At 41.4% G+C, this 55,074-nt stretch overlaps 3 protein-coding genes across 6 annotated transcripts; 1 reads left to right on the top strand and 2 right to left on the bottom strand.

Annotated features, from left to right (window-relative positions):
• Positions 1-2,046: 2,046 nt before the first annotated feature.
• Positions 2,047-15,871, bottom strand: stat3 (signal transducer and activator of transcription 3 (acute-phase response factor)). Of its 2 annotated transcripts, XM_053443937.1 has the most exons (24): positions 15,595-15,871; positions 12,344-12,493; positions 11,688-11,931; positions 11,482-11,574; positions 11,275-11,356; positions 11,006-11,106; positions 10,377-10,528; positions 9,982-10,140; positions 9,572-9,664; positions 9,396-9,455; positions 9,271-9,300; positions 9,076-9,169; positions 8,934-8,981; positions 8,708-8,791; positions 7,841-7,939; positions 7,537-7,672; positions 7,397-7,449; positions 7,210-7,304; positions 6,905-7,044; positions 6,595-6,816; positions 6,444-6,486; positions 4,967-5,026; positions 4,017-4,114; positions 2,047-3,289 (listed from the first exon to the last, which is right to left on the bottom strand). In XM_053443937.1, the coding sequence occupies exons 2-24, from the start codon at positions 12,469-12,471 to the stop codon at positions 3,249-3,251; spliced, it is 2,355 nt and encodes a 784-aa protein (XP_053299912.1). In that variant the 5' UTR covers positions 12,472-12,493; positions 15,595-15,871; the 3' UTR covers positions 2,047-3,248. The 2 variants fall into 2 exon arrangements, with proteins under 2 accessions (XP_053299912.1, XP_053299913.1); XM_053443938.1 differs by lacking the exon at positions 4,967-5,026.
• A 392-nt stretch (positions 15,872-16,263) lies between these two features.
• On the bottom strand, positions 16,264-34,561 carry cavin1a (caveolae associated protein 1a). Its single transcript, XM_053442655.1, has 2 exons — positions 33,752-34,561; positions 16,264-19,359 (listed from the first exon to the last, which is right to left on the bottom strand). The coding sequence occupies exons 1-2, from the start codon at positions 34,268-34,270 to the stop codon at positions 18,598-18,600; spliced, it is 1,281 nt and encodes a 426-aa protein (XP_053298630.1). The 5' UTR covers positions 34,271-34,561; the 3' UTR covers positions 16,264-18,597.
• A 1,156-nt stretch (positions 34,562-35,717) lies between these two features.
• atp6v0a1a (ATPase H+ transporting V0 subunit a1a) lies at positions 35,718-48,408 on the top strand. 3 transcript variants are annotated; one of them, XM_053442652.1, is made up of 22 exons: positions 35,718-35,865; positions 37,027-37,192; positions 38,088-38,166; positions 38,464-38,561; positions 38,652-38,780; positions 39,472-39,554; positions 40,117-40,243; positions 40,349-40,431; positions 40,529-40,622; positions 41,576-41,788; positions 42,356-42,506; positions 42,754-42,893; positions 43,087-43,253; positions 43,357-43,447; positions 43,560-43,678; positions 43,768-43,984; positions 44,081-44,188; positions 44,284-44,391; positions 44,962-45,006; positions 45,372-45,489; positions 45,644-45,815; positions 47,433-48,408. In XM_053442652.1, exons 2-22 carry the CDS (start codon positions 37,076-37,078, stop codon positions 47,524-47,526), a joined length of 2,553 nt encoding a protein of 850 aa, XP_053298627.1. In that variant the 5' UTR covers positions 35,718-35,865; positions 37,027-37,075; the 3' UTR covers positions 47,527-48,408. The 3 variants fall into 3 exon arrangements, with proteins under 3 accessions (XP_053298627.1, XP_053298628.1, XP_053298629.1); XM_053442653.1 differs by having other exon boundaries at positions 44,989-45,006; XM_053442654.1 differs by lacking the exon at positions 44,962-45,006.
• Positions 48,409-55,074: the final 6,666 nt, after the last annotated feature.

Genomic DNA, 55,074 nt, shown 5'->3' on the forward strand with positions numbered 1-55,074 from the left:
GCAGTGGATTACTTCCATGGGAAACAACCCTTAACAGCAGCTGGTTTCAAATCATTAGCCCCGCTGGTTTTACATCTCTCATGCTCCCATTCAACTTATGAGTTTTACTTTTATATTGCTGAATAAAAGGAACATATGGTTGATTTCTGCACTGTACAATTGCGGTTTGTACCCACCATAGTTAGAAATTGGACCTCTAGTCTGTTTATATTTGATATTTTTGGTGTGTGTGTATCAAATATGTTTTTTCCACCATGTGGATGTGAAAACGACGCACATGTCATCAGTTCAAGTCAGTTTTTTAACATTAATATTTAAGCAAATGTCTTTTTTCCTGGATTAAACCTGAGCTTTCTTTTCCAGCAGAGTACACCAAATGAACATCGGCCCTCAGTTCCTAATAGAAATTAGACCTTTGCGGCTCTCACATTATTTATCGCATATTGCTTGACCTAAATCTTTACCGTTCCTCTTTGTTGTTACTGGTTTCCTGCCAACACGGGTGATTTCAAAACATTTCCTGTCAAAACGCTGAACTATTCATTTTACCAATTATTAAGTACTTCCTCTGGTTTGATTTACGGTAAAGTTCTGTAGTGTCTGTTCGTTTTAGTTTTTTTTAGCTATAGCTTTGACCACTTCAGTTGGTCACTTCTTATCCAGTCCATTTAGCAGAATTTTCATATCTAATACATATGATCTCTCAGTTCTGTCTTTATAAATCTGGAACTTTCAGAAGCAGCTGTGAATTCAAACCTGAAATGCACATGCACATTAATAAGTGATACTTCAATATTAATCATATAAATTACAGGTGTAATTATTCTGAAACAGTTTGAATATGAAGGGCCATTTTGAAAATGTGATATCTGCTGTAACGAATGACTAAAGATTAAAAATAAACTGATTAGATCTATTTATTTACATCTTAAAGAAGATGTATCCTAAAGTAAGACTCTATTAGTTAAGAAGTCCCTTTTCAACATAATGGGTTCATAGTGATAGTGTTGGCCTGAGTGGGTAAAGCCTTCAAGAAGAGGAGTTTAAATCTGAATTAAATGTGTCCCACACTGTGATTCTTGTGAGGCGTCAGAAGCCAAGGCGGGAAACTTCTGGGTTATTCTCTAACAAAAGGTTTTTAAAGCATGCTATATCTTCCAGTATCTAAAAACCCCAAAATATGTCAAATATATGTAGAATATATGTAAAGTAGAGAGTAGAGTAGAAAATACAGTGGTTTTCCCTGAAATGTGTATCAAAAGCAGCATAGAAGCAGCATTCCTGTGCTTATTTCTCATGGTAATTAAAAGGTAATCCAATCTTTAATGTTAAAGATGTTAAATGTTAATATAAGATTGGCGTAGGGGGTAGAGTGGTTGTTCTTCCCCATCTGCATGCCGAAGTGTCCTTGGCAAGATACTGAACCTCTGAAGATCTCAACCACCTATTCATTTCACAATATCTTACACTATGTAAAAAAAAAAATTGAATCCTGAGCAGCTCGCTTCTGAGCAGCTCGCTTCTGCGCACATTTGAGCATGTTAAAGCCCTCAAAAAGCCAAATCATTTGCATGAAAAAAATTAATAATAATTCTTACAATTTCAATAGGGCTTCACTCTCTGTCAATGCTCGGACCCTAATTACACTAAATTGACCAGTGAGTACAAGCATGACTGGTTGTTTGTATCTGTATGTAGGCTCTGTGATTAGCTGGCGACTTACCCATGATGCACCCCATCTCTTACTTAATGTCACCCGGGATTGGCTCTTGATTGCAAGAGTAAAATAAACAAGTTTTTGCACTCTCTTTTTTCTGCTTGTCTTCGACCTCATCTTCCATCACATTTAAATCTTAATTCTTCCTGCACATGACTGTGGAGCATAAACAGGGCTCAGACAAGTTTGATGTTTGTAACTGGCTGTTTAATAAATTTAGTATTGGTCCTTATAGATAATACATTAATTTGTTTATGATCTTCATGTAAAAAAATGTTTAACAATTTCTTTTTTAGAGAGTCAATAATCACACCAACAGATTACTAGAATACTTTCAATCATCAATCTAATTTTATTTATATAGCCCATATTCCCAAATTACATTTGGTCTCATAGGGGTTAACATGTGTGACATCCTCTGTCCTCAACCAGAGTGAGAAAAAATTTCCAGAAAACCCCCCTATTATAACTGGGGACAGAACGTTCAGGTCCAGCTTGTGTTTATTGCCATCTGTCAAATCATGAAGAGTTACAGCGTAGTTTACAGAAAACCTCTTGTCATTTCTTGGTTGAATAGGGAATATTGGGGTGGATTTATTCAACAGTGTGAAAAACACTACTGAGTACACCTTGATAAAGCGAAAAAGATTTCTCAAATATCCAGGATTACTTTTGATGATAGGTTTTAAAATAAACCGTTTGTAAAATCATTTGCTTTACATATCTGCTTATATCAGATGAATTTAACCAAACAAAAAAAGACAAGAATGCTCATTTTGAAAGCAAGTACAGTCCCCTGGACCACAAATAAAAGTATTTGTGTGGGAACGACAAAAAACTTGTTTTCAGAGCACTAACGATATGAGTCATATCATGTAATTTCTCACGATACAATACGCTGGAAGAAACACACGACTAAATAACTAACGAAGTATCTGAACTCCTCGTCTTTCCATGTAGGCACAAATTTAAAACTCTTCAAACTGCTCTGAGAAATAGAACAAATATACAATTTTGTTTTAAGTTTTAAGTGCAACCAAGGTCTTTTGGAACAACAGTTACATATTACATTTGAGGGGATAAAAAAAAAAAACACAAGAGAAAGTAAAAGAGACCATTAAATGCATCAAAAATAAATTCATCTACATACATTTCTAAAGCGGTATAGCTTATATAACAATGAGTCTCATTATATTTCTTATTCAAAGAAAAAAACCACTTGATTTCATAACCATCTTCAAGAGCTAATGACGCACACAGTACGACGTTTAAAAAAAATACAATTCCAGATATCTGTGAAGAGGGGGAAGTACTGAATGGAGGGTCAGTGAGTGGGTCAGTATCGATCAAGAGTTCCACACACAAGTACAATCAAAGGCTAAAGAAAAATGGCAATGCCTTTTTAAAAGGATCTTCCAATTCCCTACTGTGTGAAAGTTTACACAGAAACAAGAAACAAACTGTACAGGCAGGACAAGTGTACAGAGGGAGGGAAGAGAAGTCATCAACTCCTAACAATGAGAGAAATCTTTCACATAGGTGAGGCTACGTCCATGTCCAAAGTCAGCGAATCTGTGAAGATAAAAAATGTAATCAAAATACAAGCTATTAATATTCATTATAAATGTTGTGCTGTATGTTCTTGTAGCCCACTTGAAGACCAATCTGAGGGGAAAGTGAGGACAGTTTTGGTTTTGGTTGGTCCCATCTTTTTGAAGTACTGTTTGTTTTTAACATTAAGATTAGAATTTGTTTATGCCACAAGTTCACTCTGGCCCGATGATTCACTATTCAACCAAAGCCAGTCGCCATTCGCTCTGTGCAAAGTCTTCAAACACCTTCTGCTAGATGAATAGCAGATTAAATATCTCAATGAATCCAAGGCAACCACAGCCAGTCGGAATGCAGGAAGGGGTGAAGAGGGTAAAAAGAGGTAGAAACCAGACGTACAAGTCAGGGGGTTTCTCCTGGTAAAAGATTGTGTAATGTGTGACCACCTGTCAACAGTCATTCAGTGTAGTAAGAACTCATAACATCTGAAAGACTCGTCTGAACTAGACAATAAACAATTTTTTTTTGTATGAATCAGTTCCAGATCGGGTTTGGTCAAATTGGCTGGGCTTATAACCAGGAAAAACCTCGGGCTCGGGTCAGATTTGGACACAAAAAACAGAATACCTCTCGTCTCTGTTAGTTTTCTCGATTGAAAGATTTTGGCATGTAGTACGTGGAGCTTCTCACGTGTTTATATAAATAAAAATGTTTGTGTTTATGTACAATGCGTGTGTAAGTGACTCACCCATATGTCCTGGATTAGCTTCAACGTCATTGTGCATCAGAGAGTCGAGGGTGCGGGGCGACATGGGGAACAGGTCACTGGTGTTTCCAGAATTTGTGCTGTAAATACATGAAAAGAGGACAAATGTAAAAAAAAAAGGTGAACCAATAACACACACTTCCATGTAGATTCTGGCCACAGATTTCATGTTAGTCAACCCAATTGTTAGTGTTTGTCTTCACCACACTGAATGCAGGTCACCATAAGTCAAAAGACTGTGATAATCCGTCTCATCCTACTCTGAAAGATAGTTCAACATTCAGCCTCAGTGTGCAAAGTCAATACCAAGAAAAGAAAGTAGATTAAAGCTGGGATGGCTCTGACAAACAACGAAACACTAGGCGGATGTTGAGGATGTTTTCTGCCGTTAATTTAGAATGAGGTAAGCACAAAGACAAACAAGGTTTTAATGGTACTGCACGTTAATGTTAATGACGACTACTCTGTGCTGTCAGTTGATGGTTAGCGCGGTGGGTTAAGTGGATTTAACAGGACATTACTCAATCCTTCTTTCAAGAGCAATTTCCCCTTTTTTTAATTTCCTTCCCCTTTCAAATGGCTTTTTTGCTTTGTCTACTTTCTTAAGAAATTATTCATTGATTTTTGAATATTTGGATCAAAAACACTACAAATATCTGAATTCTCCTATCAGATACAATCACAGCGTTTATGTGTTTATGTTTAGTTCATACAGATGGAAAAATGGGACCTGAAACAAATAAAATGAATGGTAGGAAGATGCATTTGAATTAGAGCCAGGAGACAAGAAGCTGTGAGACACAGACAGCAAATATGTAGGTGGGGGTGCGGCGCCGATATCCCTGAAACCCACCCATCAGACACACAGACAAAGTGACATGATGCACACACAGCCCTTCATGCCATCTTCCCCCCCCCCCCTCGGTTCCTACCATGGGAATCCGTTCCCAAGCAGGTCACTGTCCGGCAAGTCCATGAACACGGAGGGACACCTACGGAGAGAGGTCAGGATCGGGCTGAGCAAACCTCACAACCTGCCACCACCGTACCACACCACCACATCCTCTTCCAATCAACCAGAGCACACATGGCTGGCTGGCGTGTGTGTACACACTCCTCTGACCTCTGTCAACTTTGCACTGTCAATTTGACGCCCCTCTACTTCTCCCACCTCAGTTATTAGTACCTCCACCAAGGAGGTTCGTCTACCAGAAGTATTACCGCAAAACTTGGTGGAACGATGTCATATGGGTCAGGGAAGAACCCAATAAATTTTGGTGTGGATCCAGATCAGGGTGCTGTGTTTTTGTTTTACAGTTTCACTAATTTTCCAAGGAATAATCCATGGAACTTGATAAAAATCCTGTACAATTAGGGGACTGATATTTATAAGTGTGTGCAATTTGGTGAAGCTTGATTTAATTTAAGGGGTGTTTGGCCTTGCTGAAGTTATAGGCTCCAATGAGTGACATTCTAGTTCTTATTCAATCTCAGCTACTCAATGAATATCCATCTGAAGATACCCTCTAATATATTATTCTAAGAATAGCAATGTGTAGTTTAACAACTTACATCTAAATATTTTGTAAATGTTGGCAGCCATAAATACGTTTAATTGAAAATATCTATATATTATATATATTCAAAACCTTTTTTCTTACTGTTAAATAAGTTATGTTTTAGCCTCTGTGCCCTTTCATGATTTTGTAATATTGACCCTGACTAAACCAATGTACCTGAATTTAAATGTGATACAACTGAAAGAGCACAACATAGAATAGTTAAATTATTTAAAGTGGATGCCAGTTAGACGTTAGGGGTATTAGATGGTCTTCAACTCTTCTACTGCTATTCTTATTTTGATCGCATTACTGGTCTACAGAAATAAAAAGGTGTGAAAGGAATATTTGCAGCTGGAGATAAATTCCCATCTGAGTCCCTAAGGCCCTAACCTGATACCAGGGGCCACCGTCAATCGACTTAAACAGAAACTGAACAGAATCTGCATATATAGGTTCAGATGAGCAGGGTGATGGTTCCTCTAATGATGGTGGTGACTCACAGTGAGAATAGCTTTGTTCTCTTTTCCTTGAACATGTGACAACACTTGTCGTAAATGAAGTGTAAGTTTAAAGAAGTGTAGATCCTGAGCAGGAACATTCAGTCTCTTAAATATCAATAATAAATAAGGACTTTTTTTGGAACACATTTCTACTTTGGCACGTCACAGACTAGACAACAGCCAAACCTTCATATTTGTTACTTTGTGACATTATGATCTTATATGTTCATTTGTACCGTCTTGTCCTATTGTCAAGGTGCTCATTACAGTCCACATTATCACTGTAGTCATTACAGTCCATATTATCATATTCTAATCTTGAAGATAAAGGAGGGACAGATACTTACGGTGTGACGCAGATGAACTTTGTCTTCAAGTATGGCTGAATAGCTGTCAGGGGAAAAAAAATATACATTTGTAATGAAAAAAATAACATCCATATGTCTTGTGTCTCTTAAGATGCACAGATACCACAGAGCTCAGAGACATGTGACTTACTGCTTGTCGAGTCTCCGCTGATCTCAGGTTCAGGAGCTGTCTCCGGCCTGCAGTATTTCCCGAACGCATCCTCTTTGGGAATGTCGGGGTGGAGGTAGACGAGAGGTGAAACCAGGATGTTGGTGGCATCCATAATCTTGTAGCCCATGATGATGTCGGCGAAGGACATATTGTTGAGCTGCTGCTTGGTGTAGGGCTCCACCGACTGGATCTGGGTCTTTCCTGTACCCGCACCACGAAGAATAAGTGTCACAACCAAACGTCTTAAATATATATGTTTAAATTGTTAAAGAAGGATTGAAATTCTCACCACTGATGTCTTTCTCCACCCATGTGAATGTTATGCCCCCCTCCTTGCTGCTCTCGCTGAAGCGCAGCAGAAAAGTGCCAGGAGGTTTTGGACTCAGAATGGCCCTCTCCCTCTCCTTACTGATGAATCCCATGATATATCTGTAGAGGGAAACAGGAAGACAAATAATACACTTATATTATAAATAGTACATTTATTCTAAATCGGTTGACTGCTGCATGCCAAAACACTTTCTATACAATGAAAAACGCAGATTCCAGCTGCTGCTCAGGGACTTGAATTGTAAACAAAGGACGACCTCTCACCCCTCATTCCACAGTGCCAGGATGTACTTCTTCACCAGGTCAATGATGTTGTCCAGCCACACCCAGAAGGAGAAGCCTTTACCCGCCATGTTTTCCTACACAGAGTAAGGGGAAAAAATTAATTGCACTGACCCAATACAATGGCAATATGGTGGGCTGAGGCATATGTGGCTGGAAGGTGAAGTACCTTACAGAACTTGGCCCAAGTGATCTGACAGCCAGAGTAGTTGACGCAAGGCCCTAAATGGACAATCGAAAATCCCATTAGTATATGAAACGGTGCAATTTTGGAAGTTTTTAGAGAGAGTCTAAGTCATGTCAACTCACCTAGTAATTTCTCAGCCAATGTGGTGAGCTGTTCAATGGTCAGGCCTCTCTTGGTGGTGGAGGAGAATTGCCAGCTTAGCACTTCAGCAACCTGGTCCCATGTTCCCACTGGAGGCTTGGTGAAGAAGTTCACGTTCTGTGCAGACATAGCCAAGCCAGCTTATTATAAAAACACAACATTGTCCGAATAATTTGTATGGAGCGCCACAAAACAACACAGAGAACTTTGACAAAAAAATCGTCCCCAGGTAACATTGTCCACCAACAGAGTTCAGCCCCTTTCCACCAGAGGGTGCCGTCTTACCTTTGGGTGGTTAGTGAGCATGTTGTACCACAGGATGGAGGCCCAGGCGTTGGGCATCTGGCAGATGTTTGAAATAACTACCACAGGCAGAGAATGGGTCTGCACATATGAAGGAAAAAAATTATTTCAGTAAGCCTTCTTAAAGAAAATTAAAATAATTTGCTTGCCAACATTTTGTCCCACACAATGACGCTAAAATGTTCTTGCTTCTATTTCAGTAGATCATCCACTCATTATTGCTGCGCTTACTCGTACAAAGCATCTAGCTGTTCTTAGTGCAAAATGTTTTATTATGAAAGGGTTGGTTTGTTAAGCGGCCCACAAAAGATTTTGCTTCTCGAGCCCGGGAATCACATCTGCAAGTATGATGGGTCCCTCAAGAAAGAACACAACGATAATGACACAATGCACTGAAATAAAATCATAATATGTCAAACTCATTATTTGAAGATCACTCAAGATGCAGTTTATTCTTGAGCCCATATTCACAACAAATATACCATTTGTCAGTGGGGGAATTTAGTTTCAAGATATTCCTTTATTAATCCCAACAGGGAAACTCGCCATAAGATAAATGATTATGTTGAAAAGAATAAATGAATAAAATATTGCTTCAGCATAAATATTCAGTGCTGTTACTCCGCCCTCTGTGGGGCTACTGGGTTCAGGAACAACGATAGCGTCTTTCAGTGACAGCTCATTTAGAAACGTGGGCGATGACAGTCTATGAAGACTTTGCTGATGACTCATTTGTCTGAAGACTTTCTCTATGATGTGTCGGAGAACAGAGCACGGTTCTTTGAGAGTTTTATGGGTTTGCTTCTAGTTTTGTGTGGAAGTTAGAAAAAAAACGGAAAAGCTACTCACCTCCAGATCGATCTTCAGACCTTGGTGATAGACTTCTGTGTCAAAGGTGATAAGATGCAGCTCCTCTGTGACGATCAGAGAGGCCTGGAGAGAAGAGAACGTTTGAACCTCTAGTGGATGAAAAATAAACTGTGTGGACTGTTCATATGCATCTATGCTCACAGCCTTTTTCGTTGAATCAAAAACAATTAGCATGGAATTACACTATTATTACAGTAGTACCCACATCACTATTGGTCCGGCCACCATTACCGCACCTCTGTTCTCTCAGGGTCTGTAAAACAAACAGGAAATCAGAGCTCCATGGCAGGCCGTATAAGAAAACTTCATCACTGTCGAGCATTTAGAGTTTTGCCTCCATAACTCACCAAGTGTTTAAACTCTGCTGACAGGCTGCCATTGTTCGATTCCTCCATGTTCATAACTTTTGTGTTGGTGCCGAGGATGTTAAACTTTCGTGACCTGAGAAAATTCAAGGGGCAGAAGAAAGTGAGACTCTTTTCTCAATTAATATAAAGCAAATGACCAGGCTTTAAAAAAGCAAATGTTCTTAAAAGTCTTACCCTCGAATTGCAGCCACATCACCAGATTCCCTGAAAATAAACAGTTCAAGTCAGTGAAGCGGAAATTATTCTTTATCTTCAATCATGAAAGTGTCGTCCTGATAAAGAGTTAAGAAAAAACTCACTTGTCAATGCAAACTTTAATTTTCAGCTGGTAATTTAGTTCAGGAAACTTAACAAGTAACCTGGAAAAAAAGCAAACAAAGTATTTATTAAATATTCATCAAGACATCAAATATTCTCCATTAAAATATAAAAAAACAGTCTCTGATATTTCAGGGTTTCAAGTCTGCATCCTTACCTGACTTTATTTGTGAACTGCACTCCGGTTTTAATAACCAGAGGTCTGTCTGGATGCATGGGCATACAGGGCTGTCTTTCCACCACAAAAGCACTAGAAGACAGAGTGGATCAAGTTTCAGAGGAGATTTACCACAAGTTGTCGAGAATATAAGGTCCACATACTAATGATCCTGAGCTGTCGACTGTGTATCACATTCACAATATGGTCACAATGTAAACTTGATCTAAACCAGTTCATTCGTAGAATTTAGACTGAGAAATGTGTCTGAAAGCTCAGCATTATTAAAAAGTGGAACCTCAAACTTTGATTCTTCTTTAGGTTCCCAAAGAAGCAACCCTCCATTCATAGTAACACAAAGGAAACATTGTCTGTGGACGTTTTTAGTGCAGCTACACCAAATGCAGTACCTCTTCATTAGGTTTCGGAACAAGTCCACAATCTTCTCCTCCAGGGCGGGTCGGTGCTGAATGATGGGGTCTCCCTTGTAGGACACTTTCTGCTGAAGCTCCTCCAACTTCTTGATCTGCTGACGAATCTGGAGCTGGGACTCAGCCAAGGATGTGATCCTGGTTAGAAAATAACCACAGTTCAGTTCAGTCAACTCTCATATTTTCATATGCTAGACATATGTTGAGCCGTTGTACACTTGCTATTGCTCAAATAACTAAATAAAGCTTACATTAACGAGCATTTTTGTTTTGTTTATATATTTTTTATGTATAAAAATACAAATGGATCGTTCCTATTTAAAGTGACCGACGTTTAGCTTAGGAAATTGCTTTAAATTCGCATTCATGGTTACCATGTCTCGAGGCGATCCAGGCAGATGTTCGGCGGACCTCCAATACAAGCAATTTGCTGTCGTCTCTTCCAGTCTGCTAGTTCTTCATCTGTCAGGTTCTTCTGCACATAGTCCATGGCGGTCAGCAAGCCTCCCATCTCTGTCACGATTTGCTAAAGGATACGAAGGACAGCACATTTAAGCAGTGGAATAGTTCATCCGGGCAATGTGAGTGGTGGCAGTACCTCTGGAAAGCATGATATTGATTCTCAAACTCTAACTTGTTCTTCATTAATCATCACAGAGTCTTTTTGCAAAGTTGATGAAAAACCCCTTTTTAAACTATTTGATCAACCAAGTGCCGAGCCCAGACTCCTCCTTCAAGTTGCTGCCTTTAAGTAATTCATACAATTTCAGATAAAGTCAAAAATGGTGGCCTAACACCTAAAATGCCAATTACTAACTTTTGCACAAACATACAAGGACAAAGCCTCTTTATGATACTTTTTTGATCCCTTGTTATTCTTGTGTTTATCAGTTGATACTTCTGCTTGGTTATACTTAAGGCATTTAAGACAATCCAAACTGTTTTAATTCTCTCTCATGTATTTTTGACATATCTCAATACATTGTAAGTGATAGGGACCCACCCTCCTGAGCTGGTCCAGAGCACTCAGCATCTGTTCAAGCTGAGCCATCTTCTGTCTTGTAGCAGCTGCCTGGCTATTTCCATTAAGGTCCTGGGACAACTCTGGAATGAGGCAGAAGCATGTAATGGGAGAGTTACAAAATTAAGATGCATTTATGTACATTACACAATAATGCTGATAAAGATATTTTAATGAATCTTAATTTAAGACAGTATTAAGACATTTCCTACAGTCTAATGTCAAGGAAAAAGCAATGAAGTAGAATATACCTCCTTGGCTTTTCAGTGTCTTATAATTGAAGTCGAAATCGTCCTGCAAGTTCTCAAGCATTTTCATCTTCTGTTCCATATCCTGTTGAGAGACAAATGATGATGATTTGTTTATTAATGACAAGACTTCAAGGTTAGAGTGTGTTCAGAATCATTTATATTGCATATTCAAATATTCTAATCAGTGATTTTCTGATGGAAACTCACCTGCACTCGTTTCCTAATGTCTTGAAGGTTGTGCTCCAGGATCTGCTGCTTCTCTGTCACTACTGTACCAGTGGGATGAGCTGCTTGGCCATCCTGCAAGAAGAAGATAGACAACATTCAGAATTATTCAGCTAACGCAAACCAATTCATAACTTTATTATCATAAAATAACAAAGAATAAGCTTGGTTTGTGTGGCTTTCTCTACCTGTGCAGCAGTTGTGGCAGTCTGCAGGAGCCTTTGCTCCTCCCACAAACAGCGGGCAACAATGCGGGCAATATCCATCGGCTTCTCCAAGTACTTGCTCTGCAGATGCTGTTTGATTCTGCGCAGGTTATGCTGGTAGAGCACGTTGTTCTCCTGCAGGAAACGGCTATACTGCTGATCTATCTCTCCAAGGAGGTTGTGGAACACCAGTGTAGCGTGCGACTCCGTATTGGCAGCGTACGCCCTTGTGAAAGGAGAGGAGAAGATAATCAGGGTATGATGATTTCTAGTTCCTGCTATGAGCTGGTATGAGATGCACTCAAACTAAATACCCATATCCCCTATAACTCAAAACATTGAACCGAAAAATTCTCAGAAGTAAGCTTAACTCTAAACAGAATCATTAAGGTGCACTGCTATACATAATATGCATGAGCTCCCTGTAATGGGAGTTGCTAGGTTAGACGAAGGCATGATAAGGAAGAGGCTGGCAATTGATTCTAAAACATGATGGCTTTCTAATTTGTTAGCAAGTCACGGTGTGTGGCCAACTGCCAATCTGGAACGAGTGGAGGATAAAACAATAGCAGCATATGATAGTAAACAGGAGAAATGAAATGGGCATAACAGATCACAGGAATTCAATTATTTCTCACCAGTCTTGGCTCTCAATCCAGGGGGCAAGAAACTGCCGGAGCTCCATGGGGAAGCTGTCACTGTACAAGTGGTAGAGCTGCTCCAGATATCTGGTCTCCAGTTGCTGCAACTGGTTCCACTGTGCCATCTTGACATATACTTCCTCAAACCTACATAAAAACAGATAAGGGTAAGAACATACTGTAAATTAAGCAAGAAGAAACACACCGATGGAGTAACAGCTTGGGTGATATTTTCTTTGAATATGAAAAGAATCCCTTCCAGTGCGGTCACTTCCTGTTCAGTGAAACACTAAACCTTCACCGAGAAATACGGGCCTATATGAACAGCTGTCAACTCCCTTAGCAGATGGGAGTTAATGATCTCTCACCCAGGTTTTGCTTCAGTGAAAAGCACATTTCCTTCTCTTGAATGTTGAAAAGCTATGGTTGAGATGGATTTGTAACAAGAGAAACATACAGTCTCAATACAATGACTATTATCCATCAGTTTCACCTGGCAGGCTCCTCTGGCCTTCTCATTTTACCAACAGCAGGCTCCACTGTTCTCTGGAGGGCTGTAGACTACAGTAAACATACCCAGACAGTGAGTGAATCCAAAGGAAAGTTGGCTTTCCAGCCATGCAGTATTAGAAGATGAACTGAAGCCTTTGTTTGGGCCCCTTTTATAACCTTGGTTACTTCTGCATTATCATCCAAGTCTGATGCTATGGAGAATCAAAGACCGACTAACAAGATTAACCAAAGCTCTGATCCTGTGTTGATGATGACTCAGATGTGTTCTTGACACTAAACCAGAATGTGCTTTCCGTTTCAAGGAGCTAAGGTGTTGCTTTTGCTGACAGAAAGAACAGATAGATGTTCAACATTTTTCATTCTATTACTTTATAGTCTCACTCTCCTTAAAAAAACAGTAGGGCAGAGTAATAAAACTACTCTCGATATAAAGCCATCCTCGTAAAGATTGTTGAGTGGATTGACCTGGTAACTCCGTGTCAGGGTTCAACTCCTTTTTTAATCAACACATTAACATATGTTTCAAGTTTCATTTAAATCAAGTCAGTAACCTGAGGACGCAACAAGAAAACAGTTCAGTTATACACACTGACATTCTAAGTGAAGTTTTTCTTGAGCATGCAAGACACATAACTGAAATTGTTCCATAAAAAGTAACACTTTCAAAACGCACTAGGTTCTTCTTTCACTGACATATGAAAGCAGTGTGGGAATTCCTGGGCACATGAAAACACTGGGTGGTTCATCACTGAGCAGTCACCGTAGTACTGTGAGAATTCCTTTCATTCTTTCAACATCTCATTTAGGGTTCAACTGCTTTATGTGTTAGTGATTCGAGTAGATTTTTTAGTTTCATTTTACATTTCTCTGACACACAAAAAACCACACAAGCCAATAAAAAAAAAAAGGGGATTAGGTGGGTCTATTCACTCTAATCTGAAACCCACTTGATACAGTGTGACTTTTACTATATAGCCTATCCTCATTACTTTCATTTGAAGTCTTTTCATGTATTGTATTGAATTACAAAATTGCTTTCCAGTAAACTCAGCACCTGCATTAAGTGTCTGGACTTCTCCAACATATGCTCATGAAATCTCTGCGAAAAACCTGGAGGATCACCAATGACCCAGTGTATACAATCATATCAGTGGTATAACTATATTTATGTTGATCAGCAATTACTTTAAATAACATCTGGCACTGACATAATGATGCAAAGTCACTGCTAAACAACTAGTTATTTTATGAAATGACAAAGGCAACATTTCGATGACAACTTGATTGTGTCACAAAACAGTTGAAAAAGATTAAATCTGCACTGAAAGCTTTCAATAAAGGATTTATTTCCCAGTGAGGGTTGGGGTAACACATCGCTCAACCTCAGACTTCTCTAAAAACCAATGTTTTGTAATGTTTTGTTGATCCAGCGACCATCAGAAGGTTTCTTTACTGTATTAACATGATGTTCCCATTTTTTGATGTTGACTTGCCTGTGTGACACACATGCACACTTGCCTGTGTGACACACATGCATTATAAATGACTTGGAGAACATCATTGCATGTGCAGGGCAAACCAGATGTTCCAAAGGTTGCCAATCATGAAAGACAATGACTGATTCCATAGATGTAAATCACTGATATTCCAGTAAGTACTTCCTGGAGCAAACAAAAGAAAGCACTAACCATACTGACTTATCAGGTATTATGACCGCTGTAAACACACCACAAAACATGTGAATAAGCATACTTCATAATTTATAATGTCTGTATTCAATGTCAGCCATGCTTTGCATATGAAATTTATTAATTTAGCATTTTTATTGCCTTTTTTTTAAACAACATGGCACAAAAACAAACCAAAAGATGAACACAAAACAGGGCGTAGACAAATTAAAATAATAAATTCCACTGCTTCATTGAAGCATTGAAGGTGGAAGGCATAGCACTTTTTTGGCTGGACATGAACTCGGGTTAGACTGAGCATGATGATCAGATTTATGTCCATCGCACCATATGCAATTCTCTCTGTGTGTTATATACTAACAGGCTCCATAGACAAATTATTAAAATGAGGCTATGTTCAAAGCTTTATTCAAATTGACCTTTTGCAATCATCATTCCACGTGGTGTGTACATGCCATAAACAGGAGCTGTGAGCTATATCACTATCACTCCACAGCTGTAGGGATTGCAGTAAACACGGTTCTATCCCCAACATGAGGTTTAAGTGCAGGTGTACCTGGAAAAGGTGTTGTGTGTCAGACCTGCAGCTGGGAGGAGGGAGATGGGCGTGACAATGCCAGGGAAACACAAAACAATGCGCTGATTTTCACTGAGTAAAACTAACACAATGCAATAATAATAATAATAATAATTTACGAGGCGTCAGTCCTGTTCAACGACAACAGACAGCGAACTGAGCACCAGCAAACTGGAAGTTCAAGACCACTTGTGCAAAACAGAAAGCTACTGTCCAGGAATGAGGTTGTGACATTAGCAGGTTTATGACGTGCGAGCACAGAGATTAGCTTTTGTTGCTTGATCAAACGAACAGGACATAGGATGGGCTCTCGTGAATAACTCATAAACTAGTCACAAAGCTGTAATTGTACCCTAGCACTCCCATGTAATTGCTGTGGCCTGTTGTGACATCCCTGTGAAAAGCAGCTGGCCTCGGTGTGGAGTGAAACAAGTGACGGAAAGCAGAAGTGGTTTTTATTCTCCGCTTACCTGGCTCGGTGGGACTCCTTCAAAGTTACTTCGTGGGAAAACTGCGACCCTCTCCGCTCAAAACCACACGGACGACCGAGGAGACTTTATTTAAAAGTGAACGCGCACAATTGAAGATAAAGTCGCAAAGAAAATGGCGAAAGACTCTTTTCCTCTCCTCCCCTGCTCGGGAAACACTTCTCTCACACGCGCATGAACCTCCACACCAGTCCTCTACACTGCAGTCCTTCCGGCCACACAAACCAGAACAGCTCCGCTTATTGACACCTCCGACAGCTAATGGTAGTGCGGAACTCCGGTTTGGCCTATCGAAACGTTTCTTTTGGGCACGAGAGGCGGGGCTTCGCGGCGGGGTTGGTTGAGAACTTGGTGTTTACTGCCGTCGCAGCAGCGCTGTTCCCGCCGGACGCGCCCTCCTTGCGTCTGCGCACTAGAAGAGCGGCACGCGGGGGGAGGAGGAGCTCTTCCGCGGAACAGCCAGCCTGGAAGTCATCTGAGTTACTGGCAGCGTTGACGTCATCAAGACTTTAATAACACCAGAGCTGCTCTTCACTGATCACCCTCAATCACAGGTCAATAACTTATATCTCCTCTCTCAGTGGGTAAATATAACACATTGAAGTAGTATGTAAACAGGCAGGTAAAAGACACATTAAGTAAAAGGCAGTATTTATTATTCAGTAAGCTTTTATTTTTTATTGAAAGGAGCCTTAAACACAACAGCAAAAGGCAAGCTCCAGCGTCTGGTTTAATTAATCACTGCTACCTAGTAATATGGGGGACATTCATTTAAATGACTATAATCTTTTTTTCAAGTGTTTCCGTATGTCGCCTACATCCCACTCGCAGCACACTGGCAGCTTATAAAAAGGTACAAGGTGGCAAAAACACACATTTTCTCCAGAGGCACACCGATATCTTACAAGTGTTTCAATGTATGATGTGCTAGACAGTGTGCACATCCTTGTCAAAAAGAAATCAATACAAATGTGCTACAATTATAAGCCTATGTGATGTCACGGGCCGGCGACAATTCAATGCAGACGAACTTGAGAGTTTCACAAACACATCAGTGTGGGTATATAGTATGCACACAACCTTTCACAATCACACATTACACACATACAAAATGTCCTCCGCCCAGTTCATACCCTGTTCAGTGCTAAGAAGGAGCACTCTCCTTAATTGCATCCCCCAGCCTATTGATTGTTCTAATGGAGTTCCCTGCTGCACAGTGGGCCTACAGCACATCAAGGTCACACAGTCTCTAAGAAGGGAAAATGGAGGCTGTAACCACCACCTTGTCTCCATCTGTAGCCCTGCATGCTTAACGTACACGCTCAAAAGTGGCAAAGATAGAGCACTGCCATCATCAGGTTCAGAATTGACACATAGCTTCTTCAAATCCTCCAATGCCGCCTTCTCCTCAATAACCTAATTTTGCTAATATTGGGGTATCTGTTACTGTGGACATTCCTTTAATAATTCCGAGGAGACAAACAGGATTGCACCTGGTCTCTGAAAACATTTGTGGACTGGACCGTGCCTTTGCGCTGGTCTGACATTTGTTCAAGTACCGAGCCATCCATAAATACCTGGCAGAGTGCTGCTTGCCTCCAACTACATTTAGAATGACATTTCCATCCTCAGCTACGTAATCAGCCATTAAGCTGTCATCTTGCTCTTCAGGCTATATATTTTTTCTGCCTGCAATTACCTTGGGACATTTTTACAGGGCTGTGCAGATGTACTGTGATGAGCTGTAACCATGACGATGCAATTGTTTTCTCTCTCCTGTGTCTCCCTGTGCAGCGCTGTGCTCTGTGAAACTTAGAAATGTGACATGCTGAATGAGTGCGCTACAGTAAAGATGACCGAACAGTGTTTTCAAGCATGCATTGTAAAGATAAACCACAGCAACGGTTACATTCTGAATGTCATAATTATACGCTTTTAGTATTTTGTTAAATCACCGCTGAATTGGGGGACCAAATGTCGACCCTGGATAGAATAGCATGAGATATATCCCTACATAATATGTAGTATTTCTGATACAATTTAAGAGATATACACTTCCATTTTCAGTACTTTACAGTTATAATTTACATTACATAGAATGTTAAACCAAAATAATACTTTCTATCATTTGACACGATGTCTGGATAAGTATATTTTGCCCTGAGGCATTGTGCATTATCTTGGGTAATGTTCTTATAAATTCATTCCCTCTCAGCCCGTCTTCTCAGTTCTTTATTTCTCAGTCCTAATCTTTGGCTTTGTGTTCAGTTTTATAGTTTCACACATGCACATTACATAATTCAAACCATCAATCACAAGAATGTCGACCGCTCAGCCGAAACATTTAAACTGTGCCTGGTTTTTATTGTTGTGTGTGTTTGGTGTACACTTTGAAACATCTGGATTTAAAACTTAATTTGTAGTTCAAGGTATTTCCCATGCCTTTCTGGCTTGACCAAGTCTAAAATACACAGATCTGTGTAAATCTTTCCAACAACTTCCTGTTAGCCTTCCAATAATGTGCATATCATACATGGTTAATATTATATTATACATTACATCTCAATAGCAAAGACTATTTATAACTTTTTTTCCGCTCCTCAATTTATCAAACCAACGACAAACAGCAAATATTCTAAACATACAAGTCTAAGATACCCAGTCAGCCTGCGGCGTGTTTCGAAAACTTTGTTTTTTAATAGATTTTCTTATTTATATGCTAAAGAGGAGCAAATATGAAAGTCATCCATTTTGGGTACAATAAAAAGAACAGAAAACAAAAACGACCCATAATAGATTGTGATCACGTCTAGAAAGTCTCTACAACTAATATTGTGTCCATGTAATTCGACTAATTTATCGAGACTTCTTTCCTTTCTTCATTCTTTCATTAATTGAGACTTCTTTCCTTTCTTCATTCATTCCTTCATGAGGGCTTCTTTCCTTTCCTAGTAATTACGTCTTTTCCAGCACAGGTGGGTCTCTCTACTCGTGTTGTGCCTTCTTGAGGTGGTCTGTCTCCACCAGGACCAGATCCTCTGTCACCTCCAACAGAGCATCCATCTCTGGGCTGTCCACACGTACCAGCTCCCCTTCCTCCACCTCCACATGCACGCCGAGCCCGTTCTCCTCTTCCCCCAGGTGGCCCTCAGACTCAGCCACCTCCTCCATCTCCGTGTTCTGCATCACCTCCTCTTCCTCCCCATCTCGGATCTTCTTCACGTAGAAGGTGAATGGGGGCACACGGTACACGGTGGTCTTGGAGCGAGCATAGACCGTGTGGTCAGGGGTCAGGGACTTGCTGACCTTATCTTTGGAGGTCTTCATCTTCGCCCGGCGCTCCAGATTGGGCGTCATGCGGGTCCCGAGTTTGCCGATCTTCTTCTCCAGGCTGTGCTTAGTTTTCTCCAGGTTGTCACGGGTTCTCTGTCTTGTCTTCTCCAGGTTGTCGCGGGTTCTCTGCCGGGTCTTCTCATAGTTCTCCTTGGTCTTTAGTTTGGTCTTCTCCATTTTCTCTTTGGAGAAGGCTTTCTTTATGTTGTCCACTTGCTGCTTGGTGTTGCGTTGGAGGCGCTTGGTACGAGACTCTTCAATAATCTCCTCAATCTCCACCTCCTCGTCTGAATTGAGATTGGCCTGGACTCCCTCCTGTCCCTCCTCGGGTATCTGCTCAAGGCCCTCCACTGCGGTGCCCTCCACTGTCTCTTCTGTCTTGCCCTTGGTTGCCTTTGGAGCCTTCACTTGGTCCTGCAGGAGAAAATTAGGAGGGAAACAGGAAAACGTTAGATCACAATGTGTGAAATGAATCACATCACCATTTTGACATTTACTACAAAATGAACTGTCATGATGCTAAACTGATTGTGTTGTATGATTCATGTAAATCATGGCATTTCATTTAATATGTCATGTGAAAATTATCAGCTTGAGAAAGTGAAGTCAATGGCCTTTGGGTGAGAAATGAAATAGAAAATATGAGCTTGTTGCTTCATAGATTGATCTCATTGACACAGTCTGTGAGCTCAGTTGTTCACTGCTTCTGGCTGGTGTAGACTGCCATCTAGTGGTGTTTACCTGAAAAGTGTTTTACCATTTATTTGACACTTACAATAATAAGAAACACAACAGCTCTGGTTGGTGTGCATTGTATGACACATCTCCCAAATAATGTGATTTCAAAGAAAAATTATACTATCTGAATCTCCACAGTCACATTGAAACTAAAGCCAACGGGTGCATTTCCTGCCACGGTGATGTTATCTTCTCTGCACCATATTTTTCCATTTAGGCACAGACCAAAGCAGTACAGCATCTTCCAAATTGGACAAAGATAATTTAATGATATAAAAAAAATTAAATAAACTTGATTTAAATAGACTTGACTTTTCAAAACAGTGATTTTTGAGTTAAATATGAAAAACCTATTTACAGTGATATAGAAAAAATGTCCTATGTTGTAAAACCAATTTGCCAAATTTACATTTGCATTCTCACACCGAGAGTTTATCATGACATGTTTTCCATGACTTTACAACATGATTTGTTCACACAGCACACTACACTGCTGTAAAGCTGACAGCTGCCAATCAATCAGCACTACAGCAACCATATTTCCACACTGTGGCACCAGATATCCACTCAGGCAGAAGAGGTTCAAGGCTAAAAATGTGATCCCTCGGAACGGGATGTCTGTGACCCCCCTGGGAGGATTAGTGGCCCCACCCTGCTGCACCTCCGTGCCACACCTCACTGCTTCTCTTTGGATTTTATAGAAGTATCGAGTTTGAGTCACCAACACCTTTTAAGCCGGAGCTGCCCATGTCATTATACAGTAGGAACTACAGTTATACTGGTTAATGTTTGATGATACTGCTATCCTGAATTAATGTTAATGGTCTTTATGTTTAATTAAATGGCTTTTTTAGTCTTATCCTTGTAGAAAATATTTTTAAAACAGTATTCAGACTTGTTTGAATAGTAAAATGTTTGACTAAAATATCAAGAGACAGCAGGTCTTCAATGCAAGTAACCTTAAACATTCTAAAATGAAATAAAAAGAAAATATCTTTGATCGATGTCATTATCTTTATTAGCAGGTAGACGGTTCTTAAGTTAGGATTATCTCTCTACTTCTTTTTATCCAGTATTGACCTTATGTGGCTTAATGTGGTTACACTCAGCCTGCTGCCTCATATAGACTGGAGCCACATACAGTATGCCCAGTTGAAATAGATCTACAGTACTGGCTCATTGCACATGTCTGTTTGTCTCCAACCTATTCATTGGGCAGATTGTAAAAACAAACAGCCTCATAAGGCAGCACTATGCCATCAAATTAATCACCATCACCACATCAACAGTTTGAATTAATGCAACACCTCTGACACAGGCGCACGTCTTCACCATCCAGTCTCATTTAATCACTCTTCCTTCCCCCGCCTAGCTGTCGCTTCAGATGAAACCATTTCGGGTTCTAATTTATGTGGCTCTATTGTTTGTTTTGTATTTAAACACCTCGCCGTCTTTTCCTCATCTCATCTGCCACACAGACGATGACTGTTTCCACTTTTAAATTAAAACCTGGAATGTTTAAAACTCATGCCATAGAGGTGCCATTTAATCATGCAGGATATTGAGGATAAAGATTAGATTCACGTCACTCAGAGCAATCACAGGTAGAAGTACTCAGTGTACGTCTGAGTATGGGGATATCAAGACTTATAATGTGAAAAAATAGATAAATGTGAAGAAAACACAGGTGAAATTCCCTTGTAGGAGTATATATCAAGAATGTTTATTTATTTTAGTATAATTACGATGAGGAGGTCCAGAATATTTTTTTCCACTTTCTTAAACATTGTGTGATAGGGCGTTTTGCAACATGTTCTTTGATTTCTCAGAGAATAATTCATGGATCCTGATGAGAAAATCATGCAAGCTAATTTATGAGTATGTGTGTGTACATTTGGTGCAGATCCAAAGGGTCTATATCGAGTGAATTCATAAGGACTGCATAGGGTAGAGGGATGTACTCCAGTGCCATTCTAGTTAGGGGCACTTATTTGATAGTTACAACGAGGACAGACACTGATTGCTGGGAAAGAGATCAGGGGAATGACTTGCAGTAAATGGTATGGACGGCCATGCAAGATGGAAACTGGGGGCCTCACCGATCAGGGCAGCTGTAACCATGTGCTAAATGTACAAGAATAAACAACATGTTTGAGTGCGGTTTGTTGTATTAAGACATCGGTAATGTGCAGTGTTAAAAAACACACAGCAAATAGGATTTTAATCCTGATATCTGATTTATGACAGACAGACACCTGTCCCTGGCCAGTTCAAATATTGCCATACGGTCCTGTCATGATACAGATTGAGCCTCCTTATCAGGTGCTGCGTGCGGTGTGGACCTGCTCTCTATAGGTTTATTTTGGGCTGGCCTTTCCCTCTCTCTGGATACCATCTACCATTCTCTGGCGACCAGCCACCGCAGCATTCAGCCCCCGCCACACAACACCCCTCCCCTCTCCCTGCACAGCAACAGATAAACACGGCGCTCCGTCACCATGGCGACCCCCTCCTCACGCCGTCTCTGATGGGCGGGGGAAGTTCAGCTGGATAAACAGCTGACAACTGAACAACAATATCCCGACGGGAGGCTGTCAGTTGGTCTGAGCGTGTTACGGTTACACTTGGATCAAACGCTGCACCTGCTTTGCAGACATGAAGTGCAACAGTAACACTGATGAGAGATATTTTGGAATTTGTGAGCAACATTTTTCCATATGTATTATCAGAACAATGTCGACTCATAAAAATGGAAATGGACAAATACAAAAAGCTCTGAAAAGTGACCTGATAATTTACATAAAATGTTAAGATTTCAAAGATAAGACCCACGTAGTAAACATGTGTACCCACAGCAGAATTACATACATGAAACAAACTACTCTGCACCCCATAGCTGTGTAGGAAGTTGTTCTGTGAACTCATATGTCCCTGGCAAAGCTTGTTTTCTGCTGGGGGGTAAATTTGGCTGGAGGGCTAAAATTGAAAGCCAATGTGTTACTTTTACATTTTAAAAATACATTTATATACAAATGAATCTGCTATGTTCATGGAGAAAGTAACCATTAAATGCACAAGTATGAGTATTCATGCAAACACGTATTCGTCCACCCTCACGCACGTAAACAGAGTTTTTTCCATGAAGCCAGACTGTGAACACCTTTCATAAGAAGTGGCAGCTCTGATCCCGGAGCAGGAAAGTTCCACAGCCAACGGAGAAACAGCAGTGAAGTCATACAACACAGGGAAATTACGACATGTTCCAGCATCATGTTCGTTATATAATACTACTCTCTGTAATGAGCTAATACTTTTTAGTTACATTTCAATACCTTACAGTCTTTTATAAGGCTCTCAAGGCTCGTGGCAACGTGTAACTGAAAACAGAGACGCTGCTTGTTGGAACATTTAGCTGTTTACATTCTTGAAACTTGACTCAGTCCGCTGAATTTGGGGAAATTGTGATTATATCAGCAAACCCTGTTTGGGTTTCCCTGCCTGATTACAAACCAAAAGAACCTTGTGAGGAATGGTCGGGTCCATTAGGGTGTCTGTGCTGCCTTCCTCTCTCCTTCCATTTACCGGCAGTGGAAAAGTCAGAACTCAGTGGGGGTGTGTGTGTATGTGTGTGTGTGCTCTCCTCAATGAAAGGGTCTGTTGCTAATGTTTCTTTCCTCCAAATAGCGTCAATCATACATACCTTATTGAAAAGCTTCTGATAATAAGGGACTCTACCTCTCTATTTGTTATATTTGTTCAGACAAGCCGTCTCTCCACTGAGCTGTGTGTCTGAGCTGTCTCTCAGAAGGAGGCACAACACAGGAGATGCAATTAAAAAGTCCCAGCAGATAAGAGAGAGGGAGTTTGGTAAACAGCTTCGACAACAGCATTATCGAGAGAGCCAGTGATGCATAAACAGGGAAAAGATGCAGGAAGCAGGTCAAGAAGTAAAAAGACATCATCTCAGAATTGAGAATAATCAAAATCTCCCAAACAATTGTGTTAGTCTATGAAGAAAAACAATCCAAAATGTTCTATCTGACTCTTACAAGGGCTCAGGCTTTAACCAGAGACAGTACTGGATTTACATGAAGGTTTTATGCGTTGGTGACCATTGAAGGAGCAGCTATGTCTCTCTCACCATTCATCCTGACAGGAACCTGGCCTTATACTGAAATAACTGTGAAGACGGCAGTAGAACGATGAGTCCTGCCCAAAAGGACTCTGCTGTAACCATGGACAACAGAGCACAGTGTATAGAACACAGCGGCTGTGACTCAAGCCACTGGCATTTCACTTTTTTTCCCGGTCTCATTCTCTGTCTCTGTATCAGTTACAAGGCTTCCATTAATCCACCTGGTTCAATATTGTTTCTTAGAATGAAAAATGTCCACATGAACCATTCGAGCCATAGGCATCAATAGATGAATGAAGTGGCGGTTTCAGCATGTTACTTTATTGAGCCAGATCAAAAAGATGTCAGAAGAAGTCGGTTTCCTGATTGCACAAAAATTACCATGTTTTCCGCTCTGGGTGTTTCTTTTATCATCATGACTCATTGTAAGTTGGTTTTGTGGGTCACAGTTTGTGTTATGTGCAGTAATACAAATGAATAGCCCTTGCATTAAAATAACAATCTGTTCACGTTATAGTAATCAGACTTAAACACATTCTATATATGAAGCCATATTAGGATTAAAAAATACATCATAAAAAAGAGTACATATTTCTGCCAAGGCCCAACAGTCCCCTTAGGAAACCACATAAAAATTTAATAGAGCCGGATTTTTATTTGGATCTGCCCCAAATTGCACACAATTAAATTATTGAAAATATTGGGAAAAAAACAACAATGTTAAAGAAAGAGAAAAGAATAATCCTTGATCCGCCCCCTGATCCCGATCCTAACCCTAATCGAATGGGTTCTGACCTATGGTTCTGACCCATGCTACATCCTTCCAACAAGTTTAATAGTAATCGTTTGTCATGCTAACTAACAACAGATGCAAACCAAACCTCCTTGGTGATAAACAGACTATTCCCAAAATTACTGGCCATCAATAACTAATATTGGCAGTAGGTAGGAAATGTATCAATGCTGATCTTATCTTATCGACACAACATGCACAACCTCAATCCACCTACAGGAGAGTGCGTGTATAGACCAGGCACACACAGCGTTCCTTCTGAAGCAGTGTGATGAAAGGCCTGTCGGTGAGTCACAGAAGCAGCTGCCTTATCCTGTCCGGTTCTCTGCAGCTGTGCACTTAGCTTCACAATGAGTTATATCACTGACCCGTGTGCCAGTCCAGGATGGGTGCAGGGCCAGATTGAGAGATTGAACTGAAACGGCGGTGGAGGTTTGCGAGTTCGAGTCCTGCGAGGGCCCGAATTATGAGGCTCCTCACCTTGACGAGAGCTCGGAGGCTAAAATAAGGACGCTAATGTGCTTTGGTCATTAATATTGTAGCCTCCCAACCCCTCACACAATTCACAGAGGACTGCACCAGCCGCCTCCAGCCTCAAGCCGATTGGAGTTTACACAAAGCTAATTCTGTTTCAAGAAGCTCTCGTATTCTACATTATTAAATGTCCCGTGGGCGATGGAAATATTCAACACTCCCGCTGTCTATACACAGATTCCTTCAAAGAGAAGGCCTCTGTATACACCACATAGCCACCATGGCGATGTCATGTTAGGGGCGTGCCACAGGAAGAGAGTTCCTTGGCTTCTCTGTCACAGTGATGTGTGATTTCACACACAGGAACCCCGAAGGGGAAGCCCTTTTTCCACAGCTCACCCTTCCCACATCCATGCCTCTGAAACCGCTGGAATCCCTGGGTCAGTCTCATGCATAGATAGAAAATGAGCTTTTCCAGTGAAGTCTCTGTGTGAAGCGGCAGCCGCAGAGCTGGAACATATTATACACAGCAGTGACTAATCCCTTTTTCTCCACTGAAGGGGCCGTCCATAGTGACACTAGAGAGGTACAGGAAGTTTCAGCCAATCAGACCCTCAAATTCGCACGTCATACTACACTGAGCATAAAGATTTATATGACTTTTTTATTGATTTAATCATAAAAAAGAAAGAAAAAGTAGTGGTATGTTGCAGATATTGTCTATATTTTTTTATCTGTGTAAAATACATATAATCGCTTTACAGGATAATGTGATATTTGGCTCAAGTGAGCAGAGCACTGGGCCCGGCTTTAGGAAACTATAACTACTGAGTAACATTAGGCTGATGTAATGATAAATGACTGATAACTCCTGCCAAATAACACCTGGTATGGGAAAGAAGGCCTGCAGCCAATCATCCACAATGCTTTGCTTTGTTCTGAAATAAGCAGTTGTCTGTGTGACATAAAAAAATGAGAACGGGATATACTAGATGGAAAAACTGACTGGTTGTTTAGAGGTTTTATTCTGTGTTTGTTTATAAGGTGTGGAAATAGTTTCACTGTCACATAATACTGGAGCCTCATTATCAACTTGCAATAAAATGAATTTCAGCCTTCCCAGATAAAATGTGCGCTGTATAAAAACGAAGATACGTTTTTCAGATAAATTCAATCATGTTATCCTCAACTTTCACCTCTTGCATAGATTACTTTAGTACTATTGGCATTATTAATAGTTTAAACATCCTAAACATCCCTGTGCATGCAAAATCTAATCCTGAGGTGTTTCCACACCGACACGCTCCCTGTGACAACTTATAACTCACATGTCAGTGACAAGAACAGCGAGCCGCCACGGGAGCAGTGAGCAGCACCAAACTTCCCTTTCACACGCAACGTATTATGTTACAGGAATAACAGTGAGGAATATTAATAGAAACATGTATGGCTTCTGCTCTAACAGCAACTTTTTGTATTATTAAAATAAACACATCCTTTTCAAGAAGGTGGTACGAAGATATGCAGGTATCAGTTTTTAAATGTTCACCTCCAGTTTTCAGGTGTTAAAACTGTGCAAAGACTGAGCTGTGATCTGTTGTCTTTGTGAAATCTTACAAGATAGTTAAAAGATACCTGTGGTATGGAAGTACAGCTTGCATCCAAATACTGACACTACATGGTCAAACACACACATTTATCAGGATATATGTGTCAATGCAATTAGTCAATTAATTGGCGCTGCTGATTCTTAAATTCAGACGCCCTCGATGAAACAGGACACTGCACCATTCCACTGCACTGCTGAGGGTGTATTTATAATCAAAGGCAAAATAGTAGTAGCGTATCTTAATACAGTAAAGCCACTCAGATAATTAGGCCAACTTTTTATTTTGGCGACGGCCTTGTAGATGAAGGGCGTGCCTGCAAATTTTTAGAATCAGCAGCTTCCACTGAGTTGTGGTGAGGCATGAGGACACATTTCTGCTTGCCAGCCAAGAAGCTGGATGAAAACTACAACCGTTCAAAATCCAGTGATCTGATCGGTGTCCCAGCTGGTAAATCCTGTCTGCTCTGGTGGGATGGGGATGTGCGGTGAGAGGGGAGGGCAGCTGCGACCTGAGATCAGGCGTCGGGGAATGTAAATGTAGTTATTCTGATAGGAGCGGTAGGAACATGTAATATCGTGGAGCAGGAGAAATGGCTCACAGCAAAACAGCTGGACTGTTGGATACAGGCAGATGTGCTTGTGTATGCAAACAACAGTAGTTTAAGTGCAACACGGACCGATAAAACATCATCAATCCAGGTTCAATTAAAATCTTGAACAATGATTTAATACCACATAGAATGTTGCAGGGTCATTTCACCCAAAAATTACAGGTGTTAGGTTCACATAGGCTCTGTCCCATTAACACATGACTTTGAGTCACTGAGCCAATTGAATTCAGCCATCACTCTTTTTATTATTTACACTTTTTTCTAATGTGACAAGTCGAAAATGTCTAGTGTGAAAAGGCCCATTAAATCAAGTTTGTTTTGGTTTGGGCTAAAATCTGTATAACCTTATTATGAGAACATAAGATCCAACAAAATGAATACAGCAGACATATCATATAAATCTATTTATAGTCCATAATAAAAATTGTACGCAAACACGTACAGTGTTTTCACATGCTCGAACAGCAGGGATCTTCTTTCTGCTGTACACGCTCTATAGCCTTATGACAGCAGCACAGGAAAGGCTACAGTAACACTATCAGCAAATCCACGTCTTATATCTCAGACGCACACACACACAAACACACCCGACCTGGAAAGTGAGTCACCGTGCAAATGTGTTATAAGTGAATGTAAACCGGACCAGAAAGGCCACAGCAGTCCATACAATAGTTGTAACTGTTCAAAACTGTCTGTTTTTTTAGTGTAAACTCATTTCTTATGACCAGATCAGCTTGAAAATCCATGATCAATGGCAGAGGGAGCTGGTCGGTACATGGTTTGGATCTTTCCAAAATATAAAAGAAATACAAGCAAACCCCTAGAAATGTTTGTTTTTGCAATAGGTTGAAATCACTGGTTCCTTATTCCGTGAATGAAAAGTGCGGGACTTTGTAAAAAATAAATAATAGGGGACGTGATCAGAGCATCAGGATTTGACAAGTCGTGCCGAAAGAAACATGGTTCTGGCTCCAAGATGTGGCTGAACCCCGTTGAATAAAATGAGAGGGATGGGACGCTCAGAGGAAATACAAGATTGATTTTAAAGGAATAGTTCAACATTTCAAGAAATACAATTAGATAAGTTCTATAAGAAAATCAAATCTGCACTGTAAATATGAAGATAGATGAGGGTCATTTTCACGCTTTTGGGGCAAAAGTGTAAAACAAGCAGCACATTTTTTTGGGACAAGCTTTAAGGTCTTTTAACTGAGCTATTCTCTTTTTTAAATTCAGCCATTTATTTTACAAGGCATAAATCAGGACAAGAGATGTATGATTTCATCTGTCATGTAACAGATTTCTAACAAAATATAATGCTAGGTGGACATCTGCCTGTGGTACCTTCCTATTTACCCAACCCACCCGAGAGGGGTATCACCCTTCTGATCCAACTCTTGGCAAGGTAATTAACAACCTGGTTCTGAATGATTAAGTAATGGTTCACAATCTTTACTTTCAGCAAAGTTTTGACTGTAATACACACTGTATATCTGAAATGTGACTCTGTATCATGTATGCCATTATCTGAGCACCACCTTTAGACAACTGTTTTCACACAGTGGCTCTCACACACACACCACTGAGCAATGGAAGTGGACTGGCTAGCTCGACACAGCAGCTGACATGCAATAGTGAAATGTGGAGCCTTCCAGATATCTTTCCAGTGGCCTGGTAAAAGAGGAGAGCAGCAGAGGTGAGAGAGAGAGAGAGAGAGAGAGAGAAAGGGGAGACTAAAGGAGAAAAACATAGTGAACAAGTACCGTAAGCAAGCAAGTACTGAATGAGCTGTGACCGTCGCTCCCAAGTGGGGGTTGTGGGCTTAGTCGATAGTGGGAGTCAACTGAGAAGAGGGGAGAGGAACAAGTGGGCATGATGGCAGGATAAGCACAGAGATGCCAACGGGATGAATCACAACTCTAACTTGGTGCTGCTGAAGGCGTGTGCTTCTGCTGCTCCTCAGCTGCTCACTCTCGCCTGCAAGGGGTCACCTAAGCTCTTCATGGCTATACCATCCCTGTACTGAGGCAGAGATGTGATTTGTGCCTACAAACAAATATTCAGAGAGCTGGAGCGGCCAGAAGCTTTAGCTGGATCAATGTGGCTGCAGAAAGTGGAAGTGAGTTATTACACATGGTCTGGTCTGGGCTGTAGCCAGTACAGAAACCTGGGCTGGGGCTGTGGCTTGTTGGCTGCAACCTGAGCTCTGGAAGGTCAGTGAAGTCGGCGTGGAATAAGTAGACTGAAAGTGAGAAGTCTTACATCTTCCTGATAGAGTTGAGCCCATGGCTATATCAATGTCCTTGAGCGTCAGCCAAACGCTCTGTTTCCAGACACAGAGCAGAACAGTCTCACACTCCGATGGACAAACACTATCACGTTGCATAAACTGGACTCATTTACATAATCCAATAGATAAGGCGCACGTGACCCCTGTCGTTTTTAGTCACAGTTTGAAGTCGCACTGGAACTATGTTAACTAACTGAGTATGGTGATGTAGGGCTCTTTCTAATCAATAAATCTGAATATTCCTTTCATTTATTAATAATTTATGCTATTAAACAGTGAAAATCACCAAACATTACAAGAAAACATATAAAAACATTTACTTAGGTGTTGATCCTAACTTTACCACCATCAAACATCATAAAAGCCTTGGTATAATCTATAAACCGTTTCACTAGAATCAAGTCTTGTTACTGTTATCAGCTTCCATCTCGGTTCATTTCCTGACAATTTCTGCTGTCAACAAACACTACAACAGGAAATGAGGCCTCAGAGGCTAAAATAGCCACATGCCTGGCAATGTGAGACTAAATAAGGAAATAAACTTGCACTCATTCAGAATGGCTGTGCTTGATTCTCATGAAGAAACAATTGGTCTCCATTTGAGCTGTGATGACAGGCCGGTGGTGCCTCATGCAGCCGGACACTCACAGTCAGAGGTTTGTTATTCTAAAAGCTCAGCATCACAGCTGCAGAGCGACACCACCCAGTTGTACCTCACACACTTTTCAAATTCTAAACTCCCAAAATGTAATTACAAAGGTTTAACTGTAACAAGGGGAAGCACATTTAGGACTCTAGTGAGAATGTTCTCTGTGTAAGTGGGATCACAGTGAGGCTGGTTCATGAGAAACCACATGTTGTCATGAATATATGAAATGTAGTGGTAAAATAAGCAATATTACCTAAGTACCTTTACTCAAGTTCTGTACTTTTAATCACAATCTTAATCACAGAACTTGAGTATTTTTATCTATTAATTCTCAGACTTGGAGGCAAATTTTGTACCTTTAACTCCACCACATTTATTTAAAAGCTTTACCAGTGACCTTGCAGACACATTTGTACAGATTAACCAAATATAATCCACTAATGAAACAGGATGTATTACTTAATTAAGCTTCCCAACAGTAATAGTTCAAATTAGTCCCTTTACCAGCTAAAAATGGTGATACCTTCAAAGTGACCAATAACATAGCCTGTATGTAAAGATGGATGAAATGATAGCTCCTTAAAAGTGCAGCCAAATCTTCTGGATCACCCCCTGGTGGCTGGCTGCAGTATCGGTCCTAAACTCAGCCTCCTCCATATTTACTTGTGATACTACTTGTGTAGTATTTTCTACACTGTGGTGTTGTTACTTCTACTTAAGTAAAGGTTATGAATACTTCTACCCCTGCTGATACATGTTGACCGCCACACCCTGCTGTTGCCGGGGGGATCCTGTGTGCCACCGACATCGCAGAGTTAATTATAAAGCACCACTGTCCAAATCTTTCCTGCTAGAATCCTGAGGTATCTGGTTATTCTCAGAGTTCGAAGTCGGAGTGGCAGTAGAGAATAAAGATGGCACCTGTAGTTAGAGGCAGTGCTGGCTCCACAAATCTGAGGACAAGGTCCAATGCAGCATGAGTAAGTCACTTGTCTTACTCAAATTCTGCCTCAGTTGACACGAGATTTGTGGTTGAAAGCAAGTACTTGTTAGGAATGGCTACACACCCACTCACACACTGGTATAACTAAACTTGTGAGGACACTGAACTAGCTTGCATTATTTCCCTAACCATATAGAAGCCTTAACCTAATTCTAAACCGATCCCACTCTAACACATTAACACACAAACAGACGGCGGAAAGTGGTGAAACCTGTCGGTGAGCCAGTGTTGATTTGCAATGCTGCCAATATTGAAGCAGCCCGTCTGTCATTCAATTAAACCGGACACGACGCAGCCATCCTCTGGCAGTAAATATAGACCGTGGGAGCCCAAAACGGCAACTGCGGAATGGAAGCAGTGACCCGCTCTTACAATTGCTTCATAAACGTGACAGAGACCAACTTTAGACAAAGATTAGAGCATTATAGTTGCAATAACACAAACAGGGACTGGATTATGCCGGCTCTCTGCCGGTTGTAATACTATCCTAACTCAGAATAAAAGCCTTCAAATGTCAAACTTCATAAATAGCGCAAGATCTGGAAACGACATCCACATCTGCAGACTGTTTACTCCATTAATGTTCAGAGTTCTGCACTGACAACTGCTTACAGACCTTCGTGTGAAAGGGTTTAGACTGTGCAGAGGCTTAAACAGCAGGGAGCACCTGCTTAAATAGTAATTTAGTAATTCAGTGTCGATGATTGGATTTCTGCTAGATGCCGATAGTGAAACCTGCTCCCACAGTGGACATCCCTGGAGGGGGAAGTGAAAAAGTTTCTGCCTGCCAGTGTAGCCCGAGAAAAGCTCTATACCCACGAGAGGCTTGCAACTCTAAGATTCACTGCTACGAAGGTTTTTAAAGAAAATATTTTCTTCTTTACCAGCCAACAAAGACGGCAAATGTTATGATGTGATGTGCGAACGCTGACGAACAGGCATTTCCTTTGATTCGTGCCGGCAAATTTCAGATCATACGACACGTGACCTTTTCAGGCACAAAACAAACCGAAGCGTCCCTGCTGCTGCGCAGGTTTTAGCAGCCAGACATGACAGCACGTCGATATAAAAGGGGCTGCTCCACAAGGCTCATATGCACAGGGGTACTTGTCCTCATCAGTCCTCTCAGGTTTAATCATGTGTCCTGCTTCCCCCGCCCACCCAAGACATTCATTGACTGAACTGCTTCTTTAACTACCGTTGAATTCTCCCAATATGAACACACGTGCTTTTGGCTATTCAAGTGCAGATCATAGCGCCACGCATGTCTGAGTTTTAAATGTGTCCCACTTCGGAGAAATCGTCATAATGAAAACTCCATCTTCATCTTACAAGTGAGCGGCCTGCCAACTATCTGCCCTCTGGCCACTCGGAGGCTGGGGCGTTGGTTCTGTCTCGAGTGGCCCCATCATGCCAGTGTTTACGAGGCTTGTATTTTTATTTACGCCCACAGGCCTTTCTTTAGTTTCATCGGGTAATCATGAAGTCCTGCAGAGTGAGAGAGGTCACTATACCAGCCTTGTTGTTCCCCCCCCATGGAAGTCTGGCTCTCCCCTGCGAGCATTAGCACAGATTCCACAACAGCTTCTGAATAGAAGAGCGCAGTGTCGGACGCCTCGCAAATATCACAGCCTCATTCAAGTTTCAGGAAAAAGTGATCCCAGGCGTTTATGTCATGGAAACCGCCGAGGTGGAACCACTGGGAAAATACACTCAGGTGCCAGTTCACTTGGAACACCAGGCTAAAAACGAATGCGGCAGTCCTGCATTAATCAAAGCTCCACAGCAGCTCAGCTTGTGGTGATTTAACTTTACGGCCATTTCGGAGGCCACACTTTGTGGTGACGTACACAAGACTCTTTCTGTGTGATGCTATTTAGCAGTTTAGATTCATCAAGGGTAGGATTCATTGACTTCTTTTTATTGAAGGGGCCAACTCGTGTCACAGCGACTGGGTGACTCAAGCTCTCTCTGGTGAGATGATGTCAAATTCCTGCACTCAGGGTCCGATGGCTTTTCAGGTGCACTTCACACTTACTCTAAACTTTCTTTTGTAACATGGGAATGTGTCCAGGACTGTGAGTGTCATTGTAGCGCATTAACATTAATTATCACATGTAAACTATTAATGGTGTAATTTATTTCTGTGATGATCATATTCTCAAACTAATATTTGCCATTACATGATGAGACATGTAATACACACACACACACACACACATTTGTACTTCTAACTTAGTGAGGACACTGATTTACATAATGCATTCCCTGGCCCGTAACCCTAACTTTAACCATCCAAAACAAATGCCTAACCCTAAACCTAAAGCTCATTCTAACCCTAAGACAAGTCTTAACCCCTCAAAACTCACATTGAAAAAGTTAGGACTGGCAAAAATGGCCTTACTTTACAAAAATATCCTCACTCTGTAGGTTCTATGCTTTATAGGGTCCTCACAAATATATAAGCACAGGAACACACACACTGTAATTTCTCCCCCAATCACCTGGTAGATGAGGACTTTGAAGTTGCGTCTCTTCAGCAGCTCGTTCTCGTTGCTCTCCAGCTTCTTGATCTGGCCCGCCTGCTTCTCCAGGTTGGAGCGCACCGTCTTGACGTTGACGCTGACCTTGCGTACCTTGTCCAGCATTTTGTTGACCGCGTTGGCGGTCCCCACGTGATTCTTGGACAACTTGGTCAGCTCCCCCTGGATGGTCGACACAGACTTCTCCATGGACTCCTGCCGGGCCTCGAGGCCATTCTGGGTCTGCTGGATCTGGTCGACCACGCCGATGATCTTGTCGAGCAGGGACAGGACCATGACCCCGTTCATCTGGGCTTCGTTCGGGCCTCCGGAAGTCAGCACCAGGTCCACGTCCTCTGAGGGGTCCTCGTCATCATCATCATCATCATCTACTGCCGGCTCCGTGGCGGCACTCACCAGAGCTACCTCCTCATCGTCGTAAGCCACCTCTGCCAGGGCTGTGTGCTCCTTCAGGACACTTGTTTCTGCCATGGCTGTCATATCGCCAACTACAGATAAAAATACAAAACTGAAAAACAACCTGCCGGAGCCACTCTGCACAGAAACTCAGTCCCTGACGCTTTTTCAACTTTCAGATCCACTTGTTTGCCTTTTCCTAGTCTAATTTCCACTTGAAACTTTCTCTTCACCCGCCGTCTCTCACACTCTACCCTCTCTGTCTCTCTGTGCCTCTGCTCTGGGATGCCAGCCAGCCAAGGGGAGAAGGGCCTCTCACAGCTGAGGCATGTGTGCCCTGACTCAAATGCTCCTGCTCCCTGTGTAACCACCCCTTCAAACTTTTCCCTCCCAACACCCGCCCCCATCCCCGGCTTCCCTTGCTGCAGGGGCTCCACCCAACTGTGTGTCCAGGCGCAGGGCAGCATATCTCTAGACTCCCCCTATACGTGACACAACGCTTTTACAGGGAGAGGTGAGGGGGTCATCACAGGAGAGATCCACTCCCAAAAAAAGGCTCATAATCATATTCAAAGAAAATAGATTAACCAGGCGATAAAATTTTACATGGAAAACACATTTTGACGACTGAGTGTAACAAGTTCTCTCTTAAAGGTTCATAGTCATTTTTTTTTGTGACAATGTTTGACCATAGGCTTCTACATTTTATTATTAGCAAGGCGCGCTAAATATTCTGCAAAATATAAATGTGAAAAGTGAAGTTGTGATGGAAGGTGATTCTCCATATATCAGTGCTTTGTTTAACAAGTGATTTATGACAAATTGTGAGAGCAAGAACCAGGGAATTGAAACAACAAAGGGACGTTAGCGGATGAGTACTGCTGTCTGTATGTGTTAATCAGATAAGATAATCTTATTCTTTCTTTCAGCTATTAACGGTTCAATGTGTAGAATTTAGTGACATCTAGTGGTGAAGTTGCATTTTGCCGCTGAATACCCCTCATCTCACCCTCCCCTTCAGAGCACGAAAGAGAACCACTGGCAGCCTTCAGGTGTCATAAAAACTCTGAAGGGGTTTAGTTTGTCCAGTTTGGACATCTGTAAAAAACATGGTGGCCCTAGAGAGGACCCGCTCCAGAAATAAATATAAAGGGCCCATTCTAGCGAAACGATTTGTACAATTTAGATGATTACATACAAGTGAAAATATCAATGGAATTATTTAATAATTATTAATATATATATATATATATATATATTTCTGACAATACATCCCTTTAACCTAAATCGTACACTCTGAACCTTTAAAACAACTCAACATTTCAGACGCATATAACCGAACTGATACTTTTACGGTTGTTCTGCGCACTTGATCCACTGGGAGGCGCTAAATACCCGTTAACGATGAACCTCTGCGGGCATCAAGGCGGACAAAATAAAGCGCATAGATGTTTCCGGTGAAAACCTTCAAAATAAAAGCGGCAGAAGTGGGCTGGATCTGCTGGTGTTCATGTGATTCTGCGTCTGCCTCACTTCCTCTTTCTTCAGACCACCGAGAAGTCCACAACAAACAGAGAAGAGGAAACCAGGGCGGAAGTCGGAGTGTGACAGAGACGAGGAGAGAGAGAGAGAGAGAGAGATAGAGAGAGGATCTGCACCTGAACAGCAACAACACAGAGGTACGAAAAATGGCTGGATAACAATTAAATTAACTGACACTAGAAACTGTCGCTCTCATTTTATGAAATTGGTTCAGTCTAATATTACAGAGCAGGTGCGCTAGGTTAGCGTTAGCCGTCATGTTAGCTCATCCCTCTGCCAACCCAAGTCCTTTAAGTGAGCTAACTTAGCCAACCGACACCACCGACGTCTCACAACAGCATCACATTAATTCATATCCAGTTGTGTCGCATGTTATCTTGCTCTCCACGTTGAAGCTCTGCCAGTATGCTAACCCAGCTAACTCCCAATGATGGGTTACTGGAGTTAAATCAAGTTATCGCCTGCTAATTAGCCAACACTCCCTGTCACTGCCATGCTACGTCATTAGGGTTAGATCTGTTGTGTCATAGTGTTGTTGCATCCATCTGTAAGGAGATGTGTCAGTAGCTGTGTCAGTAGCTGTTAGCTCTGTAGCACCTCCAGCTTTGACAGGCGAAGCTGCAGCAGTCAGTTAGCTCAGCTCGTCAGTAGCTGTCTGATGTGTCAGTTTATAGGTTTACAGTTAACAAAATGTGATTTTCCTTACATTACATTTTTACATTACTTACATGTAATGGTGTGCTAATGCAAACCTGTGTTATAGCGCCAGGTCAGAGGACGGGCACTCAGTCGTGATGTGCCTGGGGCTTACGAGAGCTCCTGGTCACATGCTACCTTGTAATCCACAGATCCACAGATAAGCCCAGTGTGGTGGTTTTTACAGTAGTCGGTTATGTTGCAGGGTCTCCTGGGAAAACTTCCCCGTTTTATTTTAAATAAATTTAAAAAAGAGCTGCTTACCAGGATCACTAACTTGTGCTTTACTTCCTCAATAAAAATCCAGTGCACACACAGGTCTTTTAATGTCAGAGATCACTCTCATTCTTAGCATAAGAACATTCCTGTAGTAATCATGGGATCAGCATGGGGCAGGCTAAAATACAGTTTTTCAAGGTCACATGCCATCTTCTCACACTTGTGCTAAATTAACACAGGGCTGACACAGGCCGCCCTCATTAGTGGTTTTAACACTAGTCCGCCAAAGAGAGAAAAGTGTTGAATGTTGAACGAAACTGAAAAGAGAGTTTGCTTTCTATTCTCGGCACTAACGGCAAAACATTGTTTTTTTTGTTTTCTAGAGGTGCTGCTTGATTCGAGGGAGGCGCAGGGCTCACAACCTTCGGCAACATGGGGGAACTCTTCAGAAGTGAGGAGATGACGCTGGCTCAGCTCTTCCTCCAGTCAGAAGCTGCCTATTGTTGTGTCAGTGAACTGGGAGAGATTGGGATGGTGCAGTTCCGTGATGTAAGTCCACCTCTATCCGGCACTGTCGCGCCTTGTTTCATAATGCCTCGGTTATTTACTTTTGAGACAGACCAACAAATGAGTCGGCTGATTTTTAAAGTCGATATTGGTCATCGACCGGTACTTTCACTGACATTGCCACTGACAAAAAATGGCTACAGACACATCTTTAGACATTAAATCTAATTTTTTATCCTAGATTTTTTACTACTTACATTTTGAATAAGTAGAACGCACTAATACATTGGGGTTAAATTAATCTTTAAAGATGGAAACAACAGCATAATATTGACCAATGTAAAAATTATTTACTTAAGATTGTACTTGACATTTTCCACCGACTAAAACCCATAAAGCGTAACGTCTTCTGTGGTTATGTAGAGATGATCCCATCAGTAAAACTGTTGAGAAAGTGCATGCCTTCTGCACCATGTTCATCATGTGCTCACAGCTGACCCCTCATTCCACGCATGAGAATGCCCATTCCTGACGAGCCCTGAGAGAAGCTCTGTGCCAGACTATTGGTTAAGCTTTAACAAGAGTAGGTCCGTGCATCCACAATGGTGTTTTAGTCATATGATCAAGTTCCACTTCACCAGTGAAAAAAGACCCAGTAATAAATCTTAAGAAAGAATCTGTTTTATAAAACTTTGAAAAGGTTTTTTGAAATACTCTAAAATCAATGGAGACGTTGTTTTATTGTATTATTTATTTACAGGGTCTGGAGCCATTTAGTTGTTGATGAAAGTGTGTGTACTTGGTCTAACACCTACTCTGATACAAATGTTACTGGAGCACAATTATTGTAGTATTTTCTTAACTGTCATTTCTCTGCAAACATCACCATGTCCATGTTGTGTTGCTCAACCTTGAATTACGTTCTGTTTCCTCGCAGCTAAATCCTGATGTCAACGTGTTCCAGAGAAAGTTTGTTAATGAAGTGCGACGATGTGAAGAGATGGATCGCAAACTGAGTAAGTGAACTTAGAGCACTTGCCTTTGCACTGAGATTTAACCCCTAAATGGACAGTCATGGTCAGTTATAATATAAATAATGTTTTTACCAGCCATGTCAGTCCCATCTACAGCCCCAACCCCTGTCCGTCAGAAGCTTCTGTGTTTTTGCTTGAATTCGTTGTTTGACATAAAAAAATTGCTGCCACTCATACACGCAGGCCCTTATGCTTATAAGGAGAAATTCTTTATTCAGCATAAAACAGCTAATTGCACACCTGTACCCTTTTTCTCACCTTTGTAATTCTCTCTTACAGGATTTGTAGAGAAAGAAATAAAGAAGGCAAACATCGCAATCATTGACACTGGAGAAAACCCAGAAGTCCCCCTTCCGAGGGACATGATCGACATGGAGGTAACTGCTCTCAATCGCTCTACAAGCTAAACAGTGATCTGTATCATCCACTGCTTCCGGCTACTCACCTCTCTGAACGTCTCTCCGCAGGCCACATACGAGAAGCTTGAGAACGAACTGAAGGAGATAAACACCAACCAAGAGGCCCTAAAAAAGAACTACTTGGAACTGACGGAGCTCAAACACATTCTGCGTCGCACGCAACAGTTCTTTGATGAGGTCAGCTTCAATGAAAGTTCTTTAATGTTGTGGACCCCTGAGAGAGAATTGAGATTTTTGGTTATTTATGGTTACGGGTAAAAATTGCAACCGAAACTCATCTCAGATTTGCATACCTGCTGATGTCTATGCTGGTTAACACACACACAAAGGGACATTTATTGCTGCTTGATTTGGCAAAGGGTTTTAGCACTCATGATTCTTTATATGCTCACATGACACCATCTGTTCGCATCACTTATTAAGCTGTAATAGCACTGCTGTATAGCACTTTATTAAGGCTCAGCACAGTGCACTCTGTCCATTTGTCTTTTAAGTAAAATTCCTTCCATTCCACCTCTGCCCCGCTTCAATTCCACTTCACTGCCTTCACAAGCAAGCCTGTGTTAGCTTACAATGCTAAATGGTCTTTTACAAGTTGTTATGAGCTTAGAATGAGGTGAATCATTTATCCAGTAACGCGCTGTGTCTGGTCAGCCATTAACCGCTGAAGTTCACTGTCTTTGCTGTAAACAAACCCTAGCTCATTATCTTCCCTCTGTCCAGATCTCATTACCTTTATGTGAGAAATATCTGAGGTATATTAGATGTATTATATTAGCACTGTTCGTGTGTTTGTGTCTCCGGCAATGCTGTGGCATAAGTGAATTTGTTGCCATCCTAGCTGATGATTTAACTGACTTTCATCCAGATGGAGGACCCCAGTTTACTGGAGGAATCATCCGCCCCCCTGGATCCCAGTGAGGTTATCCGAGGGACTCCTCTCAGACTGGGGTGAGTCTGCTTATGTGGAATCTTCTCATTTAAAAGGATTACGCTTTTCTGTTTGAGATTTCCACTCTGTGCCATCTGTGTCTAAACTGTTACAACCAGCCAATCAACTCCCACACACCAGCTCATGCCAAAATGCTTAGAAAGGAAACAAAGGTCACCTGAAGTGAAAAATCATTTTAGAACATTCACAGAATAAAGAAGAGGGACCTTTAGTAGACAGATAAAACAAACCCAACCTGTCTTTTAATATCGGAAAAAACGCATGACTTGGTTTATATATATATATATATATATATAATACATTTTCATCCATGTCAAATATTTTAGGATGGATGTCAGAGGACATATTGCACATATTTTAATAATTTTGTGTAAGAATACACAAGATATAGATGGAATTGTAATCAAAATAAAAACTGTTGAAATCGTGGAAGACAGAAGATGGGGATGATATATAAAAAAGAGACATAGGATTATTTTTCATTTAATGGGGCTTTTAAGGTGTACTTTTATCCATACCAGCCAAGGGAACTAGTAACAAGTGATGTTTGCTTTGTTATAGATTTGTAGCTGGAGTCATTGGCAGAGAACGTATCCCCACATTTGAGAGGATGCTCTGGAGAGTTTGCAGAGGAAACGTCTTCCTGAGGCAGACAGACATTGAAGAACCTCTGGAGGACCCGACCACGGTCAGTTCATTTAATAAACAAAATGATTTGTAGCCTGTAAGCGTGGTCAGAAACGGTACATGCTTCACTGTTCTCCCACCAAACTCCGATTTCTTTTCCCCACAGGGCGACCAAGTCCACAAGTCTGTCTTCATCATCTTCTTCCAGGGAGACCAGCTGAAGAATAGAGTCAAGAAGATCTGTGAGGGGTTAGTCCATCAGCTACATTTTACACCTATACAAAACAAGTTTATCAAGTGTTCTCAGCCAACATATCCTCATCCGTAATCCTTTATCTGTCCTTAGCTTCAGAGCCACTTTGTACCCTTGTCCAGAAACACCACAGGAGAGGAAAGAGATGTTAGCAGGAGTGAATGCTCGCATTGATGACCTGCAAATGGTAAATGCACTTTCAGGGAAAAGACCCAGACACTGCTTACTCATAAACATGAACTTGCACCAAACACACTTGAACTTTTTACTTCTCTTTTCTTTTGCTTCTGCTTGTTACAGTGAGTTTGTAGAGGAAATTTCACAAGACAGGAAGTGATCTGTTTTTTTCATTTTGCTCTCAGACAAAGGTCTAAGCCAGATATGCTTCTCATAAGAAGTACAGGTATCAGATGTATGTTGCACAAATGATACCTCATAGAAAATATTATATTGTAGGATTTATGGGACTTTAAATTGGCAGTTTTTTTGCCCAAGTCTCATATGTTCCTAAACTCAGTCAAGCAGCTGTGTCAGGTTTGTTCAAGTAGGATATCCTCAAATAATATGAGATCACCGACCGTTCCTGTAACAGCTTGTAAGACTCAGTTACATGATGCTTGGCATGCCTCCTGCCTGCATGTATATATGTGTCATGGTGTTTGTGGATGCAGTATTATGCTTGTCGCTACGTGGGCATGAGAGCTGAATGGCAGAATGGCATTGAAGATGAAGAAAGTGGAGCTATTTGGCCAGCGATCAGCAATGTGTGTGGCCCATTAAGCCTCTCGACAGCAGGGAAAACCTGTTACTGTTTCCTAATCATGCCAGTAAATGTAAACCCTTTCTATGAATATCGAGGAATGTCTGATTCATTGCTGCTATTTTTAGTTTTCTTCTTATGATAGCCTTTTTTGGTCGTCGTGTACATTACAACCTGCACAGCTGTGACTCTATTTTAAAAGATTCTTAGATGACAATTGTTTAATGATTCGATTTGTACAAATCAAAATGATATGTGAGAATAGTGTTGTGGCCCGGATAGGCAGCATTAACAATGATCTTTCAGATATGTGCTGAGCCCTGGAAGTTCCGGAGTTCATGTTTAATAACAACTTACTTGGCTCTTGTCTGTCCCTAAAGGTGCTGAACCAGACCGAGGATCACAGGCAGAGGGTCCTGCAGGCTGCAGCCAAGACAGTCCGAGTGTGGCTCATCAAGGTGAGGAAGATGAAGGCCGTCTACCACACCCTCAACCTCTGCAACATTGACGTCACTCAGAAGTGTCTGATCGCTGAGGTTTGGTGTCCCGTCTCTGACATGGACTCCATCCAGTTTGCCCTGCGCAGGGGGACGGTGAGTAACTGAGCAGCAGTAAATAGAGACTTACCTCCCTTTACAAAGTTTAACGCATAGTTTATTGACACAGTCACACAATGGGCTGTCTGATGTGTCTAACTTAAATAAAACAGAACCAGACTGAAGAGCTTGTTTTTCTAGCACATGCCTGATTGAAGAGTGGAGAGGCCAAATCAGCACATTGAAACTCTAGAGTCATGTTCCTCAAACCAATGGTAAATAAGTTTTCGACTGTGGCAGAGGCAACTGCCATCAGGAAATACTGTTTCCATGAGGGGAAGCACTGGTACTGCTTCCAAGGAACAATCTGCTGTAAAACCCTTAATCATATGCAGTGAGAAAGAAGCAGGATATCACTTTTTTCTGTGCAGTTAGATGACAGTATTCTCAGAGCATCATTTTAAGATATCTCCATCATATGTTGCGCTGATCCCATACCTTCATCACCCTTGAAATAGCTGTTTGTTGCATGAGATTAAAAGGAATGGAAGAAGATTTCTGGTAAAATAAAATCTATGTCTGACATAATTAAGCCTTTTTGTGACATTGTTTTCTGCACTGCAGGAAAAAAGCGGCTCCACGGTGCCTTCCATTCTGAACAGGATGCAGTCTAAGCAAACCCCACCCACCTTTAACAAGACGAACAAGTTCACCTCCGGCTTTCAAAACATTGTCGATGCCTATGGGATTGGCAGCTACCGCGAGATAAACCCTGGTAAGAATGTGCCACACCGTCGTTCTGGTCATATTTAGAACCTCAGGTGTATCCTTGTCATCTGAGGCAGGTTTTTGTCCATGAAACGGTCTGTTGACTCAGCTGCCTGTAGTATTAAACTCCAGTCTCATCCATTATCACCTTGTTGTGGCGTGTTTCATAATGCGTGTCACTCATTTGTTGTTTTGGCTCCCCACACCACCTCCCTCTCATGTGATGCCTGCCTCCCTGCCGCCTCGTCCTCCAGCGCCATACACCATCATCACCTTCCCCTTCCTTTTCGCGGTCATGTTTGGTGACTTTGGCCACGGGGTGCTCATGACTTGTGCCGCCCTGTACCTTGTGTTGAGAGAGAGCAGGCTAATGGCCGATAAGAACGATAATGAGGTATGGATCCCGTCATTCCCATCTCACCAGTCAAACACCATCTTTACAGGTGAAAGACTAACCCCCCCGAGCTATGAAAGACCTGGTGCTTCTTTGGATTTTTATGCTTATGATTGCAGATATAGAGCTTTTTTTCAATCTCAGTACTTATGTGTTATATATCTTGATGTGATTTTCTTCTGCTTTGGGGCAGATGTTCAGCATGGTGTTTGCAGGGCGCTACATAATCCTGCTGATGGGAATCTTCTCTGTCTACACTGGCATCATTTACAACGACTGCTTCTCCAAGTCCCTCAACGTGTTTGGCTCTGGCTGGAGCGTCAGGCCAATGTTTGACGCTCGAGTAGGAGGCAACTGGACGTAAGTGTCCCTGACGATGGCTGACTGGTGCTTTTTCCCAGTGACTGTTGTAGTTGTGCCGCCATTCAAGTTAGATATCTGATTTGTGTTTTCATCTGTTCAGGCCTGAGACACTTGAAGGCAATAAGGTTTTGCAGCTGGACCCATTGATAGATGGAGTGTTCAGTGGGCCATACCCCATCGGCATCGATCCGGTGATTATTTTAATATGTTTTCCAATAATTCTGCTTTGTACAGACAAGCCCTGTCACATCATGATGATCTAAAAAATGTTGGTATTGCTAATTGTGAACTTGATCATCTCAGATATGGAACATTGCAACCAACAAGCTGACATTCCTGAATTCCTTCAAGATGAAGATGTCTGTGATCCTGGGAGTAATTCACATGCTCTTTGGAATCTCTCTCAGTCTCTTCAACCACCTGTGAGTTTTTCAATCAACATTAATCCTTGTTTTTTTATCCTGTTTGAAGAAGTCCATAATTGCCATGGCTGACTGTGTTTTTCCGGCAGTTATTTCGAGAAGCCCCTGAACATCTACTTGGGATTCATCCCGGAGATCGTCTTCATGTCCAGTTTGTTTGGCTACCTCGTGATACTGATCTTCTATAAGTGGATCGCATACAACGTAACCACCTCCAGGGATGCTCCCAGTCTCCTCATTGCCTTCATCAACATGTTCCTCTTCAACTACAACGACCCCAGTAACAAACCACTCTACAGCGGACAGGTCAGATACACATGTTGGTAACGTTCCATCCATTCTTTTGTCCTCAAATGAACCACAGAAAGATCACTCTCCTTTTTTTCTTTCTTTGTTGTGTAGGCGGTTGTACAATCGCTCTTACTGGTCACTGCCCTGGCATGTGTTCCCTGCATGTTGATAGTGAAAACTCTGATTCTGCGGAGGCAGTACTTGTGGCGGAAAAATCTGGTAAGATGAAACAGACCTGTGTCCACTTCAAATATTTTAATACATGGTAGATAATAATAAAAGCAAGATTTAACTTTACCCATCTTGTATGACAGGGCACCCAGAACTTTGGAGGGATCAGGGTGGGCAACGGCCCCACTGAGGACGAGGCTGAAATCATCCAGCATGACCAGCTCTCGCAGCACTCTGAGGAAGAACCTGAGGTAAAAAGATGAATAAATAAAGACTCTTGCCGTCTCCTTGGCAATTGTCTCCTTTACTCGGCCACAAGGCAGGAGTAACGCCAGGCCAACACTTACTGAGGTTATCGGATCTACTCACGTCTCTGAATAATTCAGTCACTCGGACTTGGTCGGAAACAGAAATCGATACCTCACGTCTCCACTTCCACTGTGTCAAATCCTTCAAATACATAAATTATGGATTAAAGTCTGGTTGGACAAGAGATGGTTTAACGAGCTCCGATGTATCAGTTAAAAAAAATATGGTTCACTCCTTCCTTTATCATTTCAAATGCTGTTTTTGATGTTTACGTGGTTTCATAGCTTCTTCCATCCATTCACATTTGTATCGGATATGGATAAATCGACTTTTCTTTAACATTGTGAAGCCAGGGTGTTTTAGCCATGATGAAGGTATGCTCTTCTAGTTTAACTCGTTTGTTTGGTTCCTCTTGTTTCTATTTGAGTGTCTAACTGATTCTCTCATCACTGTTCTGTTTACTCATGTCTGTCTCTCCATCTATGTGTGTCTGCGTGCTGCCAATAACCAAGAGTTGCCTTTTGTCACCTGCTTTCAAGGCCCGTGAAGAGGAAGAGGTAGGACAGGAGCTCGTGCTACACCCCCAGCCTGCAACCTATCCCCTTGTCTTGTCAAAGTGCATGTGGAGCCAGTTCTGTCCCTTTCTGTCCCTCGCTTCGTATTTTCTCCTCCTCTGTCTTCTGCTCTTAGCTGTATCTGCTGTCTCTATTAGTCGGTGTTTGGTAGCGGCTGGTTCTTTGGGTTAACAGGGTGTTAAGACAACGGTGCATCTTCTAATTTGGCTTCAATTACCTGAATGATCATGTAAATACAAGGAAGCGGCTCCTTCAGTATGGACCTCAGGACCCAGAGATGTGGTTTTCCAGAGTTTCAGGCTGACACACAGTAATGTTCTGATTTGATGTCTTGTTATGTCCCATAGTTTAACTTTGCGGATGTGGCAGTACATCAGGCGATCCACACCATAGAGTACTGCCTGGGCTGCATCTCAAACACCGCTTCCTATCTGAGGCTCTGGGCCCTCAGTCTGGCTCATGCACGTAAGTACACATCCTGTATCCTTGCTTAATTAACTAGGCAATACAGAGACATTTATAAAGGGAAATAAACTCTCTCTGCATTCAAATTAAATGCATGAACCTCCAACTTTATCTGAGCAGTGACATCTGTGTATCTTCACTGTCTCGTGTGCAGAGCTGTCGGAGGTGCTGTGGACCATGGTGATGCACATTGGCCTTTCTTCCAACAATGCTGCAGGTTTCATCCTCCTGGCCATAGTCTTTTTCTTCTTTGCTGTTCTCACAGTTGCCATCCTCCTCATTATGGAGGGTCTGTCAGCCTTCCTGCATGCACTGCGACTGCACTGGTAAGCTGAGTTTTGCGTTTGTCCTTAAATTGTTGTTTTGAGTTGTTCTGTCCTAACTTGTTAAAGATGAGCTGCATGACCGTTAAGCCCTGCAAACTGCAGAGCTGTAGCGCCATCTGCAGGCAAGAGGTTATTTAACTTACTGGTTCTCAGCGGACCATCCCAGGGTTCTGTTTATGAGTGAATAAAAAAAATGCGTCACCATTTCAATCATCTGTCTTTCAACTTAATCAAAATATAGATTGTGTAGTTCTAATATCCAGAAGAGCTGGACCTATTTAGATTTTTAGAGGCTGATGTCAATTATAATTTTCCATACATCTGCCAGTCAATTTGGCTGTGTCCTATTTAGAAATCAAAAACTCCCATTGCCCATCACTCAAACTCCTTCCTGGCTGGGGACCTGGAACACGTTTGGCTCATGTCATTGTTGTTTTTTCCATTTATGTTGTGTTTGCATTGGTGCAGAGCAGTCTCCTTAGTGTAGCACAGACAAGTCTTTGTTGTCCCCTCATTACTGTCTTTGTCTGGATTTGTTGAATGTCATCCTGGGTTCATAATCCACTGGCACATTTACAGAGCATGTCTGTGCTGCAGCCACTCCTCTAAAATTGTCCTTTATACAAGAATGCTGGGTGATTCAGCTTTCCCCAAATGGGCTTCAAGGACAACTGGATGTAATTTTGAGCACAGGGAAGCTGAAATAATAACCCATCATAGCTTTTATAAGGCTCTTGAAATCATTATATGATAGGATGCATGATTTGTGCAGGATTTTTTCGAAACCTATTTGCCAATGAGGTGGAAAACCACTTAAGTTTTCATTAGTCAAAGGACAAATCTCTCAACTTTTAACTGCTCATCTCTATTAAGCTAATTTCAGACAGAAATGAATTCCAGACAAGTTTTCTTGCCACCCAATAGTTAAATGTCCATAAATTATCTTAGTTAGCCCATGTGAGAATACAGCAGGAAAATTCACAGCTAGCGAGTTGGCACGGTGATGATGTTTCTAACACACAATGGAGGCAAAACTTTTTCAGAGTTTATATCAGTAAATGTGAAAAGATTTAACCACTAGCTGAGGAATCATGGAGAGCTTAACCATCACATGTTGGTTGGTGTTAAGTTAGTGTTTACAATTTTAAAAGAATCTAATTATAACTATGTGATTAAAAACAAACATGGATAAGACTTGAAAATTATTAACTTAATTTTACGAATTTTTAACACCGGCTGCATCTGAGTTTTTTTGCAAGGAAACGCACAGGAAGTTATGAACAGAACTGACAGGCTATGGAATGGCAGGTATCTTTGGCTCATCAGTTAAAAGGTCAACCAGCCATAACTTAGCATAGGCCTTTTTAAAAATAGAGCCCGATCACTTTCCAAAGTGGAAGCGGCTTAGGTATCTGGGTCCAGGAGCAGAGCTGTAGACATGAGAGGGTGCAGGTGGGTGCAGACTGTGGAATGAGGAGCAAGGGTCATCGGCTACAGTCCTTATACTCAGCATTCCCCAACCTGAAAGTCATCACAGCTTTGTACCTGGTTGTTTTATTGTGTGCAAGACTCTTGGTCATTGTTTTTTAATCAGATCTTTATATTTTTTTTATGCAGGGTGGAGTTCCAGAACAAGTTTTACTCAGGCCAGGGCTTCAAATTCCTCCCTTTCACCTTCGAAAGCATCTTGGACGGGGGGTTAGAAGATTGAGTCCTGACGCCTCTTCTTTATCTTCTTCAATTAATATCTCTCATCTGAGAATCTGTGTGGTGTTGAACAGTGATTTTTGATTGAAGCAGCTTCCACAACTTTGCAGCCAAGATTATCTGTCAGACTGTCGTTTGTTTTGAGCCTTGCGTCATTTTCAGAATCAGTAGCTAAATCTGGAACCCCTACTCAAGCAATTACCATTCATTCATTCCAGAGAAAATAAGATTAGCAGTAGCTGTAATCTGTCATGTGTCTCGTCTCAGTGAAGTCATTTTGTTTTACCTGTGTTTTATTTAGTTTATTATTATTTATGCAAAATTCTTTATAAAACCTGCATTTTTCCTACGTGGGAGTGTTGCAATACTGATTATTACAAACAAGGCTACGTGTACATTTCTTGACTGATGATGCCGATAAAAGCTAGAAGCCTTTTCCACGTTGGTGTATGCAGATTGTCTCTTTCTCTTAGTGTACAAGTACAACTCGTTGAATTGCATACTGACCTCGCATATCGAGCTTTAAAGGTCTAAAGGGAAAACGATAAAACACCAGGATGTCGGTTGATTCTTTCACAGTTTCTTGTGTTGTGCTCTGATGTCACTGCCCTTTTTGCTGAGTAATCTGAATAAAGTGGAATCTGTAGGCGGTTGTCCTCCAACAACGGAACACACTGAAGGGATTTGACCGTGTCAGCACAAGTGATTTTTGTTCCTACTTCTCAATTTTACTTGTGTCAAAGTCTGAAGTGTTTTCCTCCGCTTGAAAGGGAGTAAGAGCGACACACAGGAGTCATGACCAAGTAGAATTCATTCCCCAGAAATGAACGAGCACCGGCAGTCATTGTGCATCTCTTTGTCAATAAAGTAGAAAGAGCTGGTTAAAGTGTTGGTTTGATTTTTTTTGTCAAACATATAGTAAAGCAAAAAGTGAAAGTCCTGTTATCTGGGTAATTACAGAAGTTTTATCTTGCTGCACAAACCAAGCAAGAGCAGCAGAGGAACCCAGCAGCCAGCAGGGGGCAGCCTCAGAACATCGCATGGAAACAAGCAGTAGCAGACTGCTTGGAAATTAAGCAGCAAAGATCCAGGGATTTGTTGTTTTTGTAGATTTGTGCAGCAGTGAGGCAACACCTGGTCTGTGCATGAAGTGGAAGTCAACCTGAGAAGCTAAACTTGAACGAGGACATCCAGAAGGGGACAGAGAGACAGCTTACCTTCAAAGTAAAAGTTCAGGAGGCCGGAAGTTTGATTTGATTAATGAGTAATGAGTGACCCTTACTCCTTGTGCTAGTTGATGGGAACAATATGTCATTTATTTGATTACCGAATATAAACTAGAAGGTTTTGCATGAATTTTCAGAATTATATTAAATTAAATGTGTCCCACACTGATTCTTGTAAGGCGTCAGAAGCCAAGGTTGGAAACTACTGGGTTATTCTCCAACAATAGGTATTTAAAGCATGTTAAATCATCCAGTATCTAAAATCCCCAAATATAAAAGCATCTTTTAATAAAGGCTGTCAAATATATGTAGTAATCGGTGTGGCCTAGTTGGTAGAGTGGGAGTGCAAAAGAAGGTTGGCGGTTCAATCCCCACTCTTCCCTATGTGCATGCCAAAGTGTCCTAGGCAAGGTGTTGAGCCGATACATTTGGCAGGACTTCAATCACCTATTAATTGCACAATATCATACACTATGTACATTTACAAACATAAAAAGATAAATTTAATTAATCCTGCGCATTTCGCTTCTGTGCAGGAAGTAAATTGAAAAGCCGATTTTTTATATTTGATGAATTGTTTTTCAAAATTTGTTTTGTACCGTACATAGGGACTTTCAAAGTAAAAAAGTGCAAGAATGAACTGTTATGTGTTGGAGTAGAATTAACAAGAACCTTTTTGACTTCAGATGCAGCAGTGGATCCATGTGCATATTTATTGTGAGCTAAAATTCAGCAAGCACTAAAATAGTTTATATCTTTATTATATATAAATTCCAGTTTTGAATCAATACATCACTTACATGACCCAATGAGTGAGTCAGCTGCAGTGTGGTGAGGACCATGTGTTTCACAGTGTTATCGGTCCTCTTTGTGGCGCTGTTGAATGGGCTGTACTGTATATGTGACAGCTCCATGAGAAATAACCGAAATGAGAGTCCCCCCCCCCCCCCCCCCTTGTATGTCACCAGTTGTAATAAAAACACTTACAGTGTTTCAGTCCTCAACGGATGAAGTATTTTGATTACCTGCTCTACTGCTGGTATTTGTGCCTGAAATTGGATATTGGATATTTATTTGGCAACCCAAGAGGAAATAACCCGTAACAGCACAGACTACACTGGAAATAGATGGACAGCTATATATTTTGTACATAATGGTCCTGTTCTTTAACATGGCTGTAATTGCCTGGGTTCCCTCAGTCTCACAGTCGCCATGCCGCTGAGTTATAACGCCCCACAGAAGTGTCCATTTGTCTCGCCACTTATTTTGAAAGGGTTTGGTTGATTTTATGATTCAGCAGAGAAGGAAGAATTACTCAGGGGAATGGGCACAGTGTAAACACAGGTTATTCTAAGGGTTATTCTTTTGAAAGTATTGCCAGGGAAAGAGCCAAAACTAAAAGTATTCAATATGCAGGATGTTGTACTACATAACAATTTAAATTATAAAATTGGATTTTTATGTATCTGATTACTGAAGCTGGTAAAGGTGGGGTTAATTCCATTTTAATTACTTTTACTCAAATTGAATTTTCATGGCTTGTAAAATCACTCGGTGGGGATTTTAAAAGTCTAATAAAGTTCTTATCGTTCTTTTATTGGTCGACTGAAGAAATGGCTTATTGATAATCACATATGTGCACATTAGACTACTGACTGCCTGCAGTTTGTCTTTGTTGGTTTTAGATAGATAGATAGATGGATACTTTATAAATCCCGTGGGAAATTCATACTTGCTGTGCTTTGTCTCACATGTTGTAACTTATTGTTACCTCAATATTAGTTTGCATATATTGCTTATATTTGTTGACTATAAGATTTTATATTAATCTTAGGTTGCCAGGTTAAAAACTGGCCAGGGACAACAGATGTAAATGTGCCTGTTGAGCTGACTCTGGCTCATTTACAGTCGTTTTGCTGTTGATCGATGAGCATTGTTCCTGTCAAATAAACAAATAAATGAAAAAATGAAATAAACAATCTTTGCATAAATTTAAAGAACACAATTAGTTTGGTGATTAGGCTTTGTAGAACAATCTGAAATTGTAAGTTAACTAGTAAAGTGATCAGATGGTAGTGGAGTAAATACCTCAAACTATACTTGAGTGGAATGATAGGTAAAAGGAAGTCAAGTACACCAGGTACGAGGGCGGAGTCTATAAAAGGGGGTGGAAACCTCACCTGGACTTTCTTACTGCATGGAGCACACATGAGCTCAGCGTTGGTTTGGTGTTTGGTTTGGTAGGATCCTAGCCTGACGTTGTCAGACTCACAATTCTAGTCAGAATGTGAGTCTGAGACCGCTCCATTGGGCTGCGATTATGGGGCGTGTTTCAACTGACCAGGAAGTAAAATTCTTCTTCGCTCAATTGGATAGACCTACAACCAATCAGAGTAACGTAGTATGTGACGTATGCTAAGCAACGCATTGTGAGTTATTTACTAACGCCGGGTTCACACCGGACGCTTCAGCGCAGCGCCAAGCCTTAAATAACAGCTGGCTCCCATCCACTCCCATGTTAAAACTTTGTACCGGTCACACCGGAGGCTGAAGCACCGCGACACAGCCTTGGCGCAGCGCGGTGCTTCAGCCTCCGGTGTGACTGGCACAAAGCCGTGCAGCGATCTACTGGATCAACGGGTGATATTATTAGCACTGCCCGGCGGTTCAGCGTCGCTTCAGTGTCCGTTGTGAACAGCCAAGCGCCGGGACGATAGGGATTAGCGCGGTGCTTTGGCGTCGCCTCCACGTTCTGTGTTCCTCTTTCAAAATGAATGCGCTGTCGATGTCTTCTAAAACAGACTCAATTGCAGCATCTACACATCTCAGCTCGCCAGCGGCAGGCATGTTTGTTGAAAACGAATTCAACCCAAGGGCACTTTGATGACGTGGTTGATTACGTTACCGTTGATCATCTGTCAGTCATCGTATAAAGCCCGCCCTGACAATCTGATTGGCCCGGTCGGGCATAATTTTTTCCCAACGGAGCGACTCCAGACCGAACCGCCCGACCTAAAATGTTGTGGGCGGGGCTAAGTTCGTCTGGCATCCAGGCTAGTAGGATCCCTCTTTTTTCAATAACTGTGTTTAAAAGCAAGACTTTAAAAGTAAGCCTATGCTGGCCTATATTTTTCTGAACAATGTAATGGTATATTTTTATTTATGCATCGTAAATAAATGTATTTTGCTACAGCAATCTCTGGTTCTGGTTTATTCTTTTATCACCTGGGCTCACACTTAAGTACAGAGTAAATGTTTGTTCAATGGAAAAAACATACAAAGCATGTGTACATATTTGATTGAGGTGTCACTGCCAACACAAAGGTTATGTCTGTAATCACCCACCTACTTAACTAAGTTTAACTAAACTTTAACTGTACATTGACTTCTATATAGAGAACTATAAAGGGAGCTCATTGGACACTATGTAATGTCATTGTTGCAGGATTATGACGTACAACAATGTTGGCTGGTGGAAATTCCCACAGTACATTTTAAATGTTTAATTTACACTTAGTATTTGAGTTGAAAACATGTTGAGAGATCATCTTTAAATTCAGAAATAAACTAGTTTGTGCTGTGATGTTCTTTGTTTTTAAATTACAGGATGTGTTGGACTGTTTCTGCTGCCCTTGCAATGCATGATGGTATATATTGCTCGGTTAGTGACCATTGGTCGTAAACTATTTGTCATGAAGCATTATGAGAAACAATGAGTGCACTATATAGGGTATGAAAAAGTTCACTCAGCATTCGCACACCGCTACAAAATGGCAAACTCACTATAAAGTGATTAGTAAGTGATTTCAGACAACGCCAACATTTTAAAAGTCGCCTCATCCTGGTGACACCATGGGGGGTCGACTATAAAAACCTTCAACTGCTCTGCCAGGAAGAACAAGTACTGTATATTTTTGGAGGGGGGTTCAGCAATTAATAATACAGCTGTTTATTTATCTTTTTTTTTTAAAGAAGCTCATTTAATTTGATATGTCCCAGCGTGTCCGTCAAGTAGGACCACGGGTGAGGGCAAGCTTGCGTAAAAGCTCCAGAAAATCCTGTCGTGTTTACACACGTAGGGAATTTTGACTCTGCAGTTCAAAGCACCAAACCCCGATGAGATCGAGTTTATTATTTTGCTCCTTTATCTTACGCAAATATTAAATGCACTTTGGTTTGGCACAAAACGGCACAAAGGAATGTTGTGGTTCTTATAAGGTTACACTCGATTTTTCTTTGGGATAACAGAGATGCTTTTGCAGCTGTCCGAGGGCGGCAGGTCTTGCTGTCTTCTAGATCCAGGCACAGAAAACAACAGGGTTGTATAAACTGAAACCGCTGCTCCGGTGGCAACGTCAAACCTTTCTCCAAAAGTAAGATCCATTTTGACTTCATGTACTTGGTGTGTCGAAGACAATTTCCAAATAATTTAAATTTTGTACAAGATTTAATGGTAATCCCGCCACAATGTTTATCAGTCTGCGCGTCAAATTAAGATGGGACAAGGTGAGCGTTACCCGATCACCACAACATCTTGATCGCCACCTGGTGGCTGGCTGCAGATGGTCATCACCTCTCTTCCATGTTAGCAGAAGGGACATATGGGCCAAGCTAAAAAGTCAGAAGATGCAAAATCATCAACTCCTCAAATTAATACAATTCTGACCGTATGATGTTGCTTGAGGAAACCTCAGGGGATCACCAAGGTCTTTATGATTCATTATGTGGGAACTTTTATTTATGTAGAAAATGTCATCGTTTTTAAAACTGAAAAAAGGAAACGTACAAATCTGGCCAATAATATTATCAGATCAGACACTCTGAACCAAAATGAGGGCTAACCAGCTGCTGGACTGACATTGCCTTGCAACACACCGCTAGCATGGCTAAAAATAAAACTTCCCAACTTGCAGTTTGTTTGATTTTGCATGTGTGAGACAATGTGTACTTGCTGGTCTTGATCCCTCTTGACATCCATCTGCAAGGCAGCAGAGTTAAAACCTGTCAGTGGACTGCCACAAGCCGTCACATCAGGAATTATCGAGGCCAACAGACAGAGAAGGTAAAACTGTTCATGCAGTCATGAGTGACAAGTCAATATATTCTTCTAATGGAAAGTTCAGGTGAGCCTGGGATAGCGGAAGTCTCTCTTTACTCAAAGGGCTTGTACCTTTCCACACCATCAGGGTTTTATTAGCAGGGCTGCTGATAACATTGTTTGTCAAACGGTTTTCCCTCAACCTGTCTGACCCCTACCTATTGTTTCCAGGCAATTTATTTCAGATACCGATTTGGCCGATTACATCAGGAAGCTTCAGACAATATGAAAATATGACAGCAATGCCTCTCACACACACCCACACACAAACATGCACAAATCTCCATAACTCTGGGAGAAAGTTACATAACGCATAAGGCCAGGGGGAAAAAGGAGGAACAGGAGGAGAGAGAGGAAAACAAGCGACAATCATTTAAAGCGATGTGACAGTTGACTTTTTGACTAATTATTAACTATAACTTTCCTTGAGGCAAAGTGTTCCACACAAAAGTCTCCGAGTTCCAGAAAAATACATTTCCTTCTTTCATCCGTCAAGATAATGTCACACAGGCGGAACTGCAGAAGAATTAACAGATGGCAGCTCAGTCCGCCAACACCTTAGAGAGGAGAGGTGTGGGACATATCCTTCTTCCTAAATACAACTTCTCACGTGACACAAATGCCTGAAATCACTGTGCAGACCACCAATCAAATATCTCATGTGTTCAATGATTTGCTATGAAATTTGGGAAACTAATTTGTGGTCCCCAGAGGATGAATCCTACAGACTTTGGTGTTTCCCTGACTTTACCTCCAGCGCCACCGTGAGGTTGTCTTGACAATTACGAAGTGGATTGCCAATATGATTCAGAGCAGACATTGGTGATTCTCAGATTCTTCTTCTTTTCTCTAAAGTTTAATTTTAGGTAGAGAAACTTTATCAGAGTAGCATTGCTTTTCTTATATTTGAATTCATTTTTAGAACAGTGTACATTCTGATAAGCCAATCAGACGCACTGATGTAGAGCATGAAGTACATAATGTTTGGCGCTGATGAATAAACCATGTGTTCTGTGTGAACAGTTCATAGCTGAGTATGATCCTATGCTGCACCAGCGTGATGTTCATGTTTGCTGTCTGTTATTGTAAAATGTTTTTTAACTAGCAAAATGTTGTTGCTTACACGAAATAATCGTAAATCCACGAAGGTTGCACCGCTGTTCTCTCATTTAATATGACGTCATTACATAAACTTTGTCTCGGCCCCCTCAGCTCTGACTTATCGTGC

Source organism: Pleuronectes platessa, chromosome 16 (assembly GCF_947347685.1).
Source record: "Pleuronectes platessa chromosome 16, fPlePla1.1, whole genome shotgun sequence".
NCBI lineage: Eukaryota > Metazoa > Chordata > Actinopteri > Pleuronectiformes > Pleuronectidae > Pleuronectes > Pleuronectes platessa.

What these genes read in the sequence shown, in the direction of transcription:
- cavin1a (XM_053442655.1), bottom strand. Translation starts at nt 34,270, where the DNA reads ATGACAGCCATGGCAGAAACAAGTGTCCTGAAGGAGCACACAGCCCTG. An exon ending in TCAAAGTCCTCATCTACCAG is followed by an intron (nt 19,360 to 33,751) that starts GTGATTGGGGGA and finishes TTTCTCCTGCAG; the next exon opens with GACCAAGTGAAGGCTCCAAA.
- atp6v0a1a (XM_053442652.1), top strand. Translation starts at nt 37,076, where the DNA reads ATGGGGGAACTCTTCAGAAGTGAGGAGATGACGCTGGCTCAGCTCTTC. An exon ending in GGGACTCCTCTCAGACTGGG is followed by an intron (nt 39,555 to 40,116) that starts GTGAGTCTGCTT and finishes GCTTTGTTATAG; the next exon opens with ATTTGTAGCTGGAGTCATTG. An exon ending in CCTCAGTCTGGCTCATGCAC is followed by an intron (nt 45,490 to 45,643) that starts GTAAGTACACAT and finishes TCTCGTGTGCAG; the next exon opens with AGCTGTCGGAGGTGCTGTGG.
- stat3 (XM_053443937.1), bottom strand. Translation starts at nt 12,471, where the DNA reads ATGGCACAGTGGAACCAGTTGCAGCAACTGGAGACCAGATATCTGGAG. An exon ending in CAGCGGAGACTCGACAAGCA is followed by an intron (nt 6,487 to 6,594) that starts GTAAGTCACATG and finishes TTCCCCTGACAG; the next exon opens with CTATTCAGCCATACTTGAAG. An exon ending in AAGTTCATCTGCGTCACACC is followed by an intron (nt 5,027 to 6,443) that starts GTAAGTATCTGT and finishes CTCTCTCCGTAG; the next exon opens with GTGTCCCTCCGTGTTCATGG.